The following is a 71250-nucleotide window of genomic DNA, read 5'->3' as shown; positions in this document are numbered from 1 at the left end:
AACTTGCTGGAAAGGTGGAAGGCAGAGAAAGAAGTATGTGTAATGGGGCAGCAGCTTGATTGTCCACTGACTGCACCGGATACCCAGAGAGAGGGAAATGCGACTATGTGAGAACTTGCAAATACTTCATAAATAACAATGCAAAGTGACAGACACGGGGAGAGCCAGCCCCATGGTTTTGGCTTAGCGTCCAACCTTGCAGCTGCCCCAGCTCAGGTAAATCTCTCATGGACTAGTGTTTTACCCAGGGCAAAGGTGCTGTGCCAGGCACTCTCCCACCATTTGGCAGCTGTTCATTCCCTGATGTCTGTAGGTCCATGAGAGTTCTGAATAGGAAGCAATGGGCAGGAACAGGTACTACTCAGGGTAGCCCATTCTTGGTGGGCCTTCAGGCATTACCATAATGAACATGTTGCATAATAATCCTGGATTCTCCATAGACTTGCACCTTCTGTAGCCAGAGGGGCGTGCAGCATGGCTGTGAACTCCTCCCATTCCCATTCAGTGTCGGGCGTGGTCTACACTTCACAAGTCTTACTGCCATAAGCCTATCAGTAAAGGGGGTGGTTTCTTACCCACACAGCTGTGCTGGGGAAAGTCCTGGGGTAGGCACATTATATTGGGAGAAGATTCTTTAAACTGGTATCGCTTATTCTGCTTCAAAGCGGAGTGAACGATGGCAGCATAAGCATTTTTGTACTAGTACAGCTGCATCTACACTGGGAAAGTTTTGTTGTTCGAACTAAGCCAGCAACGTGAAAGCAGCAAATCTTTTAAATGTAGACAAGACCTTGGTAGAGTTTTGCAGCCTTTTATATTCACTCTGCAAGGATGGGAATGGCTATGGAAGGGGCACAGAGACCTTAATAGTCTCGGTAGGAATCTGGAGTGACACTGAGTTCTCATCTTTCTAGGTACTGAGGTAGCTCCAGTTCCCTGAACACACCAGCACAAAACCCAGTTGAGAGAAAGCAGACAGTATAACTAGTACCGGATACAGTCATACTCAGTAATAATAAAAGTTAGAAATAATATAATAGCGAGCAGTTAATGCCAAATGTGTTGGACATCTTAGTGTAGAAAACAGCTGGAACAGACCAGCTCTCTGTATGAGACCGCTTGGGGCAGGAAGTTTGCCCATTCCATGCTCGGCGTGCCCTGAGCCCGCTTCCCCACTCATCAGCTAAAATACTCTTGCTCTAGTAACGGATCTGTCTCCACAGCCTGGGACAGAGCTTTTCCCTACAGGATATTCTCTAGTGCTTTTGAAAGACAGGGCATCCGTCGTCTCTCAAGCAGTGGTGACAAGACCATACCATTCCCCGGCTGAGTCAAACAAGGAACAAAGCACACATTGCAATACAATGACTTGGTTTTACTGCTTCACGTGTAACAAACCCAACCAGATGAGAGCTGCAAACAGGTCCTCATGAGCACCCTCTCCCACTGCAAACCTATTTCGCTCCAGCAGAAGACGTTCCCCTTCTGTGACCATTTGGACCAGCACATTGTTCTCCTGGGAATATTCCCAGAGAGCAAAGTTGCCAAGTTTGCAGACTGTAAGTGGTACATTTTATCTAGGACAGGACATTGCTTGAGACTGCAGCAGAGCAGCCCAGGCCTCCCCGGAGCCCAGCAACGAAATAAGCCAGAGAAGCCCTTGGTCGCTCCCTTCCCAAGGTCGCAGCACCACAGGCAGATGCTCTGCATTAATGACTGTGGTGTTGATGACAGGCAATAACAGACTAGGAGATGTTCTGATGCTCTTGGCATCCCCAAGCGTGTCACCTCCTAGGAAAAGAGAAAAACTGAGCAACATACAAGAAGCAAAATACTCACATGCTAGCTGAGAGAGAGGGAGTTGCAGCCTGCAGTAATCAGAGACCCAGCAGCCATCCTAGGGCTGGAGCCAGCCCACTCCCCCAGATTTAAAGGGCCAGCTGCCAGGAGAGCATGCTGGGAAGGCTCTTATAAGCCAGAAACCCAAAGTGTGGGACTCAAAAAGCAGGAAGCTCTTAGTGAAAGTTGCTGAGTTCCTGCCTGTGTGTTTTCAAGTACATAAAAGGTTGTTACAAGGAGGAGGGAGAAGAATTGTTCTTCTTAACCGCTGAGCATCAGACAAGAAGCAATGGGCTTAAATTGCAGCAAGGAAGGTTTAGGTTGGACATTAGAAAAACTTCCTAACTGTCAGGGTGATTAAGCACTGGAATAAATTGCCCAGGGAGGTTGTGGAATCTCCATCATTGGAGGATTTTAAGAGCAGGTTGGACAAACACCTGTCAGGGATGGTCTAGGACTTTTTGGCCTGAGGACCACATCTGGAAATAGAAATGGTGTGGTGGGCCATGAATGCTCACAAAATTGGGATTGGGGTGCGGGGGGAAGGAGTGAGGGCTCTGGCTGGAGGTGCGGGCTTTGGGGTGGGACTGAGGATGAGGAGTTTGAGATGTAGGAGGGTACTCTGGGCTGGGATTGGGGGGTTCAAAGGGTGGGAGGGGGATCAAGGCTGGGGCAGGTGGGATGGGGTGTGTGTGGGGGGTGAGGGCTCCAGCTGGAGGTGCGGGCTCTGGGGTGGAGCTGGGGATGAGGGGTGCAGGAGGGTGCTCTAGGCTGGGATCGAGGGGTTCAGAAAGTGGGAGGGGGATCCGGGCTGGGGTAAGGGGTTGTGATGTGGAAGGGATTCAGGGGCGCAGACAAGATGTCACTTACCTCAAGCAGCTTCTGGAAACAGTGGCATGTCCCCCTCTTTAGCTCCTGTGCAGAGGCATGGCCAGGCAGCTCTACGCACTGCCCCATCCAAAGGCATCACCCCTGCAGCTCCCATTGGCTGTGATTCCTGGCCAATTGGAATTGTGGGGGTGGCGCTTGGGGCCACTGGCTGCCCCTACATGTAGGAGCCAGAGGGGGGCCCATGCTGCTGCTTCCGGGAGCCACATGGTGCATCCCCCAACCCTGCATCCCAGCTGGAGTGCTGGAGAGGGTCAAGCCTCAGGCCCCACTCCCCTGTGGGAGCTCAAGGGCCAGATTAAAATGACTGGTGGGCCAGATCCAGCCTGCAGGCTGTAGTTTGCCCACCCCTCGGCTAGATAATACTTAGTCCTGCTATGAGTGTGGAGGACTGGACTAGATATCATCTCAAGGTCCCTTCCAGATCTATGGTTCTATGATAGAGTATCTAGCGTAGATTACTCTTGTTCGGTGGACAGAGGACTTTAGCTGTCAATCTAGCAACTTTCACTAGAACAAAAACTCTTTTTGAAGGAAAGATAAAGGTTAATTTTTCCATCTCACAGGGTTTGTTTTGAGTCAGTGACAGCCAGTGCTGGTGAGTGTTTCTTGCATCTCAAAATCAGAGGTTTGGAAAAAGCTTCTGATTGAATCAGTCACTAGTGGAATGATTTCCTCCTCGAGTGAGAAAGTCGACGACGTACTGCAGGAAGCCCAGGCACAGCGAGTGAAATACAGTGATGCACATGCACACAGGTGCTGTGGAAGGGTAGGTAGTGAATAATCGATTGAACAGATTCAGGGCAAAGTTTTCAAAAGCACTTAAGTAACTTGACAGCCTAAATCCTTTTTTCAAAAGTGACTTAGGAACTTAGGCCCAGAGCCTCAATGGCAGGAAATTAAACACCTAACGACTTTGAGGCTCTGGACCTTTGGAGCTGGAGACCACTGAAAATACGAGTTTATTACTCTCTTCATGAACAGCTCCCTAACAAATTTCTGCAAAAACTTCCTGTGCTGTGGCTTGTTTGTGCGCAGTTTTGTTGCTAGTATTCAGAGTTCCAGCTGTTTTGACTGGCTAGGTAGGTCACATTGGATTCCCTTCCCTGACTAGGTAAGGTAACTCTTCAACTCAGCTTTCTGGTGTCAATACTTGGGGGGTTTTAATTTGAAATTCACTTCCTGTGGGTATTTGCAGTGTCTGGGAATGCAGCGAATTGCCAGAACGTTTACAAAGGGCAAAGGAGGTGAGCACAGCAAAAAAGCATCTTTCTTTTTAACCCTTTGCTGGGCTAGCCGTTCAGAAAAAGCCCCAGTGCACCCGCTTGCCCTGCTAAAATCCAGCTGAAGGGGCTAACACTGCATCTACACTGCTGCCAAACTGGGTTTTCAACTGACTTAAGCTAGCTAGCTCCATTGATCTAACTGAATTTAGAAAGTACCTTTGCGTGACTGATCTAAGTGTAATGAACAGAACAAGGAGTAATGGTCTCAAGTTGCAGTGGGGAAGGTTTAGGCTGGATATTAGGAAAAACTTTTTCACTAGGAGAGTGTTGAAGCACTGGAATGGGTTACCTAGGGAGGTGGTGGAATCTCCTTCCTTAGAGGTTTTTAAGGTCAGGCTTGACAAAGCCCTGGCTGGGATGATTTAAAGTCGGGGTTGGTCCTGCTTTGAGCAGGGGGTTGGACTAGATCAGTGGTTCTGAACCACGGGTCTGGGGCCCACAGGGGAGCCGTGAACAGGTTTCAGGGGGTGCACCAAGCAGGGCCAGCACTAGACTCACTGGGGCTCAGGGCAGAAACCCACCGCTTGGGGCTGAAGCCAAAGCCGAAGCAGTGTAGCTTTGCGGGGGAGCCTGTGGCCTCAGGCAATTACCTGGCTTACTACCTCCTAATACCGGCTCTGGCTTTTATATGCAGAAAAGCACAGTTGTTGTGACATGGGGGGGAGAAGGGCGTAGAGTTTTTATGGCATATTGGAGGGGGCCTCAGAGAGAAAAAGATTGAGAACCCTTGGACTAGATGACCTCCTGACGTCTCCTCCACCCCGATCTTCTGTGATTCTATGAGGCAAACCAAAGCGAAGAAAACATTTGCTTCATTTCTCTGTGTGTTGTCGATGGGAACAGTGTCGTTTTCACCTGGAACTATTTGAATGCTGCTGCCTTCATCATTTAAAAGCCCAGCAGATGTTGCAGGGAGCTGCATAAGGACAGGTCACCTTCCATCTGCTGCTTTCGTGCCGGTTCCTCTTGAATTCATTGAGCTGGATTCTGCACCACATTGTAGAGCAATTCCACTGACGCCAGTGGAGTTAGTCCAGTTTTCTAGGGGTGTAAATGTCCTCAGAGTCTGGCCTCTAGCTTGCCAGGTGCATCACTATTGCCTTTGTCTGTCTGCTGGATCCAGCTCACCTCCAGGACATTGCTGCCCTCTGACCCCCAGTCCCTGCCTCCCTCCCAGAGACCACCACCAGCCGCTCTTCTGCCCTGTGCCCCAGGTGCTGTAATTATTCACCCTCTTCCCCCAGAGACACTTTCCCCTACCCCTGCCCCCCATGGCACGAAGAGCAAAGTCTTGGTTCCTGGCCAGCACTCCTGTGCGTCAGACCCTTTCCGCAGGGCTGGTCCGACAGCTGTGGTGGCTGGTGAAAGCTCAGCAAGGAGATTTCACCGAGTTACCTTTATCCACACGGCTCCTTCCCTTGGGCTTGGGAGAGGAAAAAGCAAGGTCCTTGCCAGGCCCCAGCCCAAACTAGAACATGCTGCGCGATTCTCCCCAGCCTGGGTTATCACTGACCTCTGTGCTAAGCAGGAGTTAGATGCTGCCAGATCAGAACCCTGCTCAGAACACTTGCTGCCTCCTAACTCGTGTGTAAAGGGCTATGCAGGGTGCAAGGCAGGAGAGAATCAGGTCCTGTGAACTCCTCTAGCCAATGCACAATTTTCAAGACACACTTCAGCTGCCCCCTGTGTTTACACCTGAGCTGTGATGTAGGCAGTTTGTATTGTGCAGGTCTCGTGTTCCTCACTTGAGTGCCTCACATACAGTGAACCTGCCTGTTCTCCCCCCTGGAAAGATCTGCACGTCCCCCCACCACTGAGAACTGCTTGTCAACAACAACAAAATTCTCCCTCTGCATCCCTTTGAGGCTACCCCATCTTCTGGGCAGCCGCTGAACTGCCTGGCTAATGTAGAGTAGACACTGTGTGGCACTCTCTGTGGTTGGTACAGCACTGAGCACATGGCTGGTTCTTGTATTTGAAGTGCCTTCCTTGAAGGGAACCGCCCTTGTGATGCACCACCTATGGGTCCAGCGATGGACATACGTCAACACTTCCCTCCCTGGAAAGCTATTCAGCATCTCTCCGCGATCTAGAAATCAGGCAGGAGTTTTCAGATGTTGTGAGAGCCAGAGTCATGTCTCCCAAGCACCGTGGTGGGCGAGGGTCTGAGCAGCTGGGGAGAAAATGTACAGGAGGCCTGGTGCAGGTAGAACACATCCATTGGACACCTTCATGGATGAGGTCCACACCCAATACAAACTGCTGGCCACTTTCTTTCACAGAGCAATGCAACAGTCTTCATTCCTCAGCCTCCCCCACGCTGCCAGCACTCCCTTGTCAGCAGCCCGGCTCTCCTTCTCATGCCGATGGCCCAGCCGCTTTGTAAAGCTCAGAGTCTCACTAGCTGCAGCTGCCACTCAGATAGGCCCCTAGCTAGGACTGTGTAGGGTAAGTGGGTCTCTTTTGGAAGAAGGTTGGGGTCTGACTGGGGTGGGAGTGTCTCTCTCTCTCAGGCGGGGGGTTTGGGAGCCTGCCTAGTCAGCTCCTGGGGGGAGCCTGGGGCTTTTCCTGAGCTCCATCAGCTTCTGTTCTCCATAGCCATCTGGCCACCTACTTCCCACACCTCCTCAGCCTCTGGCTACCACTGCTGTGGCCATCACCCCTCAGATCCAACAGAGGAGCAGCCAGACGAGTGTCAGACAGGCTGCCTGAAACCAGGATCTATCAATCAGCCATGGGAGGAATGGCAGCTCTGCTTGTAGGCCAGCTAAATGCATGAGGATTGTGCAGGAATACGTTGCAGGGCAGCCAAATGCACGGCTGTCACGTGAGCGGGGGGACACCTGGCATCCCTAGGTGAGTGCCCTGCAGGAGTAGAGATGGATTGCAGATCTCTCGAACTCTCTTTTCTGCCGATTTCTCCAGCAAGCAGCTGCCATCTGCACTGGGTGTCTTCTGCCGCGGTGGTTCAGAAGGGGGGTGGGTAGGGACAGACAGGTGTCTGGCTAGGCTCCACCCAGGCATTGAGATTTGGGCTCAGTCTAATTGCAGTGGTCCATACCTGGAGGCCATCGCTGATGATGCCCTGCCTCCAGCCGCCACAAAGAGAAACCTGGCTTCTGGCAGCTGCAGCATCCCTTGCTGAATGTAGCAGATACAGTGCACGCAACATGGGCGCCTTCTGCTGCTCTGGCCATCCTAGCCGAGCTCTTGTCTGGCCTGGGTAGAGACCGTCCTGCTCAGACGCTGTCTCAGTAGCTGCTTGTAGTTGGTAGAGGAGCAGAACTTGCTTTTCATGTCACTTAACGAGCAATATAGGCCTGGCCTTGCCGTTAAAGTCAGAGGTTGGCTGGAAGGAAGCCATGGTCTAAGAGTCCCTCTGCTCACATTCAGCACGTGCCCGGCCCTGCTTTCATCTGCTCTTTTCTTGGTTTGCAGACAAGATGTCAAAAAAATTCTGCCCTCGTGTACTGCCACTGAAATCAGCTGAGCGACACCAGCAATTCAATTGGCCCAGTCTCCCTCAACAAGAAGCCCAGCTGAATCCAACGGTACTGCAGATCCATGGGGTTTTTCTTCCTGCTTCTATTATTGCTTGGCATGGGGATGACGAAGCTTGGGCTGTGGTTAAATTTTTAAACCTCATCTTCTAATCTCTAATTATTTCAGAGCAGTAGGAAGCTTTCAGTTCCTATCTCATCCTGTCTAAGGGCTGGTCTACACTATGGGGGGAAATCGATCTTAGATACGCAACTGCAGCTACGTGAATAACGTAGCTGAAGTCGAGGTATCTAAGATCGAATTACTCACCGTCCTCACGGCGCGGGATCGATGTCCGCGGCTCCCCCTATCGATTCCGCAACTCCGTTCGGGTTGGTGGAGTTACGGAATCGATATATACGCGTTTGGGGATCGATATATCGCGTCTAGATGAGATGCGATATATTGATCCCCGAGCAATCAATTGCTACCCGCCAATATGGCGGGTAGTGAAGACGTACCCCCAGATACTGTCCTCAAACAGGGTGGGGAAGTTGTAGCTGGCACTTGGTCTCTCTGTATATTGGAGTGACCTCTAGTGGCAGCAGAAGACATAACCCTGGCAATCTTTGTTATCCTTGTCAGTGCACAAAATAAGCACCACTTTACACTCCACTTTTCAACCACTTCAGCGTGGCTGCAGTTATACAGGTATAAAGCGGCTTACACTGGTATAGCTTATAGCTGCACAGGAGTAGGACTGAGCTATTCCGGCATATGGCATCTTTATACCAGCGTGGCTGCATCCAGATAAGGGGTTGGACGGGTACCAGCTATACAGATTTGTTTTAAAAATCACAATTCTACACGTCATAGTGATAGCAGCTCATTCACTGGGTGGAAGCCAGGCCTTAGTAAAAACCAAAACTAAACCCAAACTATGCAGGAAAAATTGTCAAATGGGCGATCATCCTACCCTCGCCTTTTCAGTTAGCTTCGTTTCTCACTCTAGCATTTCAGTCTTCACGGGCACGCTAGGAGGCAGGGAAGTATTACCGAGCAGAGAATGGATACTGAAGTGTTATCGAGCTGATAGAGAAAATGAGACTTTTTCTTGGATAATCTGAACATAAACAATTTTAAGTTTATTCTAAACTTCACAGATTTTTCCAGTTTCTCAACAAAACAATTTGCATAGAGACTTTTTCAGTGAAAAAAAAACCCAAAAACACTGAAATATTTTCATTTGGGCTCTATTGAATAAAAAATATGAACGTTTCGTCACAAAAATTTTATTGCAAATCATTTCATCAAAAAAAAAAAACCTGGAAAATTTCAACCAATAAGAATTTTTTCCCTCACAAAATGCTGGTACAGTTTAAAAATCCCTTTTTAAAATCAAATAATCTTTTAAGCCCTCCGTAGTAGTATTTGTTTCTTTTTTTAAGGCTGAGAAATTTCACACTTTGGAGGAGAAAGAGCAGACATTTCTCAGACAGGTTGATTAAAAAAAAAAAGTAAATAGCAGCTCTCTGACATCATTCTAACATTCCAACCCACTAAGCGAGTCCCACAAATGGGCTGGTGGTCAAATGGGCGAGATTCATTTATTTATTACAGCTGTTGTGTTTTCTCATGTGGATCTCTCTCCTCCTGATCCATAGTGCATTGAGCTGAAAGCCCATGCTGGTCCGCAGATATAGTTCATAAAGTCATGTGTGCGTAAAAGCCAAAAACAGGGTGCGTTTCCACGCACTGCAGCGAGCAATGATGCGGTTTGAACATGTTCCCCAAAGTTTGTACACAAAGCTGACCCCTGGCTGGAGACAGAGACACCTCTTTGTTTCCATAGAGCTGTGACTCCATCCTTCTCTGAGCAACTGTCACATTCCCACCACCTTTGGACTCCATCATCCCGTTTGGTTCTCACAAAGCCTCGTGATATCTGAACCTGGGGACATTCTGAACCAAAGGAGCTCTCAGCCACACCTGTAGCTGTTTCCAGTGGTGAGCTGGAGCCAGTTCCCACCGGTTCACGGGAACCGGTTGTTAAATTTAGAAACCCTTTTAGAACTGGTTGTAAAGGGCTTTTAAATTTAACAAAAGATCCAGCAGCTCCCTGCCCTGCCCTGCCCTGCCCCTGGCCCCAGCTCACCTGGCTCCAGCTCTGCCTCTGCCTCCTCCTCTGAAGGTTCCCCCTCCGGGCTTCCTGCCAATCAGCTGTTAGCGCGGGAAGCCTGGGAGGGCTGAGAAGGAAGCAGCATCTTCCTGCAGGTGAGCTGGGGCGGGCGGCCTGAGGAGGGCTCTAGGCGCCGTGCGTCTCCGGCCCTGGCCCTGGCCCCAACTCTGGCCGGGTGGCGCGGCTCCAGGCAGCGTGGTACGGGGGGCAGGGAGGAAGGACCAGGGGTTGGATGGGGCAGTGGGAGGCAGTCAGGGGCAGGAGTTCCAGGGGCAGTCAGGACAGAGAGAAGGGCTGGTTGGATGGGACAAGGGTCCTGGGGGGCCATCAGGAATAAGAGGAGGGGTTGGATGGAGTGACAGGGGGCAGTTAGGGAATAGGGAAGGGGGGTGGATGGGGCAGGGGTGCTGGGGGTGGGGTGTCAAGGAACATGGGAGGTTGGATGGGGCAGGAGTCCCGGGGGCGGGGGGGATGACCCCCTCGTGGGGTGAGGAGTAGGGAACCGGTGGTTAATATTTTGGCAGCTCATCACTGGCTGTTTCCATTGCTTCACTGCAATGCAGCAGACATTCTAGGCTTCAGAATGACAGCGTAACAGTCCTGGAAGACGTGTGTTGATTTGTGCAGGTGACAAAGGAGGTGGGTGTGCTGCAGTGGGGGCCTATGCTTGTTTGGCATTATTTCAGTTGTGGTGATTTGTGTCTAGATAGGTTGTCCTGGGACATTTGTGTGAATAGCAAATTGAGAGGCTTGTGCTGCAGGGAGGAGCTTTGTGCATTTGCAGTGATTGTGTGCAGTGGTTGTGGTGTGGATTTTTAAAGAACTGTAGCAATTTAGCCAAGTAATCCAACATCTGTGCAGTCTCCCTCCTACAACCAATTAAATCACTGCATCCAAATTAGCTGCAAAGCCAGGGTGGTGATCAGTTGAGTTACTTCTGGTATCCTAAAGATCTAGGACTCTTGACATAGCATAGATACATCCATGAAACGGCACAGCACGGCATGGCACTCGTGAAGTCAAAATGGCCGAGAATTTAAAAATTAGATGGTAACAGACCGCGAATCTCAGTGATGACTCAACCTGCTGATATTCTCTGCAGAAAAAGCTCTCAGCCATGCTGGTAGCTGCCTCACACTGACAGTACGATGTGGAAACTTATTGTGTAGGAAATACAGCTGGGGAATTCTGCACATGTGTGTACAGTGAGAGACATGCCCCAGCTCTAACTGAGAAGGACTTCTAAAGCACAGAATGTGTTTGGCGAGATGGAAATTTGAAAAACTGGACATTTTCTACTAGAAGCCCATTACCAAGTCAATGGGAGACATGGGTCTGAAAGGTTGCTAATACGACACAAACATAGTTCTGGGGACTGGGGAGTTATTTCCTGCTGTTTATTTGCTTTCCAATGTAGCCCCTGCATCCCCCAGTGGCAGCTACCATTTCTCTCCCATTTTCCTTCCACTCTCTCTTTATGATGTCCCAGAAGAGCTTCCTGCTTTCCATGCCTGATCTCAAGACAAGGCATGTGGCAGAATGCCTGATTGGAGCTGGTGGGACAAGCCAATTTTAAGATGTCTCATCCACCCAGTCTGGCCCACCTATACCTCCCCCACCCACTACTTTTACATCTTTAGGGCTTTATCTTGTAAATGAGCATCATAATATCCGAGCACCTTCCACAGAAAAGTGGTAGCAATTGTGGAGGCCTAACTGGCCTCTCTCCCTTGGTTTCCATGTATAATCCTGTGGCATTATACCCCATATTCATATTAGTAAAATTATGATGTGAGTATGGCATAAATATGATGTATTTTGTGCATGAGAAGGCATGTCAGATGTCACTGGAAAGGATATGAGTTACTGAATGATTATCATATTTGTGTGCATGTATTATTTTTGTATCTGAAGTTCAGAAGACTGCCTATGCATCTATTACAAATGTCTTTACACCTGGGGAACACTCACTAGACAGCATGCAATCGGTCTAGATGGCTGGCTGGAAAGGGCCATTAGGAAGAACAATAGGTCTTAGAAGATGCTAATCTCTCATTGTGGATCCTTCCTCATAAAGCCTTCCTGGGGACAGTGCAAACAGCCTTGGAGGTATGGCTGCAGGGTCAGGTGATCAAGTCACCTGATACTGGCTCCATGCTATTTGTTTTTTCCACTGACTGGGGGTGGGAATCACACTGGAAGACAAAAGTTTTCCTGCCATATGTAAACCCTATTTAAGGCACAGGAGGGACATAATCATGGTTAGTTCTTCACTGAATCCCCACCCAAGATAACTGCTGTAAACATCTAAGAAACAAAGACTGAAGGAGGGGAGGAGGACAGAGCCCAGCCTGGAAGGTTGTCTAGCCTGGGAATGAAGTATCTGAAGTTTTAAGCTGCAGGCAAGTACAGCTGGCCTTCAAAAATCTCTACACTCTGCCTAAAAACATTTAGGGTGAGAAATTACTACTTGTAACCAGATTCTTTAGTATTTTAAGCTTAGATTGCATGTCTGTTTCATTTGTTGAGTAGTCTGCTTTGATCCGTTTGCTATCCCTCATAATCACTTAAAATCCATCTTTTGTAGTTAATAAACTTGTTTTGTTTTGTCTAAAACCAGTGTGTGGGCAAATTATAAAACTTAGGACAGTTTGGACTCCAAATCTTGATGCTTTCTTTAGGAACCTCACATTATTTTAGCTTGTTCAGCTACAAATCAAGTTGTGCCTCGGGAACAGCTTCGTGTCTGATTGTGTGTTTCAACTGCACGCATTTGGAATGTGGTCTTTGGTGCCTCTAAGGTGGTTGATCGAATGGCATTTGTCAGGTTTCCTCCCCTTTTCTGCTTCCCTAATCCCATTTTAGTCTTATTTATTAGGTAGACTCGGGAAGTTTCAAATGGACTATTTGCAAATTATAAACCACACTTAAAAAAACCCCTTGCAAATAAATCCACTGCTTTATTTTTCTAGTATCACAGTCTCAATAAGCGAAACAGACTAGATTCCTTCCAAGACATTACCCACCCCTTCTCAATCTCTCTGGACACAATACAATCGTATTAAAATATAAAGCAATATTTTGCTACTTCTATTAAGTTGGAAGAACATAATCATTGGTATTATGAGCGAAGCACCAAAAGAAGCCAAGGATGAAATGAACTGGAACGTGAAATCTCACACCTTCCAGCTCTTACAGAAGCAACAAAAAAGGGACACTAGACAAGGAAAATGTACTTCACAAGCCTTTTGACTCACATCAAGAAAACTAATTAAGTTCAATAGCCTTCTGAATCTATGGAGAAGAACACAGATGGATGCAGGTGGATAACAAGACTATGGTTTATTGAACAAGAAGGACAAGGCGATATTCTCTTTACATTCAATGAGTTCAGGAAAAAAAGAAGCAAAACATGCTGGACACACAAAGGTGATACTTTGGTTAAATATCATTCAGAAGTTCTATGTTAAACCTGATAAAACCATAGGACGAACAGTCAAAAAAATAACAGGGTTGCATAGATGGATTATTGTCAGTGTACAATTGACATTTACGGGTTAGCTGTTGGAACGCAGAGTGCATCTGCAGCTCTGAGGGAGTTAGCCACTTGACTAATTAATTTTACTCTCTGGCTAATATCTCCTTGCCCCAGGCTGAACATTTACCCTGAAGAGCTACATTAGTTACTTCTGAGCTGGTTAGCTGTATTGCAGTGCATAAACACAGGTGGCACACAGCAGAATCTACTTACAGACAATACTGATACAGTGAAACTGTTTATTGGGACAGACAGTACTGTAGTTAAGGGGGCAGCGTGTGTCTCCACCACTGCCCTTTGCTGGATAGAGTCTGAACTGCGTCTCATTATAGGCCCTGTGCTGCTAGTTGGCAATGGAGAGACATGTCCAGCTCAAGAGGCAGGACCCTGTGCTTTCAGCACAGGAGGTGCTGAGTTCTAGGCCTGCTGTAGCCGTTGTATGCAGCATAGTGAAATTATTAGAATCACAAAGTTTGTTACAGCATCATCTTAAAACAAACTGTGCAACTGCTACCGATAGTGATTAAAAATATCTTCTCAACAGAAGCAACCAGCTATTGAGATATATATACAGCTCCAAGCTGCACTGCTGAACCTCCCATCATAAATCAGTGCTGCCCCATAAATATCTCCCAAACCAACAAAAGGAGGGGAAGTCAAGAGAGCTTTGGAACTTGGGAGATGAGGGGCCAAGAACTGTCCCCTGTACTAGCAGATGGGCAAAATTCAACTGCAGAATCTGGAAAATGATGGGGCAAATGCAAATTCAGATGTTGTTCCCTGGAGCTGCAGGATCCCTTCCATAACAACTCTGCTTGGATCGAGCTTCCCAGGGGGCAAGGCCCGTGGGACAACCCAGATCCCACTTCCACCTAGGCATAAGTATTGTGCCCATCCCAGTCGTATCTCAGCACAGCCACTCTTGCTCTGCAAGGCTCCCAGCACTGAGAACCTGCTTAGGGCGGCAGATGCCGAGAGGATATGCTGCACAAGAAGGCCACTTTTGATTATTGTACTGATTGGCCATGCTGGGTTACAAGAGCACAAGGTAGGCTGGGGATTCTGCAGCCTTAAAATAAAAACATTGTATCTGCACTGCCTCCAAAACGTTCCCACTTGCAGAAATCATCAATCTGCAATCCACAGTTAGCTGGCACACAGGCTAATATTAATCAAAAATTAAATCCTGAATAAAAACCACATACGTACATACATCAATCCAGTGTGGTAAGTTGAATGAATACCCTATGCTGGAACAGCTGGCCTGATTTGGCACAAAATAAAAAATCACAGAAGTTGACTATAAAACAATCAATTCTTTCCTGTATTAAAGATGAATTGTCTCAATTACCATCTTTAAAGACCTGCCTTGCTGAAATATAAAAATACTGTACATATAAGATCCCTTTGTAGATCTAAGCACATTTCAGCTGTTGTAGATTCTACCCCCCCTCCCCATGAGGGAAGTCAAATGATAAAAAATAACCTACCAGTTAAAAACATTTTTTTTCACAACAGTAACCAGAAAGTCCTTTAAAAGTCATGAGGTTAACTTGCTGCCTCTGTCTCCTATTGGCATCCTCCATTCTCCTCATTGTACAGTACATGTCTTAAAATGGCAGGCTGGATTTATTTTATAGCACACTGACTCTGATCAGAATGGCTACGGTGTTGACTACCCTGGGTTTAAGGCACGATCACTCAGCTGGCCTAATCTTGCTCCTCAAAGATCGCTACAACTCTTGTGCTTTGGACGGAAGACCAGATGGTGGCGAGAACATCGACCAAGACCAGGTATGGAAAATCCATTTGCTTCCTGCTCTTATTGCACGAAGTGAGCCGCACACATCAACGCTTCAGGTGGCATTAGTGATGTGTGCCTGCCAGCTAAGGAGACTCGGGAAGCAACTGCCATGGACTCTCTGTTGCTGGTCATAAAGCACACAGGCAGAAATGCAGCAGAGGTTTTTCCGGCCTTTTGCTGTATACGTTTTAATTTAGAGCAAGGTAATAGGCCAAGCTACTTAAACGGGGGCAACAGAAAGGTTGGTTCCCTGGCTTTCCATCAGGGAAAGAGCACATAGCCCTGGTTGGGTCTTATTAGAATCATCACTGACACCAACCAACCAGCCAGAGCTTTTGCTCTAAGGGCCAATGTTATGTCTGGCAAAAGCAGCGGCCACTCAGCTGAGAGCAGCAGAGTCATTCATGGCTGCTTAGGCCTGTGCTGAATCAGGTCCTCGATCTTCCACCTATTGACGACCTGATCCTTGCTCAACAGATGCCTACTGACTTCAACAGGAGCAGGGCTGGGTCCTTAGGGCCTCGTCCAGTTCTCAGTCAAGTCAACAGGAGCTTTGCCACCTAAGCATGTTACATCCCATTGAATTCAATGGGACCTGAGCACCCTTCTTGAATAGGGATGCTTTCCAGAACCAGGCCAAGAAACAGGAGCAGGATCAGGCCCTTAAAGACTTTCCTAATGAGGATAAGATGGAAATTGCAGCCTCCAGTTGGGGCCCGGGAGGGGAAAATCATAATTAGCTGCCAAACCCCAATAGTAGCTGAGCTCCAGGGGTCGGATTCTCCCCACCTTGTGACATCACTTATACTTGCACAAAGCCACTGTAAAATGCAACCATATTCTGACTTGGCAACTTTTTATACCTCCTGGATGACCCGAGGGGCAGGTCATGGTCTTGGACCATTCGAGAATTGTCAGTACAGAAACACCTCCAGCCCCCGTTCCATTTCACAATACATACAGGTTGGGGGAATGCAGGGAAAGACAGAAAAGAAGTGGCATTCTCAGCAGTAGAAACTTTGACTGTTCCATGAAATATAAAAATAAACATTTATAACAAAAACCTTGCAAATGGCACCAGCACATTTGCCAAAATTGTCAAATAAAAAATACACTGTGCATCTTGGGATTGTTTCCTTTAAAACTCTGTTAACACTTCTGACAAGATGGATGTGGGGCAACTGAAAGAGCAGGAGACAAGGGCAGTCAAATCTAGCCACAGGCTAGGCACTTTCCTGAGAAGAGGTAGAGAGCTTCCGAGACCCCTGGAGAGAGGCAAAGGGGAAAGCAGGCACGCTCCTGTGCAGTCTGGAGACATCGGCCTGAGTCCATTCAACAGCAGGGGATACCAGCAATGCAGAAAACACTCAAGTTACTTCTAACTCACCTAAGCCTTCTTTTCATTCAGAACACAAGGAGTGTGGCCTGATACATAGAGCACTGGACTGGGACTCAGGAGACTGGGTTCTAGTTCCCGCTCAGCCACAGGTTGATGGGTGACCTTAGGCAAGTCACCTCGCCTCTATTTGCCTCAGTTTCCCCATCTGTAAAATGATTTGTAAACTGCTTTGAGATCTACTGATGAAAGGTGCTGCATGGTGGCTATTGTTATAACACAGGGTAACTAATCGGAGGTAAAATTCTCGTGAAGACCAGGCAATTTGTAGTTTGCACGTGAGTTAGAAGGTCAGGCTAAACTAGGCTGCTCCATAGCCTAACTCGACCTGCTAGCTCGTGGACAGCTACCAACTGCCTTGTCTTCGCTAGGACTTACCTTAGCTGGAGTTAAGAACACACCTTTTTTCCCCTAGGAAAGACATGGCCTTGGGGCCGGATTGGGGCCCATCCTGCAGACAGCTACAAAGGAGCAGAGGGGGCAGAAGCATTCCTTACTCCCTTGTACCAGCACAGTGCACCATCACTTCATGCAAGCAGGCTCTGGAGAGCCATTGTGTCTCCTACCTTTCCGTGCACTCAGCAGCATCGGGACCCTGGGAGGTCAGGGAACCAGGCGATGCACCCAGGACAGACTTGGTGCAGTTTATTGCCTTTCTGGAGTAGCAGCCATTCAGAGGGTTTCCACCCAGGCTGCTTATCAATGCACTGCCACTGACTTGTGGACTGGCCACCTAGCCCTTATTGGCTGGATAGGCTAAAGAACTTACTGTATCTATGGTCATCTTTGCAATTCAAATGTATTTGCACAGAGATTGACAAAAATGCTGAGGTTGAAAGAACTGGGAGGCAGCTTGGGAGGTACTTGTCTCCCATGGGGTGGGGGCAGAGACATAAGGATCAGTACAGGAGAGAACCTAGGCGGGTATCTTCGAGTGAGAGAGGATTCCTGCACTCTGGGAAGTGATTAAGTTATCCTCACATGGCATCTTAAACAGAGACTGGGTGCTCTTCTAGAAAATACACTCTGGTTCAGCCACAAGTTATTGGGCTCAATGGAGAAAGAATACTAATGTCCTCCATTTTTACTGGGTGAGGTTCTCTGACCCGGGCCATGCACAAAGTCACCCCAGATAATCATAATGGTCCCTTTTGGTCCTATGGTCCATGGATTTATATTCCCCTCCAGCTCTACCACTGACAACTGCACCAAGAAATTGAAAACTTCTTTAAAAACAATGCATATGAGATGTACAGCAAGAGCTGACGTTTTAGGCCTCTGAATAAGGGGTTATGACTCGGACATAGAAGCATGTTATGTGCATCACCCAAAGGGTGTTTCCTAAGAAGTGACTGCACAACAGAGACTTTGTAGACAGAACAGTTTTTTCTCCAAAGGGCGTGAAGTCCGAGCACCCTGCTGGTAGATGGCATGAAGGTGAACCCGTCTTCATACAACTACTATGGAAAATCTCAGTTGCTCTGTGTTGATTTAGCTTCGTTTCCTCACTCAGGACTCGGGAAGATGTGCATTCCTGGTTACAACAGAAAGCTGTGTGTCATCTTAGTCACAGGTTAATCTCCATCCTATTGCTTGATTTCTGCATTGCCATAATCCACCTCACATCTTGGACTTCCCCCCAATTGTCTGTCTGTCTCTCTCTCTCTCTCTGAAAAAAGATCAAGCCACTAATTGTCAAAGATGCAGCTGTAGCTAAAAGAGATTCCGAGGGCTGTAAAGGTGTTGCCAGATCAGCTAGCTGGGTACAGCTGGCCAGCTACACCATGGCTAGATTTTACTGCACTACTAAAGTGATCACAACCAACCGGGAAACCAGGATGAATAGACACTACTTATTGACATGACATTGAAAGAGGAAGAAGTCCTGAGGATGGAACTCGAGTTGGGTAAAGGAAATGAGAAGCTCTCCTGGGAATTCCAGTAACATTTGCTACAGAAGAGAGTCAGTATCAATGCAAAGTCTAGCTTTTTACTGCTTGTAATGGAAACCTATAAAACAAAAAGGGAAAAATCAATTAGCACAGCGCAGTTCTCAAACTGGGGTGGCCATGACCCCTCAGGGGGTCACAAATTATAACGTGAGGCTATCAGTCTCCACCCCCAAGCCCAGCTTCACCTCCAGCATTTATAATAGTGTTAAATATGAACAAAAAAATTCACACTCCGAGGCTTGCTGTGTGAAAGGGGTCAGCAATAGAAACATTTGAAAACCACTGGCATATAGCACAGTGAGGATGACTGGATCTAAAGCTTTCTTCTAGTTCTCAGCAGCCCTGAGGCTGGTTTAACTGTCTGAGTGTAGGTGCATTCAAAAAAAAAAAAAAAAAAATCGGACGTGGGGAAGGTGTACTATTAGGGCCAGTAAAGGTTCAGGAAACACCTGGATAGGTCCACGGAAAAGACAAACCCTTCAATTGCTCTCATTCTGTGAATGGCCCCTTATGGCCCACCAGTGAGACTGGTACTAGGGGCTGATTCAGCATCTAATAACCTATACAAAGTGCTCCCAACATCTCCCCTCCCTTCCACATAAGCTAGCCCTACCCCTTCCTCTCCAGCTATGAAAGCTGGAGAATGAAGGGATCCCAGCCTGAAGCGACTGCAGAAAGCACCGTGCTTAGATGCGCTAGTGAGGAGGGCTATGGACAAACCACAGACAGGCCGATGCACGCAGCAAGTCTAGTGCTCTGCAGGAAAGCCTCAGCCTTGTCATCCACCAGCCAGACAGCTCTTTGAAGGTTTCCTAGCGCGTCGGACTGTTCTGTGTAGCAGGATGAGTCAACTGAAGCTCATTGCTCTGCTGCCTTCACACCATTCCCACTCATCCTACGCCTTGAGCTAGTCATGCGTGAAAATGAAACTGTCAAACCCTCCTATTCTTGTTCTTTATTGTGTGTTCTCAAGAGGCATAATTTAGCTCTTAGATGTAAGCTCTTTGGGGCAGGAACTCAAGAACAGACGGTTTATGAGCAGGATCATGTGTCTGTAGGGTGTCATGTGATATCCTCTCTATCCACACACAGCAGCCACCAGAAAGTACTGTTTTTCAGGCTGATTATTTGAACTGAGTCACCGATGTGAACGAAGTGCTGAAGCCGTTATGCGCCGCTCTTCTTACCTTTAGGAGAAGACTCAGGTTTAGAAAACTGACGCACAGTGCTAGGCTGGCTTGTAATACCACGACTGTGATAAAAGTCGTCCAGTTCTGTGACTGGAGGCGGCGGTGGCCTGCCAAGAACAGAAAGGAAACAAAGTCAGGAAAAGAATTACAATAACAATGAAGCACCCAAAATAATCCCCTGCAGCACATCCTGCATGTTGGCAGCAAAGGTGTCTGTGCCGTTTGCTCTCCTGGGCTGAGCTTCTATTCACAGATTCCAAGGCCAGAAAGGACCATTGCGATCATCCAGTCTGTGCTTCTGCACAGTCCAAGCCAGAGACCTGCCCCAAGGCTTTTAGAAAAGCATCCAATCCTGAGTTAAAAATTGCCAGTGATGGAGAATCCACCACAACCCTTGGTAACTTGTTCCAATGGTTTATTACTCCAATTGTTAAGTTATGCATCATTTCCAGCCTTTAAGGCTTTCAAATAGTCTCCTTTTAATAGATGGGGTCAGAATTTATTGAATGAAAAATTGTGCATCTTAAAAATAGGCCTTTTCTCACAAACGTTTCTCAGTGTTCTAGAAATATGTTGCATTAATTTAACTGAAAATTTTCACTGGATAATGGTTTTAATGTGTTTTCAGTAAGCAAAACACATTTCAACTGGGAAATCTGATAAGAACATACAGTGATAAATTCTGTAGTGAAAATAGGTACATTCTGAACCTTGCAAAGTGAGAACAGTTCTGAAATTCTAATATTTGTATTGATTCCTCCCCCGCAACCAGCTCTATCTTTTATTCATTTAAAAAAAAAGAAAGATTTATTAGTCTCGTCCCAGTAACTTGGCTTAAACCCACCAAGTTCGACATCAATGTTTGGCCCTGCCTTGCAGGCGCTGTATCAGGGCGTGAGAAGGTTGTAATCTGGCCCCCAAGCACTCAAGCGCAATGTGGCGAATCAGTAAGATTCACCCAGTTGCAGTGGATTCCCGTACTCAGGCAGCTATCTGACTTCCGTGTGTCTGTGAGTGAGTAAGAGAGAGAGGGGGGCAGTGCATGTGTCTCCATTTATTAACGCTGCATAGAGACAACCATGGTGTCCATTTGATTTCAGACATTGAAAAGCAGCTGCTCAAACTCCTGGAGATATTTAACCCACTAAGTGCCGCTGCCCAAGCTCAACTCTCTTTGCCACTGTAGGATGGGGACCCTTCAGTGGCTAAATGCCATGGAGCCATAACACCAAACCTCAAGGAGCACCTCACAGGCCCCTGCACCTTCCATCCCTGTTCAGTGTTCAAGCCCCTGCACTCCCCTGCCTCCAGTCATCTCCCAGAATTTGCTCATGGAGATTCAACCCTTTGCTTGTTTCCTCAGCTGATTTGCCCAGTTTTATAGAGCGGGCGTGCAGCTCACCGGGCAGGTTTGTCACTCTTGAGTCTCTGAGGTTCAAGCCTCTCTCTTGACCTTGGACGCGCGGATTCACTTGTGTCACGCTGAAGGGGAGAAGAGAAGAAGGCAGGTCACTGGGGAGCCATACACTTTCCTTACAAAACATGGGCCAGATTGGCCAAAGTAGGCACCTGCGACTGCACAAAAGAAGCAGTGACCACATACACCCATTCAGCAGGAAGCAAAGCTGGGAACTCCCAAACCCGAACCACCGGCTTCTTGCGCCAAGCTCCTTTTGCTGTAAATACAAGGCAGGTTGTTACGTTGCTGGGGCCTATTACTAGCAGTGGACACAACTATATGCATTAAGCCAGAGTATGACACACACTGATCCATTGTGCACAGTGGGCCAGAGATCCAGCTGACAGTTTGCATGTGTAAATACATGTCATTTGCACAGGCACATTGGGTCAGGCATATGCAAATGAGTGTCTGCAACAGTGCAAACCTAACTCTGGAAATCTGGCCAGACAGCTGACAGGCTGACCTAGCTCAGTGGCAGACGTGGGCAGAGGTAAACGCACCTAAGACTCACGCTACGCCATTTTTAATCTCTACCGAACCTGGAGCTACACTACTTCCTATTACCTCCCAGCCCGCCCTTTGCAGAGGTACTTCAAAAGAGGGGTCAGTCCCCTGGTTATGCGACTGTTTCTTTAGAATGGAGATGCAGTTTTCTTCCCTCCGAATGGCTAAAAATGGAACAGGTCTATGTTGCGTCTAATCTCCTGTATCTGGCAGTGGCCAGGACTGACTGTTGCAGAAGGAGATGTCAAATGCCTGTGACTTTTCAAAGTGCAGGCCACATTTACAGCAACAGTTTCACGGCCACCTCTCCTCCACGTGAGTCATATTACCCATCCTCGTCGCAACTACAGCAAAGCATAGGTGGAGAAACAACACTAGGAAAAGTGCTTAATGACTTTTCCACTGTCTTTGAAAGCAATTTGGCAGCTGGAAATAAAGAGAAGCCAGCACCATGCAATTAGTTACCTCTCCACGAACTGCTGGTGGTTCACAGATCAGTGAGGGAACCTCTGCCACAACACACACCTTGTCCAATACTTGCACCAAAGGGAAACTTCCCTTGGACTTTAGCAAGAGATCAGTTTTTACCAGATAGCTTGGAAATTCACCAGTTATAATTCCTCTCCTGCCTAGTCTAACTGCAAATCCCCCTCCTGTTCATTGAAGTGACCTCTTCTGAAACGCACGCAGGGAACATCTACGCTGCACTTTCAGACCCGAAGCAGCAAGTCTCAGAGCCCAGGTCTAGACTTGGGCTTGCTCTAAAAGCAGCAGTGTAGACGTTACAGCTCAGGTGCTGAAGCGTGGACCTACCCTAAGCTGTTTGTTCTTAAAGGGCTGCGCATGCTGGATGCCCGGCACTGCTACCGCATCTCCCCACCCAAAACCGAATCACAAATCTGAGCCAGCTGAACTCCATGTTGGGCATGCAATCGGCAGAGCACAAGGCCACATAACTCCACTCTACTGCCAGTTTCCAGGAGGTTCATCGCAGGAGAGGACAGACTAATTCACGGACAGCAGTGCTTTGTTGCCGCTGTACATGCTAGTGGAAATCTGCAGGTTTCAGATACGATCTGCAGAATTTCTTCAGGGGCTTGGGTCCAAGATGAGATGCCGAAAACCCACAACGTGAGAGGGCTTAAACAGGTGCAGCGGGTCATGGTGCTCAGCACCTTTCAGGATCAAGCCCTTTAACATTTTCCACTCTAGTTACTCTCCTGTTTTAACCCTCCAAGTGCTGGCATCTACAGCCCCTCCTGCACTCTGGATTAACACCACTTCTATCTACCCTACTTCACCTATGCCTCAGCTACCCCATCTGGAAAATGGGAACAAAACCACTGGCTTTGTAGGGGTGTTCTGAGGCCAAGCGTACCTTCCAGTCCTGGTCCTGCCTTTTCTTTTCCAGAGAGGACTTCTCTCGGTCCTTCGTTTTCTTATAAGCCTTCTTTTCCTCCACCATCAACAGGCGAGCTATTTCCTAACAGAACAAATACAAGCCCCATGTAAGAGAGCTCTGGCTTTATTTTGATTTCAAGCGAACTGAATGCTTTCCCATTGCGTTTTACAATTACCGCTGCTATCAGAGGAGCTAGGGATGGTGCTTTTACCTCACTTGCCATCACAAGCGCTTTGATCCCCCATCTGGCTGGCTGCAGAATGATATAGCTGCAAAGCTCCTGGGTTTGCAATTCACTGTACATCTTACTAGCTGACCTCACCATGGCCGGATTGAGCAGGAAGCTGGACCAAACGGCCAAACCTGCTCTTCGATTCCATTGGCTTTATGGGCAAGCCAAGGTGCAAAGCATCGGCAAAGTTAACAACAAGTGAAGGGTGAAATCCCGACCCCACTGATGTCAATGGCAAAGGTTCCATAGACTTCGAGGGGAGCCGGGACTTCACTCAAAGCCCTGGCCCAGAGAAGAGGTGACACTGCGGTGACGGGGCAGATTATACACTGCATGCATCGCCCATCGCTGTTTGCTTCTGATTTGGTGGCAGGCCACTCTGGATCAGGACATCCCCTTCCTTCCCTCCCCCTCCCCAAAGGTGGGGCTTCTCTGACCGTCCCCCTCAGGGCTACTAGAGTCACTCGTACGTGGCCACCATCATCAGGAGCTGGCAATGGAAGAAAAGGCTGGGCTGCAATCAGGAAATGCAATTTACTGCCCTGAAGTCTCAAGAAAGTGAAAAGAAGTGACAGGCAGACAGAGCCCTGCAAGGATGGAGGACAGGGGGGAAGTGCCAGAGGGGAGACCTGAGGCACAGACAGACATTTCTCATGAACCACGATTCGCAGCCGTTTGGTTCAAATGATTAAACTCTTAAAGGGACAGGGGCTCACCTCATCCTGGGCTACTTGCGCTGCCCTCTTATCAACCTGGTTGGCCTAGAAAAAGAAAAAGCAGGACCTTTGAGACATCGAAACAATCTAACAATAGCAAAAACATGCTGCTTGGGGCCTGCCCAGAATCACATAGTTCTCTGCTCCCTAAGCAGGTCAACCCTCTCCGCGTTTGTCTCGCTAGCCAGGTTAAAGTAACAAGCTTGGTTTTTAAAATCCTCCAGAGGTTTTGCTCTAGTCCCCCCCTCAGTCACAACTCATCCTGCTCCCCGCCCCGTCCAATCCCAGTCTCCTGCATAGCTTTTCCCAGCATCAGCGAGAGAGACTCCTCCTCTGCACCTTCCATCTTCCCATGCTGCCCTTCTTGCATCTGTCTGTCTACCTCCTCAGCCCTGTTGCAGATCACCCCCTGGCAAGGCCAGTGCCAGGAGGTTTCGCACCCTAGGCGAAACTTCCACCTTGCGCCCTCCTCCTTGAGGCCCCCCCCCCAATGGCAGCTCCCCCCCCTGCCCTGAGGTGCCCCCCCGTGGCAGTTCCCCCCTTCGCCCTGAGGCGCCACCTTTGTGGGCACCTCCTCACCCCCCACCCTGAGGCGCCCCCCCCAACCAAGCTCACCCCTTCTCCGCACACAAACACAAGCACCCCGAGCACACCGCGGCTGCTTCCCTTCTGCCTCCCAGGCTTGCGGCACCTAAGCTGATTGACGCCGCAAGCCTGGGAGGCGGGAGAAGTGAAGCAGCCACGGCGTGCTCGGGAATTAGGCGAGGCAGGGCAGGGGTGAGCTGGGGCGGGGAGTTCCCCTGTGTGCTGCTCCCCCTCCCTTACTTGCGGCAGGCAGCCCTCCCCGCACTCCCGTGCCCCAGCTCCCTTCGCCTAAGTGCCGGCGGCGACCGGGGCGGTCGAAGATCTGGCCACTGCGGTCGCTGCAGAAGAAAATGGTGCCCCCCAAATGCTAGTGCCCTAGGCGACCGCCAAGGTCGCCTAAATGGTTGCACCGGCCCTGCCCCTTGGCTCTCCGCCCCGCCTGTGCCATCTAAGGTGTCTGCCTTGGTCATTCACAGACTCTGCCCAGTGCTCTGGGAAAGACTGAGGGTGCGTGAAAGAAATGATATAAAGTCAAGTTGCATTTACTGAAAACTGCGCGAGGTCACTGTTCCAATGCATGGAATAGGACCCAAAGCATTTAGGGACAGGTTTTTAAAGGTATTTAAACACCTAACTCCCATCGCTCCTAAATACCTTTAAAAGTCTGGCCCCTTACATGACAGCTGCACATTAGCTCTCAACAGCAGCTGACACTGGCCAAGGGGTTAATTTCCCAGTCACTTGTTAGCTAACTGTCGTCATCTCTGCTCACCAGAAGCTCTTCCTCTTGCAGTTTCCTAGCGATCTCTGCATCATACAGCTCCAGGTCCCTACGGGCCACTCGGGGTTTGGCATAAACAGCTTCTTTTGTCCCCTTCGACTTCAATCCTGCAAAACCAGGAGGGAAATCAAATCCCTCAGCTCCCATGCAGCTCTGAATGGGACCACTCCCACCCTCTCACCCACCCAACTGCAACAGGCTACTTTCCCAGCAGCCCAAACGGGCTCTGCTCAGGAGGTCCAGAGATCCACTACTGGAGACAGTGATGTAGGAAAAGCCTCTCTGAAATGCTGGGCTCTCCAAAACCAGCCTGGGACAGGTTCTCATGAGATTTCTGGCCATTACTGCCCCCAATTGGTTCACAAATGCAGCAAGGACAGCCCTTCTTTTGGAGAGAGAATAATTAAAGACTTCTGAAGCTCCCACAAGGTTCAGTTCTTGTTCTGCACAGAAAGCGGGGTCAAACCACCCCTATTTTAGATGGTTTCCACAATGGGACATTTTTAGAGCCAGTCCAGACTCCCTTTGCACCAGGAGTTGGAGAGAGAGTCAGAGGAAGGTCAGGGACTCTCCTCATTCCTTTCGGACCGGATACAAGGATGCTGCACTTAATCAATAAGAGCTCTATCTAGCCTGCATCTTCAGACACTCAGCTACAATACTCTGATCTCAGGATAATCCAGTGAATGCCTCTCTCTGCATCGGAGATCATCTCTCTCTACCCTCAATTCAGCAATTACGGTCTGCTCCAAAATTAATCATCTCTACCTACCACCATAGTGCAGGCTCTTCCTACATGGACGGAAGGGATTTTCCTTCCGTGTAGGTAATACACCTCTTCAGGTGACAGTAGCTAGGTCAATGGAAGGATTCTTCCATTAATCCAGCCACATCTACCCCAGGCGTTAGGTCAGTGTAGTTACAGCACTCAGGGGTGTGAATTGTACAAACCCCTGAGCAAGGGTGACCAATCAATCAAACTGTTAAGAGCAGACCAGGGCTTAACCAGTCTTCCCCCTCCTCAGAGTACAAAAAGAAATGTTTATTTCATGGCTTCCAAGGCCAGAAGGGACCACTGATCATCTAGTCTGATCTCCTCGATAACACCGATCAGAGACCTGCCCCACAATAATTCGTAGAGCAGAGCTTTTAGAAAAAACACCCAATCTTGATTTAAAAAATGGTCAATGATGGAGAATCTGCCATGACCCTTGTTAAGCTAGTCAGCTGTTAATTACTTTGACTGTTAAAAGTGTACACCTTGTTTTCAGTCTGAAGTTGTCTAGCTTTAACTTCTAGCCACTGGATGATGTTACCCCTCTCTCTGCTGGACTGAAGAGCTCATCATCAAATATTTGTTCCCCATGTAGGTGCTTACAGATTGTTACCAAGTTGCCCCTTAATCTTCTCTTTGTTAAGCTAAACAGACCGAATGTAGCCAGACAGCAGTAATTTCCGTATTGCTCCTGCCCACGTGAAGTAGGAATCACCAGCACAAAGTGCCAGCTATAGTTTGGGCCCACAGGAAGAGGAGACGAGCTGCTACTTGTATTGCTTGGCTATTTTAGTCATTGTGCAGTCACTATACATCCAGTGGGATGCTTTGCCATGGTCTCCCAGAGGAATGACTGTGACCCTTATTGATACACACACCTTATTGCATTTCCAAAAACAAACTTCTGCAGGAGCTTTGCACAAGACTCACAACCCCCTGCAAGGTGGATACAGTGGATCATCTCCACCTTACGGAGAGGGAAGCTGTGGTGCAGATCAGTTAGGTGACTAGTGCAAGTGCCTATTAAGTCTGAAGCTAGACCTCAAGTCTCCAAACTCCTGGCTTTTTTCTTCAGCAATGAGACCATCTAATGGCACATTTGGACTTTTAAAGTGCACTTAATTTGTGTGCTCTACATGCATGTACAGCAGCGCACCACAAAATGAACCAGGAAACACTTCTCTAGAAAAACAGAGATTCTCTCTCTTTGGCAAAAAGCTAAGAGCTTACACAACAGCGTCGTACCCCGTGGCTCCCATTCCAAAAGCAAGAGCTCTAACGGAGGTGGCTAGTAGCCCCTGAGGACAGCGGTCACTGCTAGGTGTTGAGCGCTTTTGAAAAGCTGTCCCCAAAGAGACAGTGCACCCCTCACTTGAGGGGGGCAGATTCTTCCCTCATTTACAACCCCAGTGAACGGAATAGGATGGCAAGTGTGGCTGAGGGCAGAATCTGGCTCATTCAGCTTAGAGTTTGCGCCCCCGGCCTCCACTGTTTTTGTTCTGGTGCCAGGAGACCGCGGAGCTGGTAATTATCGTTATTAGTATAAGGCTGTTTGCACCAGACAGCGTGAGTCGAGTTCATAGCAATTCCGTTTCACCCACCCACTAGAGTATACCAGAAAGTTCGATATGAATAAGGAGGGTCTTATTAAGGAAGCAGGCTGTCCTGGTACAGAGAACAAGAGTCAAGACCATTTTCTGTCTCTCTAGGTATTTGGGCAGCTCCGATCACCGTTGTGCCCAGAGTCGACGCAGAACTCTCTTTATCACACTGGAGCAGTGGAGACCTGGGAACTTTCCATTGGCATTTCTAACACAAGCCTAGGAAACAAACTGGCCATCTAGACAGATGGGCCCAGACTCATATCCTAGACAGAGACCTTGAGAAGAACCAGGACAACCTGATAAATCAGACTCACACCCTGCATCCTTTGCCCAACCCCCTTTCTCAGTTACCTGGGTCTCGATGGCGGTCTCTGTCCTTTTCCCAGTTCTCAGCGTGCAGGGAAGGAGACGTTCTTGGCCCGTGTCCTGCTCTTTTATAATCGCTCTCCTCACCCCTCCTATCATACTGCCTGTGCAATTCCTCTGTGTCACGGAGCCTCACTTCACAAGACCCCCTGGGGGACAGGCGGTCTTGGCGGTGGGACTTGTGGTTTTCCAGGTTTGATAACCAGCTGCTGCTGCTGTGGTCCTGAGCTGCCTCCAGATCAAGACTGGGAGGTCGCCTCGCTCTCTCCTTGCTCAGTGGCTTCCTGTCTCTTTGCTGCTGGCTTTTGCTGTGGTCCCAGGCTGCCAGGTCAGTCTCCAGGTCCAGTTTAAGAGCAGGAGGCCTCCGAGGCCTTTCCTTGCTCAGTGGCCTTCTTTCTTTTTGCTCCCAGGTGGCACGTCCTACCTCTGTGCCCAGATCAAGGCTGGGAGGCCTCAGAGGCCTCTCCCGGCTAGCTGGTTTCCTTTCCTGCCGCTCCCAGCTGCTGCTGTGGTCCCAGGCCTTGTATTCATCTGGTCTGTCCAGATCAAGGCTGGGAGCTCTGGAATTCTCACGGCTCAGTGGTTTCCTTTCCAAGCTGCTGCTGCGGTCCCAGGGTTCATAGTCAGCTGTCCTGTCCAGGTCAAGGCTGGGAGGTCTTGGAGGCCTCTCCCGGCTGGCTGGTTTCCGCCGCTCCCTGCTGCGTCGGTGGCCGTCCCTGGTCTTGCTCAGCAGAGGAGAGCACCGAGACTCCTCGGTGGCGGGGTGCTCGCGTTCAGTGCCATTATCAGACAGAGCCAGGGAGGCTCTTTGGGGTTCTCTCCGCTCACGTACATGCCTGTCACCACTCTGGGCTCTGCGGGGCCTCAAGTACTCACAAACCTGCTCCCTGGAGCTACCTCTCAGGTGGTCTGAGTGATGAGGGATGGGACAAACAACGAAGCAGGTTAGTGACACACAAGTTAATGCCAGCGAATAGGGGCGAGCTCACGCAGCATGCAATGGCACAAGCATGACACGGGATTAGCTAAAAAGGCTGCTCCATATGGAAACAGGTAAGCTGGGCAGCGCAAACATGCAGGGTCAGAACAGGAACCTAAGGTACAGGTGGGCAGCTGAGAGTTACACAACACAGTGGGGACCTAATTAAGCAGCTAAACCTGGAGGCGTAAGTGGTGGACGAGGGACTGACGTGATGCAGGTTTGGTTTGCTAAGCACCCAGCCATCTGGATCCTTATCTAAAGCCTGAGTGCCTGAAAAACAAGGCTGGGTAACTCGAGAGATGGGGGGCAGGGGCTCTCGCTGCCACCTGGGCTCACAAAGAGCATGGGGCCAGCCCATTTCACCGTGTTTCCTCACTTCCAATTGCTCCTGGACCCAACCAGAACCAGGTTCGCAAAGGGGAGCTTAATGGAGAGGGGTGGAAGGGTGCGGAAGAGAAGAAACTTACTCAGGCCTCCTGAAATGTTTTGGTGTCAGTTCTGACGAGAGGTTTAGATTGGGTCTCAGGTCTTTCAAAACCTGTTTGCCCAGCCCTAGTTTTAGCCATAAGATTTCAGTAAAGGGTGGGGGGAGGGGGGAGGACCCCTACCATGTATTTTCCTGGGGGGAGGAATAATGCTCCATGCTGTGAAATTAACGCAGCTTGGAGACAGGCCAATTTTATAAGCTCACCCATTACCATGGTATCTGAGCACCCTGCTCGAAAAGTAAACCGAGGCAAACCACCCTCCCTTCGGTGAATCAGAGAGGAGCAGCTCTGAGGGCGTTTAGTTCCCTCATTAGAGAGCTCAAGTCTAGACTAAGTATCACTGTGGAAATTTAAGGGCCAGATGGTACTTGACAAAACTTAAACACGGAGTTCAGAAAATGGTTTCTGACAGCAGTGTCGTTAAAAAAAAACAAAAAAACATTCCCCTTGGCCGTTTAGCAGATTTCCTTCATCTGAGCTTTCCACGAAGCGGGTGGAAATCCTCTTTGGTTTTGCTTTCAAAGTGATAACTAGATACCAACGTTTAAGGGTGGGGGAGTTAGACGTGTGCCTACCCACAATCTTTTGTTCGATTTAGTTTCTAAGAAAAGTGTTGGGGCAGAGTGAAATGCTCCATGCAGCAGAACAGTGAAGCACTCAGAGTACACCCATGAAAATAATTCACACTAAGCTGAGATGACTGTAAGCGGGATTGCAGCACAATGAAACAGCGAGGGACTTTCCTTCTCCATTGTGGACACAGTTTCATAATAGCTAAGAGACAAGGTGGGTGAGGTAATCTCTTTTGATGGGCCAACTTCTGTTGGTGAGAGACACAAGCTAAGCAGAGCTCTTCTTCAGGTCTAGGAAATGTACTCAGAGGGTGTGTCTACACTGCAATGAAACACCTGTGGCTGGGCCGGGTCAGCTGACTTGGGCTCCCAGGGCTTGGGCTGTGGGGTGGTAAAATGACTGTGTAGATGTTCGGGCTTGGCTCTGGGACCTGAAGCCTGGGCTCCGGCCACCTGCGCTGAATATCTACAAAGCAACTTTTAGCCCCACAGCCCAAACCACACCTGGGCCAGCCATGGCCATGCCCTGGGTCTTTTATTCCAGTATAGACGTAACCAGTGTCTCACAGGTAAATACAAAGCCCAGGCTTGCCAGGGCTGATTAAGTCTGCTGTGAAAAGCGACAGCTGCATGTTTGTTAATATCACTTTTCACAACAGATGTGCTAACAAGCAATATATAAACTACAATGATTTGGATGTGTATATGTGCATATTTATTTGGTTTTCCTAAAGCTAAGTTAAGTATATCAGGAAAAAGCGTGAGAGGGGCCACCAGCAAGAGTTGGTGGTCGCACTCTGAGGCCACCAATTTTTTTTTTCCTGAGAACCCCTGCTTTAAGCCAATGGAAGAGAGCTCTCTTGGCTTAATAACTCCACCTCCGTGACAGGTAGTGCCTATGTCGGCAGCAGCAGCTCCACGGCTGACATAGCGCTGTCCATGCTGGTGATTAGGTCGGTGTAACTCACGTCACTCAGGGGTGTGGATTATTCACACCCCTGAGTGTTGTAAATTATACCAAAGTAATCTGTAGTGTAAACATAGCCTGAGTACCTTTCCCAGACCTGCCTGGAGCAGAGCTCAGTGTAAGCTAAAAAGCTCGTCTCTCTCATCAACAGCAGTTGGTCCAATAAGAAAATACCACTTCATCCACCTTGTCTCTCTAATATCCTGCAGTCAACATAGCTACAACATTGCATACGATAGCAAAGCTCATTTTAAGGTGGCTCTATTGCACATTTTTTGTGTTCTGTCTTAAGGAAAGCACAATTAAAAACTGTTACTATTCTTTGAAACAAGGAGCCAGTCTTGGGGATCAAAACAACCGGGTCTCTTTAAATCATACCGCTTAGAGAAATCTCTTCCAAGCTGTAAGAAATGCAGCCTACTGCAAACCAATCTTGAAAGCAAATGTGTGTGCGTGCCTGCCCCTTCTTCCCCCCATATTTTTATTATATTATACATACACACACACACACACACACACACACACACACACACACTTTTGAAAACCACCACCAAAAAAACCAACCAAGAGCTCAAAGGATAAATATGGCAGTGTCTGTTAAATGGTGGGTTTTCCTGGACAATTTCAAATGCAAGTGTTATCTGCAGATGATGGATAGCGGTTTAAAATAAAATGATCTGAATGATTTACTGAACAGTGACTAGAAACTAAAGGGAAGTCAGAAAGCCAGGAGTCAGTTTCTGCACAATACTGACAAATGCCTACAACCCAGCATCACCTATGATTAGTTTAATCTTGTCTGCACAGCTCAGGAAAAGAGCAAAAACAAGCCAACCAGCCATCTCTGAGAGGGAGAAGAAAGGGAAGGACAGCATGAAATGCTGAAGCTCGGTTGGGAAAGGATTGTTCCTGAGTGGGTAACTCCACCATGCCAGACAACCTGAGCAGGAGATTTGGTGTCCGTGAATCTCAGGACAGTCAGCTTCCATCCAAACTGCTGTTACTGTGGTGCCCTGCAGTAGATGCAACATAAGCACTCTTGGGGTTGGTGCCTCTTTATTAAAGAATAAGAGACAGGGTGAATAGGACAATATTTTCCAAGGCACAGAATCTCTCTTCTTTAGTATTTATTTTTCCTTTTAAAAATAGGGATGGTTCTGAACTAGAATCTCCGATCCACACCCACTCTGAATATGGGGGAAGCTTGGATCCAGATCACAACACTTTGCAGATATCCTCACTTGATGTGGGTTCTAATACAAACCAGTAACACTGGGTCCTTATCACCTTGCGCTCAGGTACTTCACAGGTGCCAGAGCAACATGCTAGATGCTCTTGGTGCTTCTAGAGAATCCACTATGGTTAACTATCTAGTTGCTAAATGCAAGGAGAAAAAAGGCCACTACTACTGGCTGATTAAGGACCTTCGATCCTGCTCCTCCCATGGTTGGATCCTGTTTCTAGACTGTAGATCATGACAGGTGGAAGAAACTGGTGGGAGGGAAATGTCACCATGCCATTTTTCAGCCTCTCATGATATCCTGCTCTCCAGGTGCATCACGCATGGTGCTGCGTATCTTCTTAGCATACAGGTTCAGAGAATCAGATATTTCCATCTCTAACTTCTGCTGTGAAATCTAGCCAATCATCCTACCCCAGCAAGAGCAAGATTATTCCCCTACAGCATGTCCCTCACTGACTTGCCAAGTCGAATTCTAAAAGATTCCAGCAGATCTGTCACCACTTTCATTGGGAGAATATTCTGTGTATGGAGATCTCATCATTCTGATGTTTCCATCTAGTTGCTGCTACAGTTTGTGGTATGAGCTTTCTGGCCATTCTAAAGCTTATTTCTGATTGAACTTTAGTTAAACATTTTACTTGTGAGGGCAGATGAAATATTTAATAATCGGACACAGATCTTAAGGTCATAAATCAGACGTCTGCTCTTCAACTATGCAATTCCTGAATCAAAAAATGGCAAATCCTTTCCCAACACACATTTTCAGGAGGAAGAACTTCAGAAAGAACCGCCACCAGCAAAGAGAGCAATTTTCACACTGTTCAATAATTAAACACCCCGATTCTCTCCTGATCTGGAGGGAGGTTGTGTTTGATCATAAAAGCAGGTCCCCAAGGAAAAACAGCCCTGCAGATTACATTCTTTCCATGATTAACAGACCAGAGTGATAATCTTGGTGAAGATGTTCTTTGGAGACCCTCCTATCTTTCAGTAAGTCATATCAGCTGAATATACTGGTTCTAATGCTGGATACATACCTGATAGGAATTCTGTTTGAAAGGCCACTCCATAGACCAGTTCATTACACACTTACACCACTGCCGGTATTTCAGATGACCACACAAATCAAATATGGAAATACTATCCTTAAAATCATAGTGTCTAAATTACCTTAAGCTTTCTTGTTAGTACACTCCATGTTAATAAATTAGACACTCACACTGTCTGCCACGTATCATCTTTAACCACAAGCGGGTTTTACGCACATACCGTTCCCACCCTACAACCCATTTTAATGGATCATTAAAGTAAAAATGGGGACAAGAGCTTTACCTAATCGCCTGATTCTAGCCTAGGGCCCAATAAGTCAATGACAAAACCCCAACAGAGGTCACTGGGTTGTTAAGCAGAGCAGAAGAAATGAACTTAACCCAAAATCCCAGCTCTCTCAGCAGGTCAAACTGTCTAGCTCAGGATCACTGGTACTACAGAGCGTGTGATCCTTGTGCTAGAGAGGAAAGGTTACCTCCGTTCTCTGGGCAGTAACTGTCCGCATGAGCGGCGTGTCCCTGGGGTTCTGAGTAGTGCTTTTTACTCTTCTTTTCTTGCAGTTCCTTCTGCTGTAGGATGCGGGCAATGTCCTAGAGGTGGAGGAGAGACACAGTCAGGACACTTCCCGAGAGCACTGAGAATTCTCTCTCTTCATTATCGCCAAGGAGATGCTAAGTTGTACCTGTACCAGCTGTGGACACTTCGCCTGCTATTAGGATGAACAGAATGGTGTAAGTAACAATCCTTCCCATTTCTCAAGGCCCCCCATGTAAAGATCCCAATGAGCATCACAGACTTAATTCACCCTCGCAACATCCCAGGGATTTAGTTCATTACCCTCAGGTTTACACAAGGGAAGATGAAGGCACAAGGAGATCAAGCGACAACCTGACCCACATGCTGGCTGGTACACCCCACAGCTCTCTTACCAAAGGGAATGAGGGGACAACATGGCTTTGTCTTCCTGTCCTTTGCTTTGAGGATGAGGGATCCTGCAGGACACCCTCTTCCCCATCATCCCCCCGATACACAAATATGCATGCAAGGAGCGAATCAGCATTGACCATGCTATGGTGTTCTACTCCCCGCTGTAGTGCGACTATCTGAATGGGTTAATTTTAGCGACTGCCAGCAGTAAGTATTGATTTTATTTTAAGTGAGGTCAGTTGTAGGTGCACTGGTGGAGTGGTGAAGGCGTTCAGGTACAATCCTGGAGGCTGTGGCCCCGAGTCTCGCTTGTTCTGATACTGAAAGGCCACCTCCCATTACAAAATGGGCACCGGCTCCATGGGGTTAGGGCAGCCAAAGGCAGTTGGACATGACACTGGCCATGTCGCTCCTTTGTGGACAGTCAGCTGTGAAACTGATGTGCCTTAACCGGTCAGCCTGATGAGCCATTGGCCCAGGGAGTTTTGACTGTTGTAGCACTGGGCTGGCACCAGGAGCTCTCGAGTCCTATTTCCAGCTCTGATGCAAACTGCCTTGGTAGAGTCAGACAAGTCACTCGATTCTCACTTCTCCCATCCGTAAAAGGTAGTCTCACCTCCCTCACATTCAAATCAGCAAGTCTCCAGCCATAGTCACATACATATCTTGCAACTGCTCCTCAAATAGCCAATGGAAGCAGAGCTTGAAATGTCTATAGGTGGATTGGAACTGCCACACTGGACCAGAGCTGCGGTCCAGCAATTCCATTATGCTGCTTCACCAGTGGCCACTGCCTGATGCTTCAGGGGCAGGTGCAAGAAACTCTGAAATAGTCAGTCAATCGTGGAGTAACCAGCCCAGAGGTGAAGTTTCTTCCTAACCTGTTAGTTAGTGGATGCCTTATGCCTTGAAGCAGGAGGGTTTACAGATCCAATCAAAACACTTGTTTTTAAATCCTCATATCAAATGTCTGGAGATCTTCTCAAAAGCTATCTGAATGAACAATCCTTTTTTGAATCCTACACTAAGCTCTCGGCTCAGTACCTTCTTGTGGCAGTGAGTTCCACAGGTAAATTACGAATTGTGTAAACTACTATTTCTTATATTGGGTTTAAATTTGGTGCCTTTCCTTTTCACCGAATCCCCTTTATTTTATATTATAAGAATGGCTCATTAGGAGCACCAGATTCACTTTCTCCATCTACTTTGGGTTGTATATATCTCCACCCATCGCCATAGTATCTGAGTGCCTTCCACCAAACAAACAACTATCAAGAGCAATACCAAAATTCCTATCTGACCCTTCCCCCTTTTCAGGGTCAAAGCTCTGCTTGGGTAGCTAGTTGGGTTCCCCCCCCCCTTTTCTTTTTTTTCTTTTGTTTTTGTTTTTAGGAGGGGAGGTAGGGAATAGAAGGGGGAATATTCCCATCCCTACAGCCATCATCATTTTATAGCCATTTGTCGTGCCCCCATCACTTTGGTTATGACCATGGCACCTCCCTCACTGGAGGTTTTTAAGAACAGCTTAGATAAACTCCTGTCAGGGATGGTTTAGATAATACTTAGTCCTGCCTCAGTGCAGGGACTGGACTAGATGAGCTACTGAGGTCTCTTCCAGTCCCACATTTCTATGATTGTATGCAGAAGGTGTGAGGTGCCCGTTCTGACGTCTGAAGGTGATCACATGCATCGTCCAGCCCTGAAAGCCAGAATCTCCAAAGCAAGGAAGGCGAGACTGAATTTTCAAGCTTCAGGCTTTCTGGATCCACAGCGAGGCTATTAAAAACAAAACCCTCTCTCATACCCACCCACACAGCAGTGCAAAGCACCTTCCTCTTTACCTCATTGCTTTTCCTCCCACTAGCATAGTTCTGGGTTGCGTCACTGCCAAATGCGAATTGTTTATTAGCACCGGGGTTTCCAGTTCCAGGTACGAACTTACTTCAAACTGGGTGTTAAATACAGGGACTGCTGTACGTCAAGCACAGAAATGCATTAATAGAACGGCCAAGGCTGGCGGGAAAGAAACAGGAAAGGGATCTTTATAAGAAAGGAACAGTGCCTGGTGCAGAAGTGTTGCAGCCAGCGCTGTCAATGGAGCTCAGTGGACAGGCATGAAGACAGCAGGGTTTGACATTTGCCCCATCAGTTTTCCTTCATGATGATTATTGGGAGGGCGAGCCTGTAGTGCTGCCAAGCAACTGGCTGCTTGGGGGCCAGTACTTTGGGGGGACCCCATGTTCTGCAATTCCCAGGGCAGCCTGATTTGCGGCAGAGGGATTAGGGCTGGGAGAGGAAAAGGACAGAGGAACTCAGCACTAGATTCTGGCAGCAGGACTGGTGGGAGAAGACGCTGTCTTGGGGCACTGTAAATTGAAGGCCAGGACATGGTGTGCCAAGGCTGATACAAAAACAGAGGGAACAAACTCAGCTGTCACCAGCTAAACCATGCCTAGAGACAGAGAAAGCTAAAGAAAAACAACGTAAGGAATGTCATGAGGTCCCGCTAGAATCCAGAAAGGCTGAGAGTGACCATGGCCAGACAGGCAGTCCTTATGGTGGGATCCAACGGGATCCCCCATTTTGGAACTGGACAGAGACATCCCAAAATCCCTGGCATGTGGGCCAAGGCTGCAGACAGTGAGCGGCCATTTGGGCTCCATATCCCCAGGGTTTGAAGCCATGTTTAATGTGATTTGAAGACAGCTTCAGGTGAGTCTGCTTTGAACACAGCCACCCAACGGCACCTGGGACACACCATGATTTAGAGCCAGTGCAGACAAGAAGGGTTTCTCAGGAGAAAAGCACCAAGGTCCTACTCTCTCTCTCCATTCCACGTCCATGGGCAAAGACGTTGATACAGCACCGCAGACCACGGTCTCCCTTGCCTCGTCTCTAAATATCTTGCCCTCGTTAGGAGACACTCCTCCACCTGGAGTGAACCTGATGGGAGAGCTGAGGAGAGAATGTCAACCTATGGGCTTCTCTGCACGGCGGTCAGTCCACACCAGCGTATCATGCGCCAACTGGTCTGTGGACCCTGCTGGTGTGCAATAAAAGTTCCCTCGTACAAGTGAGCACAGAAGCTACATTAGCACTAAGTTAATCTAAACTCCCTAGGTTTTCTCCATGCCCTAGACTGGAGCCATGAAGCAGCTGAAGGATTTTAGAAATGCCGGTCAGGGAGAGGCAATATGGATTGGTGGCTGAAGCAGACATGGTGAGTCAGAGGACCTGGCTGCTATTGACTCATTGAGACACCATGGCAAATCCCTTCTCTCTGTCCCCATTTTGCAGATGAAGAAACTGAGGACAACACTTTCTTCCCAAAGGTGCTGTGAAGATTTTGAAGTGCTAGCAGAAAAGTGCTACAAAAATGCAAGAGTGTTGTTATGGTAAACATGCTGGAAACACTTCTATTTCTGCTCTGGCATTGAAGGACTTACTGCTGGGATTTAAATTCACACTTGGGATTTCCATTATTTCAGGGTTTAAATCAGCCCTTTACGGTAATCTGCACTGTAGGGAAGGTGGGGGCAGCAAGTGGCATTTACAAAAACATCCTTTTGCCTGGTTGAGTTAACCACCGCCCCTCCTCTATTGAGTACAGCAAGTCTATAAACAGATCAATTTAAGCATACTACCTATTGGGCTGGGACAGTCCTGGACTTGTAAATCCATATAAGCTGGTTCTTAGAAAGTGGATTTTTGACCAGGCAGGTCAAGCGCTTCATTGCAAAACGCTGTGCGACAGACAGCGGCAATGCCCACAGCACAGAGCCACTGCGATCTGCAGTCACAGGATGCTATCAGTGTGACAGGAGTTACCAGATATACTCAGTCAACAACACACCCTTGTGTACAGTAAGAGCACAAATAGTCTGGCACGGCTGCAGTGACTTTATACACAAAGTCATAGTACAGGCTGCAACATAACTACTAACTAAGGCCCCATCCTGCAAGCTGATCTCCAGGAATGGATCCCTTTTACTTAGGGACATAGGTCACAGGATTTTAAAGGATCTCCTGGGTAACTGAGTCCTGTCTCTTGCTAATATGGGCAGCCCCATCATATAATCCTGTTCGTAAACATCACTGGGGTTCTACCCATGAAGGTCAGCTTTCAGGATCAGGACCCAGATCTGCACAGGCTAAAGAACTCCATTACATGGTCTGTGTCTGTTCTTCCTCTGCACACGGGTTTATGCAGTCCAATCACAGAGGACCCAATTCTGCCACCCTGACTCCTGCCGAGAAGCACCTTTCTCCACAAGGAGCCCCTGTGACCCCGATGGGATTCCAGCAGAGCCAAAATCCAGAGTGTGGAATGCTGAACTCCGCCCAATCCATGCCACGGGGACGTGCACCATAAATACACCAATACAAATACAAGCAAGGGCACGGCTTATCCAGAGCATCTAAGTAGGGCTTGGGTGTCTCTCAGTCCCTTTACCCGGAAAAAAGGCAAGAAACCCAGGCTCAAGGATAGGAGCGATCAACAGCCATACGTACAGGGTAATCCAGTGTTTAGTTAATTTCACTAACATTCAAGTACCTCCCATGTGCCAGGAAGAGAGGTGGAGGGAAAAACGCCAGAATAGAATAAGACAATAATACTACCACCACCTAGTTCTCATCGAGCACTTTTCATCCATAAGTCTTCAATATGCTGTACAAAGGAGGCCAATATTATTATTCCACTTACGATCATTTCATAAGGTTGTTAACTGCTGCCCCGACTATGGCCCAGGAAGCACCTGCTGCTTTTAGCTTAGTTCTATTTGTAAAGCCGCTAGGAAGGATGTGGTCTCAGAGAGAGCAGAATACACTGCCCTGGCAAAGCAAAGGCTCTGCAGTGCTCCACCCATTGTCCAGCTAGGTGAGTTTACTGCACAAACCCTTTGGTTTGTTAATAACACTTGCTTATTTCCTGAGGACACGTTCAAGCCCTCTTAGCTTTTAAGTGCGTGTCTGGTCAACTGCTGGTCACCCTGTTTAGTGTCCTGAGCAGAGATGATGCTTTGGAGTCCAATAAGGCAACAAAATCAGATTCCCAGCAAGCTGATAGTCTATGTAAAGGGAGAAATTCTGATCTCTGACGTTCTCCTAGAAACCATGCAGTGGTCAATGCCCTGTGCTTTGTAACAACCCCTCAAAGAGCAAAAGCTGCTAGCTATCCCTCGGCCTCTCATTAGAGTCTTAGGGCTTGTCTACATCACAAAGTTGCAGCGCTGGTGAGGGGGTTACAGTGCTGCAACTTAGGAGGTGTACACATCTGCAGGGCATCACCAGCGCTGCAACTCCCTGTTTGCAGCGCTGGCCGTACTCCCGTTTTGTCTCGGGTGTAGAGGATCCAGCGCTGGTGATCCAGCGCTGGTAATCAAGTGTAGACACTTACCAGCGCTTTTCTTGACCTCTGTGGAATAAGCAGGTATCCCAGCATACCTGAGGAAGCCTCTGGTAATCAAGCTGGTCTCCTTCCCCGGTTTGCTCTCGCGTTCCCCGAACCCCGAGCAAGCAGGTCTCCTTCCCTGCGGTTTGCAGGGGGGTTCGGGGAACGCGAGAGCAAACCGCGGCGAAGCTGGTCTCCTTCCCCGGTTTGCTCTCGCGTTCCCCGAACCCCCGAGCAAGCAGGTCTTCCCTGTGGTTTGCAGGGGGTTCGGGGAACGCGAGAGCAAACCGCGGCGAAGCTGGTCTCCTTCCCTGCGGTTTGCTCTCGCGTTCCCCGAACCCCCGAGCAAGCAGGTCTCCTTCCCTGTGGTTTGCTCTCGCGTTCCCCGAACCCCCGAGCAAGCAGGTCTCCTTCCCTGCGGTTTGCAGGGTGGTTCGGGGAACGCGAGAGCAAACCGCGGCGAAGCTGGTCTCCTTCCCCGGTTTGCTCTCGCGTTCCCCGAACCCCCGAGCAAGCAGGTCTCCTTCCCTGCGGTTTGCAGGGTGGTTCGGGGAACGCGAGAGCAAACCGCGGCGAAGCTGGTCTCCTTCCCCGGTTTGCTCTCGCGTTCCCCGAACCCCCGTGCAAGCAGGTCTCCTTCCCTGCGGTTTGCAGGGGGGTTCGGGGAACGCGAGAGCAAACCGCGGTGAAGCTGGTCTCCTTCCCCGGTTTGCTCTCGCGTTCCCCGAACCCCCCTTGAAGCCGCCCAACAGCGCTGCAGTGTGGCCACATCTAACACCACTTGCAGCGCTGGTTGCTGTAAGTGTGGCCACTCTGCAGCGCTGGCCCTATACAGCTGTACTAATACAGCTGTAACAACCAGCGCTGCAAAATTGTAGATGTAGACATACCCTTAATTCCTATTTCCATTTCCCCGAGTTAGAGGAGAGACCACACACCTGTTACTCTGCAGAGGAGAAGTTGTGCCTCACAGAATCCTTCTAATAAATAAGGGCACTGCTCCCTGGTTGGCAAGGCAGCTTTTCCCTCACTCTCTGGCTTCCCTGGATATATGGCCTGGAAGTTGGGCTCAGCAAAATGATTTCAGTCCAAACCCTTTGAAGTACATGGACCCTTATGACCAGACTGTGTTCTCATCCATTGGCTGCACTGGAAGCAGTGCGTGGACACCACCCCAGCAGGTGCTCCTGAAGGGATTATGTATCAGGCAGGCACAGCACTTCCTAGAGTGCAAGGTGACTGACACGGTTCTTGCATGCCTTGAGCACAAAGACTGATTATGCCCCATTCTTGCACAGGGGCATAAGGAGCTGCATGAATTCCCCTTGCACGGCATCTCCCCTTCTGCACATCCACAAGTAGCTGGGCATAATCCAACCCCCACTGGGCCAACACGTGCTTCAGCATTCGTTTGGCCAACGGCTGGAATATGCCTGCACTGCTTTAATAAAAACAGCCCTGCTTCCCCCGCATCTTGAACGGTTACCTCATCTTTTTCCTCTTGTCTGCGCCGCTGCTCTGCTTCAATCACCAATTTCACCTGAATTTCCTGAGCTATCTCGCAGTCCTGCCGTTCTCTGGAAGGCAGAAGGAGGAAGAGGTTACATGCAACAAACACCATGGACATCAGCCAGACTGCAGAGCCAGAGGAGGAGAAAGGTACAGCGGACTCCAGGACCAGCATTATTATTATTTATTCTTTGTACTGGGGCTTCTATTGTGCAAGGAAACACAGAACAAAGATATAGGATGTTGGCTTTTTGGGCCAGGGACTAGGTACAAGACACAAGAAAGACAGCCGGGGGAGTGCCAGGGAACAAGGGACAGCGTTGGTCGGCATGAGAGGCAGTGGTTCCCAGCACACCAACCATCGTCAAGTTTTTTTGCAGGCATCATGGCGAAGGAGAGTTTTATGGGAGGAGGATGAAGCTGCTTTGTGCATGTTTTTTGGGGGGGGCTCCTCCCAAGCAGGAGGGGCTGCACGGAAGAACGCATGAAGGCATTTGAAAATGTAACAGCTGGTCAGTAGAGTCAGGCAGCACAGGGCGCTCATAGGAAAGCATCGACTGCAAAAGAGAGAGGATAGGCAGGGCAGGGCCTTGAAAGTGACAAGCGGCTTGTTTGCTGCCATAGAGAATGGGGAGCCAGCAGAGGGGTGACAGAGTGAGAGTTGCAGGTTAGGAAAACGAGCTTTGCAGCAGCAGCATTCTGAATGGATGCAAGCGAGACTAGAGTGCAATTGTCAAGGCCAGAGAGAAGGATCTTGCAGTAGCGGAGGTGCGAGATGACGAGCGCCTAGACAAGAGTTTTAGCTGAACAGATGGCTAGAAAAGGTCACATCTTAGAGACGTTCGTGCAGATTCTTTCTGTATAATTTGGACAGAGCGTGGACGCGAGGACCTAGAGAGAGATCCGAGTCGAAGAGGACATTGTGGGGTGGTGGTGCTGGCCACTGTGATGGAGAAAGGAGGCAGCAGAAAGGGTTTGGCAGAGGGGCACAGAGATTGGGGCTCGGTTTTAGCCATGTTCGACTTAAGCTGGCAGCTAGACATCTCCAAAAAGTCAGAGAAACAGGCTGAGATTTCAGTTTGCAGATGAGGTCATCCAAAGATCTGGTACAGAGGGAGAAGAGAAGGAGATGAAAGACATAACCTAAATCACTCACTAAGAAAGAATTTTAAACCATTTGTCGAATTTTCCATTGTTACTGAGGTTTGCATCTCTCTGCATTTCACGCAGCTCAGGCAGTGATTTTGAAATGCCCATGCAAGAGCATACTTTAAAATGTTCCCCCTTCTGAGGAAATCGGAGGGATTCAGCATCTTTATTAGAATTTTGAACATGCACCTATTTTCTCCTAGCTTCCCTCCCCTTCCCTGCCTCTCGTGGTTGAAGCCAAGATCCTTCTAGCTAAAAGGATTGGGCAGGACTATCTCCAGGTCCCAACAATTCCACTTGCTAACTGGAGGTGCTGCTTCCTATACAATGTGAAGTCTTTAAATCATGATTTGAGGCCTTCAATACCTCGGCCAGAGGTTATGGATCTATTGTAGGAGTGGGTGGGTACGATTCTGTGAGCTGCATCGGGCAGGAGGTCAGACTAGATGATCAGGGGCGGCTCTAGGTGTTTTGCCGCCCCAAGCACGGCAGGCAGGCTGCCTTTGGCGGCTTGCCTGTGGGAGGTCGCCGGTCCCACAGATTCGGTGGTGTGCCTGCGGGAGGTCCGCCGAAGCCACAGGACCAGTGGACCCTCCGCAGGCATGCCACCAAAGCCAACCTGCCTGCTGCCCTCGCGACGACCGGCAGAGCGCCCCCCGCGGCTTGCCACCCCAAGCACACGCTTGGCATGCTGGTGCCTGGAGCTGCCCCTGATCATGATGGTCCCTTCTGGCCTTAAAGTCTATGAGTGAGACTAGCCTGATACAATGCACTTGTGTGTCTGGTCACCTTCACTTTCCAGTTCTCCTGCACTAGCAACATCTAAATTCACAACTGAGTGGGTGTGAGACTTTCCTTCCGGAGCCCTCAAATGCAGGTGAACTCACCCTGCTCCAAGCATGGACCATGGTTTGGTCTAGGGCAAATCTGATCTAAGCAGGAATTTGCAGTGTCAAGTGAATCCCATGCAAATCTGCTGCCCAACAGACTACAACTGTAGTTAGGGGGTGGGTAGGTGGGGGGGGGGGAAAGAGGGGAGTCAGTCACACACACACACACACACACACACACACACACACACACACACACACACACACACACACACACACTCTGGGTCCTTTAGGACCAGAAACTCGGTGAAACCTCAGAAAACATGGCACAGATCCAGGAAGAGTAAATCTAAAGGGTCAGATCCTGAGAGGTACCAAGCACCTGCAATCCCCCTTGACGTCTGTGAGCAGACCTGAGGGGCTCTATTCACGAATGCCAGGCAATTTGTTAAATGTGAAAAACGCTCCTTCCCGCAGATGGCTAAGAGACTGCAGCACAGCTAATCTTTTCCCCCCCAAGCATGAGAGGCAAAGTCACTGCCTCTCTACTCACAGCACTGTCTAGTGTGACTGGCTGTGTGGGAATGAAAAAAAAAATTACACAAAAGCCAAAACGTTTTCATGCTCCTGTTGAGAGTCTCTTGGAATGCAATAGACTAAGCTGTTTAACCACTGAATTGCACGGATGGGTTATACTTTCTCTTTCACTGTTTGGCTGGTAATAACTGGGAACTTGGTTTAATTGCTTAACGGAGGTATGTCTGTTAAAACTTTTACTGTAGTGAAGAGGTTTCTATTTTAATGTAAGTGAACTTCAGCCCCCTACAAGTCAAATGGAAGCAGCAGGTGCCAGCACCTCCAGACATCACTGTCCTTCATCCCCAGATAGCCAGACCCACTGGGTTTGTTCTCAAAAATGCTTCATGGGTCTATGCTCCACTTTCACTGCATTACTTTTAAAAATCTGTTTAATGAAAATACTTTTGTTCATATTAGCTCTGGCAAAAAACTGGAGCAGGGTAGCGTGGCACAAAGAGAAAGGGTAGGAAGAGAAATTAAATTTAAAATGGTCCCTTTAACAGATGCTTTGTGGGACTGGGAGCAATCCCATGAAAAGCAAAATTACATGCCAGCGCAGGTTGTGCACACGTGTGTGTGTACACACACACGCACGCATGCCTATTAGCTTTGGTGCTATTAGGACAGGCAGGATGTGCAGGTTACTCAACCACATTTAGGAAGAGCTCTTAGAACTAATGTAGAAGACCTGATTCCTCATTAAAAACTCAAAACAAAAAAAAATCCATTTCCAGGTGTTTCCGTCCTTGCATTTATCTTCCCAAGTTCTTCTTAACTTTGGAAATCTAGGATTTGAAAAAGCCTCAGAAAAATAGGATATTAAGATATTGATTTCTTAAGAGACTGTCCGCTCCTGCTTCCTTACTCTCCAATCCCCTTTCAATAGGAAATCCTCCTGGTTTAGCTGTGGTGGTGAAGTCATTCTCTAGACAGGGCTTCATGCTCACAGGCAGGAAAGAGGTGCAGGAGCTGACAGAGGATTAAGAACGTGAGATCCAGTTGCACATCCATAACATCCCCAGCCTTCCACATCTCTTCTTGCAGAGAGGCTAGAGTACACAGGAGCGGAACTGCTGCTAATAGGATGCTTTTCCAACCTTTAGCAGGAAGCTGCAGCCATTCTGCCAGCAGAGCAGCTTGCTGGGTTAGCAATTCCCATTGTTCAGGGTCCCAACAGCATCAAAACCTGCTGAAAAGTGAGGCTAGTCGGCAAATAATGATATTCGCTGTAGACTGTAATGTGAACCTTGTGCGCACACACGCTCATGCAATTTACATGGTCAGAGTAGATAGCTGCTAGAAAAATAAGCATGTCTTTTATACACATACATTCACTCTTCCTTCTCTATTCAGCCAAAGTGATTTAGGGACATCAAAACCGACAGGGTGAACAGGGAGTTAAACGATTAGGTCAGAGAGTGATTTATGTTTGTCCAGGCACAAAGTGAAACTCTTACTTTCCTCTAAGAGATTTTTATCTAAGATTAAGGAAAACAAGAGAAAAAAAAATCAAGTCTCCATGGGAGAGGGCGAGTCTCCTCTGAAACATGCTGCATCACAAATGGTGTCTGCCTCCACAAACTCCTAAAAACCTGAAGGCATAGTACAGAGGGAGCAAAGTCAGAAGATACACAGCTACCTACACTACTCAGTAGCACAGACACTCACGATGGAAACAAGCTGATAGCTGCAAATCTTATAACAGGGGGATTCATCACAATACATGGCATTTTTGTAGCCCTTTATATGCTCAAAGCTATGCCAAACATTTGCCAGCAGTGACGGGGGTGACTAAGCTTTCCCCACTTCACAGACAGGCCAAATGAGACAAAGGAAGATGACCTGCCCGAGACCAGGGGGTGAATCAGTTGGCAGAGCCAAGATTAGAACCCACAACCAGAGCTGGGTGACATTTTTCAGCCGGAAAATGTTTTTCGACCATAAAAAGCAGATCTGAGTCGACTTCCCATGTTGCCCGCCGTAAGCTAGATCCAGTTAGCGTTTACAGACATTGATTTGTATTCCGTACAGGGGAGAGAGAAACAGGAGCACAAGAAGAGCCCTTGGCATGGACTCTGTTTGCTAACGATCAGCTGAAAGCACAGCAGCAGCTTGAAGGGCAGTGACTCAGTGAAACAAGCGCTCGCGCGACTCCACCCCGCACTCACATGTCTTTGTAGCGCTTCTGGATTTGGGCTCGTGCTTTCAGATCCTCCTCCTCCTGCAGCTGCTTGGCCACCTGCAGGTCATGTTGCACCAGGCGGTTGCGCTGAACATTTGTTGCCAAGTGATGTTCAACTGGAAAGAAATGGAAGAGGAACGTCAGTATCAATGTCGGTATGTAAATAGCCCGGTGAGCTTCAAAGACGGTGTGCTTTGCATCAGGGAAATGCCAGGCAGCCCCTGAAATGACGGGAGAGGTTCTCCTGTGGGCATAGGTTATTCACTCCCCGAGAGGTTGTAGCTAGGTCAACAGAAGAATCCCATCCGTCTATACCGAGGGTTCAGTTGGCTTAACTATGTCGCTCAGGTGTGTGGGTTGATGTAACTTGTTAGCATAGACCCAGCCTAAGTAAAGGGAAGCAGGTTTTGAACTGGGACAGTCTCAATTAGTTACAGTGACTTTTTACCATATTGAAGCTCAACACAATCCTTATTAGATTAACCTCTTCATTTTCACTACAGAAGAAATTGTAAATAGCCATAAAGTGATTGGATCTCTCAAGTCATTCCTGCCCCAAAGTCAGAGCTGCAGCGAGTGACTAAGTAACAGATACAGCAACTGGACAGTGTCAAAGTAAAAATAATGACCAAGGTATGCCCCAACCTGAGACATCTTAAAGAGGCCTGATTTTCAAAGGACAGGTGCTCAACACTTCTGAAAATCAGATTCCTTTAAGGTGCCTCAGGCTGGGCACCTACAACTTGAGGTTTCTGAAATTTTTAGGCACTTTTGAAAATCTGGGCCAATATTTTAAAAACAGAAACACACCACTGGCGTAAAGTTTTACCAGAACCACCTTAAAGAGATTTAGGCCCAAAGAGATCACTTCATCCACCACTCAAATGCAGCCATCGCTGGGGTTTAGCATGCCAATTGTTTAACAGTGCGCAGCAACTGTTAAAGGTAGGAAGAATAATCTGATTCCAATTCGAAGTAGAGTTTTTGTTAGCAACACTGCTATTGTAAGGGGATAGAACACCCAATAGCAAAAAATTTAAATCCCTTATAGAAAACCCACCGTTGCTCCAGTGACTCTTCTGCCCTCTTTGCTTCCCTGTCTCTGCACTTCGGACCCTACTGGGACAGAGTCAATGCAAATCAAGTGCAAACGACAGACAGACACTTACTCTCCTGCTCCTGCAGGCTGTGAGCGAGGGTGTGATCCTCCAGCACGGCGAAGTCTCGGCACACTGCATGGGGGAAGGAGAGTGGCAGAGGGTCAATGCCAGGAACACAAAAAGGTCCAGGAGCATGGGGAAGACAAACAGCTGCGCATCAGACAGAATCTACCCCCCCCCCCCTTCTGCTGGGCTCTGGTGTGAGCTTTCCTTTCCCACTCAGTGAGTAGTTCTAGCATGCACTTCCTTCTCGTCCTCACCTTCAGCCCCTACCAATTCCACTGCCTGCACCTCTGCTCACGTTTCTTAGGACGTCCTGCCCTGCCCATGCTTTCAACACAGCCAGCTCCAAGCATTCGAGAACCATGAGACAAATGCGAAAAAAGGGGAGATTCATCATGCTCTTTGTATTGGTCTTTTGGGGGTCACATGTGCAAACTTGTTCTCTGCAACCATGGGCTAAAAACTGAGATTCTGTTGTGTTCACCTAACTTCAGCGCCCAAAGATTTACGACAAACAACGAACACGCGAGACTCACCATAAAATCACGAGAGCCCCAGCTCCTGGAGTCAAGTGGATAGGTCAGAGGTGGGCAAACCATGGCCCGGGATCATCCTGCCCGGCCCTTGGGCTCCCGGCCAGGGAAGTTAGCCCCCGGCCTCTCCCCTGCTGTCCCTCCCCCTCGCAGCCTCAGCTTGCCGTGCCCAGCACTCTGGGTGACGGGGCAGCAAGCTCCTGCTGGGCAGCGCAGCTGCCAGTCCTGCTTCTCTGAGCAGGATGGTAAGGGGGTGGTGGGGCTGGATAAGGGGTAGGGGGTCCCAGGGAACGGGGGGGTGGATAGGGAGTGGAGTCCCAGGGGGCGGTTAGCAGCAGGGGTGCCAGGAGGGGCGGTCAGGGGACAGGGGGACAGGATGGGTCAGGGGTTCTGAGGGGAGCAGTCAGGGGACAGGAAGTGGGAGGGGGCGGGGCCAGCCTGTTTGGGGAGGCACAGCCTTCCCTACCCGGCCCTCCATACAGTTTTGGAAGCCCGATGTGGCCCTTGGGCCAAAAAGTTTGCCCACTCCCGAGATAGGCGGAGAGTTCAGCCTTGTTTTTTTTAAAGAAAAAGCAAGCTCCACAGCCACAAAGGCTAGAAAAAAAGCTTCAGAATGTGCCCCCCGTGCACCCTAAAGGCTCAAAAAGCAGAAGGCAAATAAACATCAAATCTATTATTTTTACAGGATCTTGTGATTTTTAAAGCCAATCCCATGATTTTTGTGAGCCTCAGTTATAGTTTTTGAGCATTTGGGGTTGGCACTATGATCTCAGGCCCCTCCCTGCTTTGCCACCCTGGGCACCCTGAACTGGGGAGTCAGACCAAGCTGAGTAGGGTGGGACTTGATTAAGGGTTTGAATTTTTTCTCAATTCCCACCCAAACCAAGTTCTTGGGACTTTTTTTTGGGGGGGGGGGGAGGGTGGGGAGGAGGTAGCTTCAAATGATTTGCTCTGAAAACTAAAAGGAAATTACTAGTACATTTTACTTTTTGTTTATGTCTCTCTCAGACAGGCTGATTTCAGCTCTCCTGTGTGTGGCATGTGCCTGATTTACTTTGAAAGGTACAAGGAGTTAGGGCAGGCTACTGTCCACTGGTGGTGACTCCTTGGAACTGACTGGGTGGGGTCCAACCATGTGGCATTAATCGATTATTTTCGCTCAGTGCCCCAGAAGAGGGCAGTAAACAGTAATAATGAATAGCCCTCTCAAAGTCAATGAGAATATGCTCTTCATACACTTTCCGTGTCAACAGATATTTTCTATTGTAGCACGCAGTTGATCCCTCTGCCTGTGAGCAAGAATCTCCATAATTGGAGTATCTAATCCCCTTTGCACAGACATCTCAGACCACAACTGCACCTACGTGGTATGGCGGATTTATACTGAAAGTGTTGAGGCCAGGCAGTGCCGGCCTTGGAGTGGGTCACCTGGGTGACTGCCCGGGGCGCGGTGCGGCAGTGCAGAGGTGCACACTGCCAGTGCGGAATCAGAAATGGCTCCCGGCTGGCAGCAGAGTGCCGTATGTGTGTGTGTGTGTGGGGGGGGTCAGATTTCTCCCTGCTCCCTCCCAGCCAAGGAACATGGGGGGGGTGGAGGGGGGAGTGATGCACAGATACTGCTCAACCCCCCCTTGAGTTTCTCCATGTCTCCCAGGGGTTAGGGATGAAGGCTCGAGGACACAGGGAACCAGGGGAGCCCACACGGGCTAGGAGCGCTAAAATACAAGTTCACCCAGGGTACCATTTTCCCTAAGGCCGGCCCTGCCTGGCTCCAACCCTGTGAGGTTTGTTTACAAAATCTCAACATTTTCTGTGGAAAAAAACAGACAGAAAACGAGGGGGCAGGGGGAGAAGAGAGAATGAAGGGGTTGTGGGGGGGCTTTATAAGATTTCAGCAGGAAAAAACCACAATCCATTTTACAACCAGCTGTACTCAGCACCTGAAAGATCAGGCCTAGGAGTGTGGGCTCCCATGGAAAACAGCAGCAAAAAACTTTCAGTAAGTGCAGGATCAGGTCCTTAGCACAAGAATAAGGGAGCTCTCAGTATAAAATTCTTAAAAAAGGAACTGAGAATGGCCCGGAGACAAACTAAACAGGAAGAGGTTCACCCTGCCTCCCTCCGGCTCCAGTCTGGGAGGAACATATTTTGCATGTCACAGCTTTGGAAATGCCTGACACTTTCACACTTCTAATTTCAAAGGGATGCTATTTCCACACCATGGGAAAACACTAGGGTTTATTTTTAACTTGTTATGCTAGCCAGCAGTAGTAACAGACTCTCTCTCTCATACACACACACTTCAGTCTCTCCACAGTATGTATGTGCCAACATCTGTATGAACTGAAAATAAACTGTGACTTGTGCCCCAACCATGCAAAACATGGGACCAATCCTGCAGCTCTTCCATGCACTGGGTTTCTATCCAGCTTAGTGGGAGTTACATGCAGGACATCTTGCAAAACTCAAGAATTAGAGAATTCTAGTACTTTGATTTTTCTGACAGGCCAATGTGATGGACAGTAGGACGCAGAAGAGGAATCTCTTATATTTATATAGTGTTACCATTCCAAAGAATCATAACTATAGCTGAGTAAAACATTTTCAGTGAAGACACATTTTTTCAGGCCACCGAAACTACACATGTATCTCACGAAGTGGGTATTCATCCACAAAAGCTCATGCTTCGAAACTACACAGACTTCTATCCAAATGTTTGAGAAAGTGTCAGATGAAAAAAAAAAATATTTAAATAGTATGTTTCAGCCATTTAGATAGGAAACGTTTTGATTTTCATCTATTTTGAAACTTAGCTCAATTTAAAGGATGCAAAAACACCCAAACACAAAATGTAAGACTGAAAAGCAGTGTGTCATTTGGGATTGAACAAAAACATTGTTAGATCAAAAGGGTGAGACAGCCCCCCCCAGAAAGAACAGTTTTGGTTTTAACCAAATTTTTTCATTCCATCCTCTGAACTGAAAAAATCAATTATTCACACAGCAATAAGCACAGTAAACTTTCTGAACTTTTATGTCTGAACTGCTTCACCCGACACTGAAATGCTGTCACTTCCCAGGTGGAAGTGGCCACTGCTTTACGGAGGATAGCAACAGTTCAGAATAGTTTTGAAGAGGAATTGGTACACACCTAATACCACAAGGGCACAGGAATAGCTTGGCTGGATGTTTCATCTGCAAGACAAATCCAGTCAGTGGTGCTAGAACTAAGGGTGCTTCTGCACCCCTGGTTTGAAGTAGTAACAACAAACATCAAATACAGAGTGGGCTTTGGATCCGGCCCTGAATATGAGAGTGAGAGAGAGAGAGAGAGAGTCAGGTGGCGAGGACAAGAGTTACAGCAGTAAGATCCCACTGTGACTCACTTTAAATGTATTTCACTCTGGATGACTCAATTATGAATTTTTGTTACTGCTATAAAAAAAATCAAGGAAGATGATACAAAACACTGGCTAATGGTAACTGCCCACAGGAAACAAGGTCATGCATAAACAAACAAAATCTTTCTCTAGCTTCCCAGTTGGCCAGCTGACTACAAAAAGCACAGTACAATCTCGACTGGCAACGGATGCACAGGGGAGGCCCAGGACTGGAATAGCAGAAACTGTGTGTGTAGGAGGAAGCGAACCCAGCAGAAATCTGTCAGCTCAGTCCCTCATTTTCATATGCACTAAATATACATTAAATTCACAAACATCTGCAAAGCAACGATCCTGCCCTGCATTTACTGCAGCATGGAACCATCTATCAGAGGATTTCCCAGCACTTCACAAACACTAGAGAAATGAGCCACGTCGCTCTAGTCTACTCATTACACAATTGGAGTAAATTATTTGGTCTGCAGAAGAGAAGGGGGGGGGGCGGAATTTGATAACTGTACCTGAAAGGGGATTCCAAAGAGGTTGGAGCTTGGCTGTTCTCAGTGGTACCAGATGACAGAACAAGGAGTAATGGTCTCAAGTTGCAGTGCGGGAGGTCTAGGTTGATATTAGGAAACACTATTTCACTAGGAGGGCAGTGAAGCACTGGAATGGGTTACCTAGGGAGATGGTGGAATCTCCTTCCTTAGGGGTTTTTAAGGTCAGTCTTGACAAAGCCCTGGCTGGGATGATTTAGTTGGGGATTGGTCCTGCTTTGAGCAGGGGGTGGGACTAGATGACCTCCAGAGGTCCCTTCCAACCCTGAGATTCTATGAAATCAAGAGACAGAATAAACAGGCCTAAGTCTTTAGTCCTATGCTCTATAGATCCTTATACCACACTCCTCGCAATAAGCAGTGCTGCCAACTCTCATGATAATTAGTGTTTTCCTTAAAGCCCCAGCTCCTGGAGTCAAGTGGATATGTGATAATTTCAGCACTGTTTCTTACTTTTTCTGTAAGTTTCTAGCCCTCGTGGTTGTGCAGAAAGCTTCACAATGTGACCCTAGTGCACCCTAAAGGATCAAAAAGCAGAAGGCAAATAACGAGAACACCAGATCTATTATTATATAATCTCACGATTTTAGGTGAGCCTGACTCCTGATTTTTGAACATTTGGGGCTTGCAACCCTGCCGTAGTAATGGAGTGTTTTCCCATAGCACAGCGAGCAATGCAACTCTCATCTATAATATGTTGTCTCAACCTCTCCCCAGGGGAGTCTTTTGTTTTGGATTTTATTTTAAATCAATCTCTCATTCACACCACTATGTGTTTCTGTTAGAGAAGGTAAGTTGAAGAAATGCACCTTGCACTGGGAGCTGAGGGTGGTGGGATTTGCGGGATGGCCGCTTTTTTTTTTTTGTTTGTTTGTTTTTGGGGGGAGGAGTTGGTCCACAGGCCAGGATTGGCTCCTGAGAAATAACTCCCTCCTGCAAGGATGACTTTTATTCTTACTGTAGAACAAGGGTCGGCAATCTTTCAGACGTGATGTGCTGAGTCTTCATTTATTTACTCTGATTTAAGGTTTTGCGTGCCAGTCGTACATTTTAATGTTTTTAAAAAGGTCTCTTTCTCTAGTTTAGTTATATAGTATAGACTTATTGTTGTATGTAAAGTAAATAAAGTTTTAAAAATGTTTAAGAAGCTTCATTTAAAAATTAAATTAAATTGCAGAGCCCCCCGGACCGGTGGTCAGGACCTGGGCAGTGTGAGTGCCACTGAAAATTAGCTGGTGTGCCACATTCGGCACATGTGCCATAGATTGCCTACCCCTGCTGCAGAAAGTTTCATTGTGCTAGAGGAATGAAATTGTTGACCACGGCTTTAGTTGATCTTTTGTACACTCTGGGCCTAAGCCAGGGGCGACAGATTCTTCTTAAAAGTGGGGGGACCACAAGGCCCCATACCCTCTATGGCCCTGTCCCACCCTCTCTCTTCCCCCTACATGCCCTGACCTCAGCCAAGCCAGAAGCTGTAGCCCGGCCTGGGGAGGAGGGGCCTGAGAGCAGCCCCTGGCCCATGTCCCCAGACCCCCCCACCCATTGCAGGCGAACGATCCACAGCTCCCCATGCTGCTCTTACTCCAACCGGGTTCTGGTTCCGGCCTGGTGGTGAGGCCTCAGGAGCCAACAAGCCAGAGTTGGGTTGGGGTAAGAGCCACCCAGGGCAGCTGTGGGGAGACACGGACCCTTCACCTGCCCTGGGCAGGGACAAAGGCCAGAGACTGTTCTCAGACCCCCCCCACCTCGGGCAGGTGTGGGGTTTGTGGCTCCCCACAGCTGCCTGGGCTCCCTGGCCAAGCTCCAGCTTCCAGCCTGGCTGGGGAGCAGGGCCGAGGAAGGGAAGAGGGCCAGCCCCATTGCCTTTCACAAGACAGAGCGCCATGGCCCCCCGACCTAGACCATGGAGTACTTTGAAGATAAAGACAAAGACCCTGAACTTGACTCGCTATTCTTGGAGAAGCCAGTGTGAAGAGCAGAAATCAGGTGTGATGTGCTCACGGTAGCTTGTGTTGCTAGGGAGAAGCACTGCAGCCTTCTGTACCTCTTGGAGTACCTCCCAAGTGTTAATAGCCAGTCATTGAGTACAGCTTTCTGAAGTAAGCCATGCATGCCAGGAGGAGAGCGACAGACAGCCTTATACAATAGCCTTGTATTTGCTCAAGCAAGCATTTGGACTCATTCTTGCAGCACTGAAGAATCCACTTGGCCATAGATGCAACGTGCTTATTTGCTCTGACCGCTCCAGTACAGCTCTCCCTGTGGGCAGCCAAAGCTGCTGGCTGCACCTGAGGAAGCCTTTTGCCATCATCAGACACCAGCCTGGGTTGAAGGCTGTTGTAACTTTATTGCCAAGGTCCCGTCGTTCTGAGAACGACGTTGAAAGTAAGATGGAAGGGCGAGTACTACTGACGGGCCAGACACTGAACAGCTGTGACTCCCACTGAAGCTAGGAAGAATTGCGGGTGCACAGCACCAATCAGGATTTGGCCCTGTGTTACAGGAAAGAAGTCAATATGACAGCAACAGTCATAAGGCTCAAGAAAACCCGCACAGCCTTCGCTATGGGCACGCGTCATGTTTTGGGGCAAATACAAGTGACTAGTTCCCTGCACTGTTCTCAGCCCACACCCGGCCCTTTGAAAGTAAGCCCCTCAACCTGTGCAACTAAATCTATATGAAAGATCCTCATGGCTACATTCGATTTGTGCTGCAACTGGGCACAGAGTTCTAGCTGAGATGGAGTGACCCAAAAGGGGAATGGAGAAGCTCACTCCTCCATCTCCGCAAACAAACCTAAATCAAAGAAATTCCATGTCCTTAAGTTACATGCAATAAAAAAGAAAACAGATTAATGCATAGTCCATATCATGAATTAACTGGACTTCACCTCTTGAGGCCCACACTGGGGGCTATCAGACAGTCGTAGAAGCAGCAGGGACACAAGCAGAAATGCTCCAACTGGCAAGTTTGTGTTATGCTTTGTCAGACAACAGGTTTACTCTCCTGCAAATAAGCTGGCTTTGCCACAGCAGGGGGCTAGGCCATGCCAAACACTTCCCACCCAGCTGGGAGAGACAGAGATGCCAGTGTAGGACTCTCAGATGCTCCTTTCAGCTCCCACAGCAGCAGGAAGTGTCTTCATGGGAAAGACCTCCAGAGGCGCTGCTGGAACAGGCAGCAGGATGCCACCTCCACAAAGGAGGAAGCAAAGGTGTTGAGGATGAATCCGCCCTGCTGCAGGGGTCACACAATGGACTGATCACCACCTAGGGCCCAAGGACAGGTCTTCTGTAGCAGGGTGAATGAAACCCTAAATGCTGAGACCCTTCTGAAAATGGACAGCATTGCATAGCACCTGTGGTTTATTACCATGTCCCTGGAGTCACTGCTGAGATCCCAACCTGCCAAAGGGCAGAGACAAACCAAAGGCATGAAACACATACCAATGTAAAGGACACTTCAGCATTTGTAGCTTTCCCCTATTGCCTCAACTTCTTAAGTCAGCATATCCAACGCCAGTTGGCAGCAGAGAAAGAGAGAGAACCACAGAGTCAGCAGGGGCACCAGCAAATTGAGGTCTACCTATTATTTATTTGTATAAACAAAACAAAGAAAGAGCAAAAGTGAAGTGCAGGGGAGAGCACACTGTGTTTGTCCCCACTGTACCATGCTGCACCAAACGGCAGCTGCCTTAATACACTGACAACAAGAGCAGCTCCCTCTTACACAGCTTCACATGCCACACACATGCCCTGAAGTCTCAAACCCTACAGCTACATCCATCTGACAAAGTCCAGTAGCTTATGCGGCCTTTCTGCTGTGTTCCGAGTTATCGCCCATTTCTACAGCCAAGGGGCTGGTCAGCCTCCCCGGAGACGTTTCTTTTTGCATGTACCAAAATCTAGCTTTTTCCTACCATTTTCCCTCAGCTGTTCCATTCACAAAACAAACTCTGCTTACGAAACACGGGAGCTGCTAGCAAGTCAGAGTCACAGTTGGTGTGGAACCTCTGCATTTCTACACTCTCAAAGCCTGAGCAGGGGTACAGAAGGGACAAGGTAAAGCAGTTTAGTCAGCTAAAAACCCCACAGAACTGTCGAATCGTTGACAAGTTAGGCTGAGAGCGGCAGATGCACTCAGCTCCAGCCCAACAGGTTTGGAAGGATGCTGAGTTATTCAAAAACTCTCCTGAACATCTCTTTTCCAATTTGGGTAACTTCTCTGAAGGCTGCAAATTGCTTCCTTGAATCACAGAGTTAAATGTGACTCAGACGACACTGATCGGAGATAACTGAGAAAGAGCCAGAAGGCAGTTTCCAGAGGAAACATGCGACTCACTGACATTCACCCCCAAACAATGAGTGAAACTGCTCTGCAAGGCACTTGCACTGATCTCACATCCTCCCTCCCTCCCCGTTGCACAGCTAAGGTCCTAGGGCTGGCATGCTAATGCATGGTTCGAACAAGCACCTCTTTAGGTTTCCCATAACAACCCTAGACAGCTTGAACTTGGGTTCTACAGACGACGTTAAGACCTTTTTTGTTTCTTGCAGTCCATGCAGGGGCATGAAATCAGGAAACTGCTGCAGAGAGAGGAATTCGACTTTGGGAGAAGGCAGATACAGTGCGGAAAGCAGGGTTGTCCATGAGACCTTAATACTTTTCCTTCTTTGTCTTCCAGCCCAGGGTCATGGCATTTAAAGCCCTAGCTGCTCAGGTTTTCGAAAGTGACGAGTGATTTGGCGTACTTCTGGCTTGGGATGCCCAATTCGAGGCACCTTAAAAGGAGCTAGATTTTCAGCAAGCTCTGAGCACCCAGCCCTGGAGAATCTGTCTCCCATTAAAGACAGTCCAATTGGGCCGCCAAAGGCACTGGACTCTCTTGAAAATCCTGAATAGCATCTTAGCGCTGAAGTGGGAAATGGTTCCAACCCCCAAGAGCTTACAACTTAACTTCACCCAAGATGTAATGGGGCGGGGGTACAAGAACACAGATGGGTAGCGGAGGAGGATACAGGAACAAGATTATAATTACTCAGGAAACACTGGTACGTCCTGCATGATGAGGTGGGAGACCCCAGCGAGCCCACCCAAGAGAAAGTTTTTGAGGAGACGTTTTGGATTATACTGGAAGAAAGCTGCCTCTGTCACTAACTGCAGCAGGCCTTTTGGATTTTTGGTATTATATTCTCACTAGGGCCTGATTCAGCCCACACAGAACTCAATGCCCAAACTCCCATTCACATTAGCGACTCAGGATCTGGCCCCCAATGTGTTACACTAAACCAATCAGTGATGCAGCAGAGCACAGACACGTTCTCCGAGGAGACCAGGTTATTGTTGCCTTGCGCTCCAGGGCACATCAGAATTGGTAACGTTTTACATCCCCTCTGCACTGCGCGAGGAGCAGGGAGGAGTGAATTGGGCACCCTGTGTGCTGATCCCAGCCCTAGGAAACTCAAGAGCCATGCAGTTCCTACGGAGAGCAACAGGAGCTCAGGATGCTGAACACCAAATAGCCTGTGGCTCATTATATGTACAAAACGGTCCTTCAAAACCGTCACATGGAAAGGATTAAGCAGCCTTCTTTTCTTCAGTGGATTAGCTCTGCACGATTTGGTGCCCACTGCCCACCTTTCGACTTTCATTTAAACCAAGTGCAGAATCGGTCCCTTCACAAAGAATCCAGGCACTTCTGTATGCACCCCAGGCTACATTACACACAGCACTAGGAACAGCTGCATGCCCTGAAGATTTGACAGGCACAGAGCGAATATCTCACTAAACATTTGCACTCTTTGGGGGCATTTCTTTCCTGTTGTATTCTGGTGCATTTGCTTTCCTACATTAACTCACTTTCTCTTCAGCATTTCGAGTGACGTTGTGCCATGCAAGGGACATGCTGGATTTCCCTGACAGGCTGCGCTTCTCATTTCTGCTAAATCCAAAATTAAATTCCTCTTCAAATCTGCCAGTTTCCCGCAGTGGCTCCAGTGCAACGGTCAGCAGTGTTCTGAAGAGACAGGATCATGCATCTTGGATGCTTTGCTGGCATTTTTAACCCCTCGACCGTTCAGCATGGTGAAGGGGCTCATATGGTCGCTCAGGAGATGCACGGACAGATGTAAAGGGGGCTGGTAAAGAGTTCGCTGGATAATGTGAAGTGTCAGCTCTCCCAACATGTCACCACTGGCTCAATCCTTAGAGATAAGACTTAGAAAAATATATAAAGGAGGACAGCACTAAATGAATGAGAGAGCTCTCTATGTTCCTCTGGGAAAGATTACGGACTCCATGTTGAGCACTTCTTCACTGACTTCAGTAACGTCATTACAGATTATACAGACCCTGCTGTTGTGAGTACGGACGAGAGTTTTAGCTGTGTGGATGGATACGAAAGCCCATATGTTACAGACATTATGCAGCCAGAATTGGCAAGATTTAGACATATCCTGGAGTGAGGGCCTAGCGCGAGGCCAGAGTCGAAGATGAAACCCAGGTTCTGGGACAGAGTGACAGGCAGAATGGTGTGACTGTCTACAGCAGAGGGGGGCAAACTATGGCCCACAAGACCATCCTGCCGGGCCCTGGAGCTCTCGGCTGGGGAGGCTAGCCCCTGGCCTCTCCCCTGCTGTCTCCTCTCCCCTGCAGCCTCAGCTTGCTATGCTGCCAGCACTCTGAGTGGCAGGGCAGTGAGAGCCTGCTAGGCAGCACGGCAGGCTCCGGCTAGGCAGCACGGCAGGCTCCGGCTAGGCAGCACGGCAGGCTCCGGCTAGGCAGCACGGCAGGCTCCGGCTAGGCAGCACGGCGTTGTGGCAGGCTCTGGCCACGCAGTGCGGCTGCCAGTCCTGGTGCTCTGAGAGGCATGGTAAGGGGACAGGGAGCAGGGCGGGGGGCGGATACGGGCCAGGAGATCCCAGGGGGCAGTCAGGGGAAGGGGAATGGGGAGGGGTTGGATAGGCGTGGGAGTCCAGGTGGGCCCCATCAGGGGGCGGGGTATGGATAGGGTCATGGCAGTCAGGGGACAGGGGGGTTGAATGGGGAGTAGGGTCCCAGGGGGGCAGTTAGGGGTGGGGGTTCTGGGAGAGGGCGGTCGGGGACAAGGAGCGGGGGGATTAGATGGGTCGCGGGCTTTAAGGGGGGCAGTCAGGAGGCGGAAAGTGGGAGGAGATGAATGAGGGCAGGGCCAGGCTGTTTCAGGAGGCACAACCTTCCCCACCCAGCCCTCCAGACAGTTTCGGAACTCCAATGTGGCCCTCAGACCAAAAATTTTGTCCACTCCCGGTCTACAGAGGTGGAGAAAGAACGTAGGAGGCAGGACTTGGGGCAAAGGGAGAATTAGGCGCTCGGGTTTAGCCACGCCGAGGTTGAGCTGACAGCTGGACAGTCACAAGGAAGAGGTGGCAGGGATACAAGCAAAGATTTTACTTTGTAGAGAAGGAGACGGGTCTGGAGTAGAGAGGTAGAGACGGTAGCTGAATGTTTGTTTGCAGATGAGATGACCCAGAGATAAAATGTAGCGAGAGAGAAGAAGGGGACCAAGGACAGAGCTCTAAGGTGCCCACACAGAAATCTGGAGGGGGAATGGTGAGATCTCCAGAGGACATGCCACAGGAGCAAAGAGAGAGGTAGGAAGAGAACCAGGAGAGGAAAGTGTCACAGAAGCCCAGACATGGTTACAGGAAGAAGAGCTCAGCTGATGACGTTGAAGGCAGCCGACAGGCCCAGGAGGACGAGGATGGAGTACTGGTCCTGAGATCGGGCCAGGAAGAAGTCATTTGAGGCTTTGGCAAGAGCGGTTTCAGCTGAGTGCAAGGGGCAGCAGTCAGACCACAGAGGGTCTAGGATGGGACTGGAGGAGAGAAACGCCAGACAATGACTAACCAGCACGTCCAATCAGCTCAGAGATAAAAGGGAGATGAGACAATAGGCAGAGAGCAAGCAGGGTCAAGGGTGCGTGGGCTTTCTATGATGGGAGAGGCTATAGCATTCTTGTATTGTGAGGGGAAAGAGCCACAGTCTAGTGAAAGGTTAAAGCAGGGGTGGCCAACCTGTGGCTCCAGAACCACATACGGCTCCTCAGAAGTTAATATGCGGCTCCTTGTACAGGCACTGAATCCAGGGCTGGAGCTACAGGCACCAACTTTCCAGTGTGCGCGGTGGGGGGGGGGGGGCTCACTGCTCAACCCCTGGCTCTGCCACAGGCCCTGCCCCCCTCTTCCCCTTCCCGCTCCATCCCTGAGCCTACCGTGCCCTCACTCCTCTCCCTCCCACCCAAAGCCTCCTGCATGCCACAAAACAGCTGACTGGGAGGGAGGGGGAGGCACTGATTGGCGGGACTGCCAGTGGGCAGGAGGCGCCGGGAGTGGGAGGGGGTGGCTGCTGACATATTACTGTGGCTCTTTGGCAATGTACATTGGTAAATTCTGGCTCCTCCTCAGGCTCAGGTTGGCCACCCCTGGGTTAAGGGGAAATGCAGGAGCGTAGAAGAGGTTTCCATTCAGAGCAGTGGGAAAGGCTGCCACAGAAGCATGGAGTGCTTCACAGAAGTCAGACGTCACCATCCCAGCCCATCTCTCTAGGAGCATTTCTGTCAGGGACATGCTCTGGTGTCTTGTCCAGTCTAGCTGTGAAAGCAACATCTGCTGCGTCCTTTAGGAGTGGATTCTGCAGGAGACCACATCTCACCATCAAGAAACTTCTTAATGTTCAGTCCAAATGCTGCTTTTCTCAATTGTATCTCGTTAACGCTTGTTCTGGTCCCTTGAGCACACTGAGTAATTCCCATCTCTCATTGGTGTGAATATGCCTCAAATATCTGCACTTATGTCCCCTTCCCCCTTAGTCATCGCTCAGCTGAACTCCACAAATTATCTCACAACAGTGTCTCATAAGCCAATCCCTCCCCCGACAGTGTCAGTCCTGGTTCAAAGAGGTTGGTTAGTGGGGGGAAGAAGGAAATAAACACTCACCCACATACATGTGGGCTCCACACTTTACCACACGTTTTTGAAACAGACTTTAAAACGGAAGTTAATGGAAAGTGACTCACTCCTACCACACGAGCTTTGTCCCACACAGCGGCGACCACAGGGAAAGCTGTCAGCAGTGCACAGACTAAATCCATCACCAGCACCAGCTCAAGCCAAAAAGGTTCAAGTGTGACTATTTTATTTGGCCAGCAAAGAGTTATTGGGTTAATTGGTTGCATCGTGGGTTAGCACACAAATAAAATAATCGTCAGGGCCCAATGCAAAGTCCACTGAGGTCAGCGGAACACCGCTGTGGGTCTTTGGATCAGGCTCCTTCGATACCTGCCTTCGGAGGATCTCAAAGCTCATTACAAACACTAACTAGTTAATCCCCATAATACTGCCTGAAGCATGGTGCATTTAAAAGGCAGAGTAACTGATTCACAGAGAGATCTGTGAGGTCAGACAGTTTGTGTGTGTGCGCGCGCGGTGGGGGGAAACACAGATGCTGAGATCAGAATGTAAGTTATTACAACCATTGATAACAGTACTGAGGACCCACTGTGACGCTCTATTGTGATCTAAACAGATACACCAGATAAAAGGGATAACAGACATGGAGCTGACACAAAAAGAGATGAGCGATCAACCCAAGGGCACACAGGGAGTCTCTGAACCCACATCTCCTAGATCCTAGTTCAGTGTTTTAAGCATAAGAGCTGCCTCCCTTCCCCCAGAGACTTTCATGTTTTGAGCTTGAGCTAAATGTAGATGAGGAAGCCAGTAGGCTAGTGTGACACTGGCCAGCTGCCTGGCACACAAATTGTCAAGTTCATGGGCTCGGGACTAGCACTATGGGGAAGATGCAGTGTGAAGCTGTTCATCTGAGCATTGCCAGCCTCGGTGGGAGTGTCATGTGAGCTTTGCCGAGGATTTGACTTGGGCTAGAAACACCTGGTTCCTTACTCCAAATACTTTTCTCTGAACAAACAGGTTCAACTTGGAAGTCTCTGAGAAAACAGGAGGCAAATCCTTGCAAAACAGGGCCATTTCCTCCAAAACTGAAAAGCATCACCATCGCCCGCCTCCACACAGGCCCCATGGGCCCCTGCTTTTCCTTAAGCAGCCTATTATAGTCCAGGAGGTGGAGGGCACCTGAGTTTTCCCTGCTCTCATTCAGGATCAGGGCAGGAGAGAGACTGCTTCCCTGAAGCCGAGGCCCCATGTACCTCATACTTAGGGCCCTTCGGTTTTGGTTATTTTATTTTTTCCCAGGAATTTACCAGTGTTCATTCCTGCAACAACAAAAATAGATGAAAATCAGTGGCAAAAAGCTATTGATAATTTGTCTAGGTAAATATCTGGGTTATTTTGGTGGAGGGAAGGATGGGGGGGGGGGAGTATTGATTAGATTAATGCTTTGATGAATGGAATTCAATGTGGCTTGCTGCAGAACTAAAACAGAACTCAAAACCAAAATGCCACCTCTGAATTTAAGAAAACAATATAGTCCTAATCCCCAAATGAAAAGTTTTATTTGAAAAAACAGTTTACTGTTGTAGACGTAGAACTATTAGGCTATAAATATTAACATTTGATAATTGGGCCATACCATTTGCAGCGCATACACTCAACTTCATCCTTTTCTCCCATTTGTTATTTTTAATTTTCTTCCCATTTTAGTATCTTTAAATCATTATCTGCTAACAGCTTGAAATGTTTACGTGGTGGGCGTGAGATTCATCAGTAGCTTCAGATGCTCACACACTTCAGAGCTTGAGCGCGTCCCTGTTTGTTTATTATGCATATCCTGAGTCTAGACGAATACATGGCATTATTCAACAGGCAGCTCTGCATATACACACACAGACTAACATGTTTTCATAATACAGCTCTCATGCAGTTTATTGTATTTTCATAATAAAACAAGTTTTTTATATATATTTGAATAATACAAATGTAGGGTGAAAATTAGAAAAAAAAAGAGTAATACTTTTTGTAAAACCCAGGATTTTTGGGGTAGAAATCAGTTTAAATGGAAAATGATGGGGCCTACCCCAACTCTACCATGCAGAAGCAAAGGTATCAATTGGCTGCCTGCAGAAAGCATTGGAGCCAAGGGGGAGCATACGGACAGCCCTCAGCCAAACACTGTTCTTCCTAGGGCAACCTCCCTGGCTAGCTACAGACACAATCCCTAGCAGTGTCAGGTGTGAAAAGGGGGATGGGAGAAGGCACTCAAGCCTGTTTGTTCAGGGGAAAGTTTTTGGAGTAAGGAACCAGGTGTTTCTAGCCCAGACCACTCTCTTTAAAAGGCTCACGTGAATCTCACACCAGGTCAGCAATGCTCAGATGAACAGCTTCACATGGCAACTTGCCCACAGCTCTAGTCACAAGCATGATGAGTCCCAGCCAAGCTCCTACTGAATTTGTGCACTTCAGAAAACCGATTACTATTCACCAGGGCCGATTGTGAAACAGTGACCCAGATATGGAAGGCCCTATATAACCCAGGACACATCCCCCCCAAGACATCCAGTCCCCACACGCCGGCCTAGAGTGATTTCCAAGAAGCAGAGAACCACGACCCTGCACAGCACAAGGCTAGCAGTCAGTCATCCAGGCCCGAGCAGCACAGTGCCGGTGCTTTAGCAATGACCTCGCCGATCTTCAACCACTTGAACAACTGCTGTCCTGATGACAGCAAAACTGACAGGCCAAAGCCTGCTTGCTCTGACTGACACCTTAACGAGCAAGGCGAGCCCTGTCTCGGCTTCCATACGCACCTCTGAGAAGTTCTAAGGCAATTCCTGCTCCCCATACCAATAATCTACAATTTTGAACCTATTTCCAATCCTGAAAGACACCAAGTTGTTTTTCCTCTACCCTCACTTACTTGCACACACACAACACAGGCCAGAGGTAGTCTGGAAAGCCTGACATAAGCCAATAGCATCAGAAAATCTGGGCAGATTCCAAGAGAAATTGAGAGACACAGAACACTGACCCGGCCATCTGCCCGCTTCAGAGTCAGCGGCCACGTGGCTCTACTAGCGAGGGTCTCAGTGAGGGTCAGGGGAAGCTGCAGTGGTCAGAGGGCAGGTGGAGGGGGAGGAGAAAGGGGAAGACAGAGGCTGATGCTTAGAACAAAGTTGTATTCAATCATATAAGAGAGCTGTACACAGGGAGCCAGGCAGCCTGCCTGCCCCGAGAAAATCCTTGCCAAGACAGAACATATCCATACAAGCCTTTCCTGTTCCCCCAAGGCAGCAGCTGTGCCTGCCACGGGCACGTGAAGAAAAGCCAGTCAAGCTGGCATCGGCACAAAGAGCGGCTTTTGAAACTACAGCTCAGTATTTGTAAAAAAGTCAAATTAGAGACTTCAATGAGAGCGGAATTCCTAAGGCAGCCATTGTCACAGCCACCCGCCCACAGGGCCGCACTGAAACAGTCAGGCCTTGTCTACACTGGGGGCTTCGCAACAGAGCACGATGTGCTACACTGGTGTGAAATGTCACGTGACCCAGTGAAGCTTAACCCAACTCCAAACTGGGGGACACAGCTGGCGGCAAGCCCAGGGTCCGGAGAGGGTGGTTTGTGTCAGAGGGCAGGTACCTGTTGGAAACAGGAGGGGAAAAACAAATGACCAGAACTGGCAGAGGGGACTGGAAATACGTGGCTACAGAGCTGTTCACCAGTTCAGATCCACTTGGCATCACAGACAGTGAATGAACATTTTAAACCAAGCTGGGAAGTTCTTCTAAAAGATCTGCTCTAGGCATTATTCCAGGGGAGTTCTGTGGCCTGTGTTGTACAGGGGGCCAGACCAGAGGATCACAGTAGTGCCTTCTGGCCTTTGACTCTATGCTATGTTCTCGTTGTGTCTCTGTCCCAGACGGCAGGTGTCTGCGTCACAAAGCAAGAGGTATAACTCTCAGCCTGGCAGACACAGCGGCAACCAAATGGACCATGGGGCCTCAACTATCCTGGAAAGAAAGGTGGGATTGTGCAGGTCTGGGGGATCCCTGTGGGTCTGTCTACACTGTAAGGTAAGCCCAGGATTACTAGAACTCAAGTTAGCAGACCCTGGATTTGTTAGCCTAGGGCTTGAGTGTCTATAGTCATCTGTAACCCCAGGTTAGGAATTGCTGAACCCTGGGTCCCAACCTGGGGCTCCAGCATCTGCACTGCATTATGCAGGCCTACGTCCAACCGCCCATACCCCCAGACTTTCTAGTGCCCTCCCAAAATGTGGTCATTCTAGCCTTGTGTTTGTGGTCAACCACCACGCTTGGCTGTTGAGAGGACAAAGAAAGTCAGCCCATGGGATACTTTTGGCAGACTCCTAGAGCACAAGTCCAACAGGGCTGTGTCTACACTGCTTGAACTGTGGATCCCAGACTGACTCAGGGTCAGAGTCTCCATTCCCATAGGGTCCTGGGGCCCTTGGTCCAATCCCTGACCTAACTGGATTTGTGTGTAGACAGAAGGAAGGTTATGCTTGAGCCTGAGCTCAACCCCGAGGCTTACACTACAATGTAGATGTGCCCTAGAGATATTAGTTTGGATCCCTCAGTGACACCCTGACTCCAGCCCACCTGCCTCCCTTAGGATACACACGTGTGTACTGCATCCATGAGGTGATATGCAGTGGTAAAAGCAGATTGGAACAGGGCTGGGAGCTGTGGAGAAGGACTGGTTACTTAAGCCAGGGAGAAGAGGGAGAGCTGCGTTTTTCCCTCCACACAATTCCCTTGCTTTAACCTCTGGTGTTATGCCAGGGGATGGGGATCAGTCTGGCATGCAACTACTTGCATCACAAGTCAGTTTCATAAGTAACTGATTAGGAATAATTGTCTATCGCCAGCATGTTTTTGTCCCAAAGGCTCTCCAAAAGGCCTCATGAAATAGGCATATGGAACTTTTCACTGCCCCCGTGCAGCCACCTCTGAGATGGAACATGACAGCAGTCAAACAGCACACAGTAACATTGCCCAGCAGCTCAGGGCTGGGAAAGAAAAAGACTGTTTCCTCTTAAAACTGCATATATGAACCCAAGCAGGAAACAGCTCAAGATGAAACTTGGCCAGGACCATATCTAACATGGCTACTTCTGATAAATATTAGTATGGTTTCCTTATTGACTACAATGGTCAGAAACTTCACTTTACATCTCATCTCAAAAATGGCAACTCCAACAGCAAAGTGGCTTCTAATACTGGGCTGAAGCACTGCAGCCTAGGCTACACTGGAAAACATTTGCCTGGATAGCTAGATAGAGGCAGCTTCTACCGCTAAAGTGTTCTGGTGGAGCCTATACCAGCTCCCCAAAAGTAGTAAGTTATACTGCCATAAAAGTGCTTTTGCTGGTATTGTTGCATTTAGGGCTTTTACGGATATAAAAATATCAATTAAAAAAACAACAGCCTTTAACTGATACTACTACTGATTCACAGATTCTAAGACCAGAAGGGACCATAGTCATCTAGTCCAGAAATCAGCAAACTATGGCCTGCGGGACCATCCTGCCCAGTTCTTGAGCTCCCGGCCAGGTAGGCTAGCCCCTAGCCCCTCCCCTGCTGTCCCCCCTGCCACACAGCCTCAGCTCACTGTGCCGCTAGCGCTCTGGGCGGCGGGGCAGTGTACTCCTGAGGGGCAGCGCGGCGGTGTGGCTGGCTCCAGCTGGGCAGCACGTCTGCCAGTTCTGGTGCTCTGAGTGCCATGGTAAGGGGTCAGGGAGTGGGGGGGGGAGGGTGGATAAGGGGCAAGGGGTCCCAGGGGGCAGTCAGGGGACAGGGGGTAGTTGGATAGGGGATGGGGTTTTGGGGGGAGCTGTCAGGAGACGGGGGTGTGGATAGGGGTCGGGGCAGTCAGGGGACAGGGGGAGCTGGATAGAGGGTGGGGTCCTGGGGGGGCAGTTAGGGGTAGGGGATATCGGGAGGTGGTGGTCAGGGGACAAGGCGCCGAGGAGTTGAATGGGTCGGGGTTCAGGGGGGGCAGTCAGGGGGTGCTAAGTGGGAGGGGTTGGATGGGGGCGGGGGCCAGGCTGTTTGGGGAGGCACAGCCTTCCCAACCTGGCCCTCCATACAGTTTTGGAACCCTGATGTGGCCCTTAGGCCAAAAAGTTTGCCCACTCCTGATCGAGTCTGACCTCCTGCAGAGCACAGGCCAGATGGAACCAGCAACATTATTCCCAGAGTACGGTCTTGTAGAAAAAAGATTAAATCTTGATTTTAAAATTGCCAGTGATGGAGAATCCACCATGACCCTTGAACTGTTCCAGTGGTTAGTTACCATCACTGTTCAAAACGTACTCCTCATATCCTACCTTCAACTTCCAGCCACTGGATCTTGTTATACCTCTGTCTGCTAGACCAAAGAGCATGTTACTAAATACTCGTTCCCCATCTAGGTACTGCTAGACACAAGGAGCTCTATCTATTTAGCTTAACAACGAGACGGTTAAGGGTGCCTTGATCACAGTCTGTCGCTACAAGGCAGGTTCTCATTTTTTAATCATTCTCACGGCTTTTCTCTGAACTCTCTCCGATTTAGAGCATCCTTCTTGAACTGTGTGCACCAGAACTGGACACAGGATTCCAGGGACAGGCTCACCAGTGCCATCTACTCCTACTCCAGATTCCCCAGTTTACATATCCCCAGGTTCACATTAGCCCTTTGGCCACAACATCACACTGGGAGTTCACGTTCAGCTGATTATCCAAAACTCCCAAATATTTTTCAGAGTCTCTGCTTCCCAGGAGAGCACCACCCATCCTGTAAGCATGGCCTACATTCTTTGTTCCCAGATGTACACATTTACTTTAAGCTGTGTTAAAATGCATATTGTTTACTTGCTCCCAGCTTAAGGAGCAATCCAGATCACTCTGTATCAGCAACTTGTCCTCTTTGTTATTTGCCACTCATCCAATTTCTGTATCATTTGCGAACATTATCAGTGATATTTTGTTTTCTTTCAGGTCACTGATAAGTGCCATGAACAGATCCTTGCGGGACCCCACTAGAAACACACCCACTCAATGATAATTCCCCATTTACAATTGCATTTTGACAGTGTTTTAATTCATTTAATTTGTGCCAAATAGGTTTTATAAATCAAAATATTGTGGCGTACCAAGTCAAAATGCCTTGCAGAAGTCCAAGGATATTGTACCAAGACTTACCTTCATCAACCAAATCTGTAGCCTCATTTAAAAAAAAAAAAAGGGGGGGGAGGAGGGATTCTGTCAAACTAGCTTCTTATTTTCCATCAACCCATGTTAACTGGTATTAATTATATTACCTTCCTTTATTATGCCCTATCTAAGCCACTCCCTTATCTTGCTCAGGATCGATGTCAGATAGACAAGCCTCTAATTACCCAGATCATCTCATTTACTCTAAGTGTCAGCAAAATACTGACAAAAGATTAAGTGTAGACCTGGCTTTAATAAGAAGTCATCTGTGGATCTGAATAACCAGCACCACTTCCTGCAGCATCTAGCTACACTTCTTAGATTATCCAAGGACAGAATCAGCTTAACATTTCTTAGATGAGATGAGATTTTATATGACCGCAGCACTAAAACAGCAACGAGACCCTTATTCTTCCAAGAAGTACCGTGGTATCTTATTGTCACAAAGACTAGACCCTCAGCGATAGTTCTCATCTGAAGGAGAGTTAATAAGAAATAAAGAAACGGGAGTAAAGAGAGTAGTAAAATGATCTTCCAACCCGTTAATGAATCACCAAACTGACCTTTGTCCCAAATAAACAGAGTGGACATTTCTCCAAAAGGATGGACAGTGATTTTCTGCACCTGGAATAAATATTTCCCTGGTTATGGGAGCTGCTCTGTTTCTTCCCTTTGTGTGGTGTCACAAGCAGATGCTAGAAACAGGGAGGTCAGTAATGAAGCGATCTATTCTAAACAAAGCACAATTGGGGTTCAACGCTTTCCATCAGAATAAAACCTGATGAATTATGTTCCCAGTAAATTAAAGGTACTGGACTGAGACTTTACAGAACACAAAGGCTCCACTTACCCTGCACGTTTTAGTCACATTGTAACACTCCCCTAGTCAAACTGTTATTTGGCACTAAGGGTGAAATCTTGGCTCCACTGAAATCAATGGGAGTTTTGCCATTAACTTAAGTGGACCAAGGTTTCACCCTAAATCTTCCGCACCTGAATGCTACCATTCTCCACTGGCAACAAACAGAAGCATTAACACAAAATTCTTAGGGTTTGGCCTGTATCCCCTCTATCTACTCAAGTTTTTAAGACTAAACTGGATCTTCAAGTGTATACTTGCTACTTCGTATTCACTATGAACAAAATACTATTGGCTACAGAATTGGAAACACGTCTAAGATGTTCTGAATGGATGTCCACAGTAATTCTAACATCCACCACTCTCAGTAACACTGGTGTAAATCCAGAGTAACTCCTTTGGCTGGTGAAGTTACAAAAGATTTACTCTGTTGTAAGCAAGAATGGAATCTGTCCCGTAAATAATACTTTTCATCTGAAGACCTCTGAGCACTTTTAATACCCAACAGCACCCTTCTGAAGTAGGCAGGTATCGTTATTCCTGCTTTCCAGATGGAGAAATTGAGACACTGACAGGTTGAGCTGGGGACGGAACCCAGAACTCCCAGTTCCCAGGCCTTTGCTACAGTTACTAGATCACACCCGCTCTGAGTAGAGGTTAAACTGTAATTCAACAAAAAGAACAAAAAACATGGTTGTTTTCCTTCTAGAACAATGCAAACCCAAGAGAGCCCAGAGAGGTAAAATCCCAGCTACACTGCAGTCTAATTAGATATTTATCCTGCACTCATCACCATGACATCTGAGCACAGATAAGATCAGTGATGCTGAGGGACTGGGTTACCACACAGCTAGTCCAGACACAATCAAAAACACATTTACAGGACTGACCCATGTTTCACCCATGTCTTTGAACTGTGACACATGGGACACCATTAAAGCGTGGTTAAATCTTACAGCATGCATGGGACCACAGTGTGGTTTAACCCAATCCTGGGCACCATTCATCTGACAACAGACACTGGCCCAAAAGATGAATTAACATCTTCACCCTCCATAGTTCTGCCCTTCCCCTCTGTTCCCAAGGCTCAGCCCTAACCTGCTAGGGGCAAGGGCTGTGAAGAGCAGATTTGAATATCAATGGCATAATAGGCTCCTAGCTATTGCATAGCAAGGCTTATTGTCTGCCCTGCTTACAGATGTGCTGGAGCACACACACACACACCCGGGACAATAATAAATCCTGAGCCACTCCACCGGATCGATACAAAGGCTCCAGCCCTCCCTCCCCAGCTCTAAGGCTGCTTTTGTCTCCAGCCAGGCAGTGGCCCTGGGGGCACATCCAGGACGGTGAAATTGCAAGTGACATGCGGCTCTCCAGGAAGCTGAAAGCGTCGCCTGATTTGCCTTTGCTGAATCCAGGCCCCTTCCTCTCCCGTTGTAGGACCGGTAAAAAAAACACCCGACATAAGTTTAAACCAATACAGACTGAACAAAAAGCCGGATCTCCACACGGTCCCTCAATCTCCGGAGCGTCTAATCTTCCCCAGCCTGCAGCCCCCACCTTACTGTCAGGTCAAAGCGGTTCCGCAAACCACACTGTAGCCCACTGCCAGAGCTGGGGCTGGATTTCTGCTCCGAGCCAGAGACACGCCGGGCTTAGGGGAGAGGCGCTAATGGCCAGTGCCCCAGCAGGATCGGCGCCACAAGCTCGGGGAAGTGGTTCCCATCACAGGCAGGGGTCACCGTGTGGTTGAGTGGCTCTCAGCATCCCGCACTGTAGGGAATGTCCCAGAAATCAGATCCCCTCCGTGGGGCCCAAGGGTCAGGGCTCATCCCCTCTGCCCAGCGCCTAACCAGGTCTCAATGCTGGACGCCTGCCCTGGATGTGGCGGAGCTGGGGTTTCCTCTTGACCAGCAGGCAGCTCCCAGGCCTGCCTGCCAAACCCCAGGAGGGACAGAGTCACATTTCACAACACAGACAGCACAAGACACACACTCTCCATTCATCCCTGACCACCACTCCTCTTTTAGCATGCAGAAATATTAACACCCCCCCCAATCTCGTGTGTGTGTGTGTGTGTGTGTGTGTGTGTGTGTGTACACTCTCCACCGCTGCCCAGGGACGTCCGACTCCTGGCACAGGGGGCGGGGGAAAGCAAACCTCCCGCTGACCCCTAGGCGGGGAGCACCCAGCTGGCTCGGGGGCGGGGGGCAGCGCCCCAGACGCGCCTTACCTTCCTTCACGCCAGGTAGCTTGGACTGATCGATGCTGATTTCAGCCATGTTGGGATCTTGCGCTTACTCCTGCTCCAGCTGCGGCGGGCTGCGGGCCGGGGGGGCTCCGCCCCTGCACACGGGGGGGTCGATCCGGGGGCTCTCGCTGGGGCTGAGCGCTGGCTGCAGCGATTGGAGCCGGGGTGGGGGGGAGGCAGGGGAAACAATCACAGCCGCTGACCTGTCCCCCCCCCCCAAAAGTGCCCGGCCACCGCCTCCTTCGCGCCCCCGCTAGCAACACCTCCTCCTGGAAGCGATACAATGTAACTGGAGGCAGGAAACGGACACTGGGCTCTGTACGGAGCGCGAGACGGGACAGAAAGCGGCGGGAGCGGCAGGTTCCTAACCGCAGCTGCATGGAGCTCACACGCTGGCAGCGGGGCGCCCGGTGCCGTGTCCCTTCCCAGTTAAATCCCCCAGGAGCGCGGCACGTGCTTCCCGCCCCACCCCGCTGCCCAGT

General features: G+C 48.8%; 1 protein-coding gene across 2 annotated transcripts; it reads right to left on the bottom strand.

Annotated features, from left to right (window-relative positions):
• Positions 1–15178: 15178 nt before the first annotated feature.
• CCDC50 (coiled-coil domain containing 50) lies at positions 15179–71041 on the bottom strand. 2 transcript variants are annotated; one of them, XM_050964817.1, is made up of 11 exons: positions 70751–71031; positions 47019–47081; positions 45836–45965; positions 41087–41177; positions 33757–33871; positions 25226–25341; positions 23869–23913; positions 22897–23001; positions 20955–21034; positions 19550–19659; positions 15179–18420 (listed from the first exon to the last, which is right to left on the bottom strand). In XM_050964817.1, the coding sequence occupies exons 1-11, from the start codon at positions 70797–70799 to the stop codon at positions 18401–18403; spliced, it is 924 nt and encodes a 307-aa protein (XP_050820774.1). In that variant the 5' UTR covers positions 70800–71031; the 3' UTR covers positions 15179–18400. The 2 variants fall into 2 exon arrangements, with proteins under 2 accessions (XP_050820774.1, XP_050820773.1); XM_050964816.1 differs by lacking the exons at positions 15179–18420; positions 19550–19659; positions 20955–21034; ... (1 more) ...; positions 23869–23913; positions 25226–25341 and adding an exon at positions 25350–28888 and having other exon boundaries at positions 70751–71041.
• Positions 71042–71250: the final 209 nt, after the last annotated feature.

Source organism: Gopherus flavomarginatus, chromosome 8, assembly GCF_025201925.1.
Source record: "Gopherus flavomarginatus isolate rGopFla2 chromosome 8, rGopFla2.mat.asm, whole genome shotgun sequence".
NCBI lineage: Eukaryota > Metazoa > Chordata > Testudines > Testudinidae > Gopherus > Gopherus flavomarginatus.
This window is presented reverse-complemented; position numbering and strand designations above follow the sequence as displayed.

Bases quoted from the DNA above. Each gene is read 5' to 3' on its own strand.
- CCDC50 (XM_050964816.1), bottom strand. From the start codon at position 70,799: ATGGCTGAAATCAGCATCGATCAGTCCAAGCTACCTGGCGTGAAGGAA. The intron at 45,966-47,018 runs GTAAGTGTCTGT...ATTTCTTTCCAG, and splicing joins CAGCCTGCAGGAGCAGGAGA to TTGAACATCACTTGGCAACA. The intron at 33,872-41,086 runs GTAACCGTTCAA...CTCCACCTCTAG, and splicing joins GACAAGAGGAAAAAGATGAG to GACATTGCCCGCATCCTACA.